At 41.3% G+C, this 72,089-nt stretch overlaps 1 long non-coding RNA gene across 1 annotated transcript; it reads left to right on the forward strand.

Annotated features, from left to right (window-relative positions):
- Positions 1-2,827: 2,827 nt before the first annotated feature.
- LOC132346173 (uncharacterized) lies at positions 2,828-42,324 on the forward strand. Its single transcript, XR_009495930.1, has 3 exons — positions 2,828-2,943; positions 31,817-31,925; positions 42,137-42,324. It is a non-coding gene; the product is annotated as an uncharacterized lncRNA (long non-coding RNA).
- Positions 42,325-72,089: the final 29,765 nt, after the last annotated feature.

Genomic DNA, 72,089 nt, shown 5'->3' on the forward strand with positions numbered 1-72,089 from the left:
CATGTGATTGAAAGGACAGATGATAAAATCTAAATGTGAGCAGAGCCTGAGAATGCCCTCTTTCTTCTAGTGCTGACTGTCTAGTTGTGTTTGTTATCTAACCCTGTAATTAGGATGGCATTCAGAAAATAGGAGGAAAGTTGGTATTCTTTTCATAACCCCCAAATCTTTGCATTGCTGCATGAAACTTTTGGCTTCAGCTTTTCCCTGTTCATTAACCATGCCAAAATTTTTAATCTAACACCACTGTTAAAGAGTGGCAGGCTTCCAGGGAAATATATCAGCCAGGCTTATTAATTTCATGCCAAGTGCTGGAGGCGTGAATGTAGAGAACGCTGTTTGACTTTGGATAATAGGAATCAGGCAGCTTAAAGGCAGGGGATAAAGATCAGGAGCCCTGTGTCTCAGGAGGAGGAGCAGGTGCAGGCTTCAAGCAAGGCCTTCAGGCCCAAAGGGGCAGCCCATGCTTAAAACAATCTGCAGTGCATTTTTTTTTTTTTAATTTGGCGTGTGCCTCTCACAGCTTAACAGACCGCTGCTCCACAAAGAGGGGTAAACAGAGAAAGGGAAATTAAAAAGGGAAGTCCCAAGGTAGACAAAAACAAATTAGGGCAAACAAATTACACAGAGTCAACAAATAAACAAGGGAACATCTGTGAATATATTTCTTGGATTTTCTGATTCTGAATGCAACCTGAGAAATGGTAGCAGTTTAATCTAGGAGGTGAGGAGTTTAATCTAGAGCAAAGTCCTTTTTGGAGGGAATGAGTGAGCTGATCACAAAAAGAGGAAGAGGTAACTGGGAGTCTGATTCCTGACAGGATAGTGGGTTGGAGACTCTTGGAGAGAGGGGGAACAAGCAGGCTCAAGTAGTAACCCTGGGGTGAGCTGGTGTTCTACCTCCCTGCTGACTCTCTGTCTCCCTTGGAGGGTGGTTGATAGCTGTAGTTTCTGCCGAACTTCACATAGGAAAGGGTTGTAGGAACAAGGAGGTTGAAGTCCACTCACATCAGCAAGACAAAATAAAGCAAGCCCTATAGCAGATGTGTTCCCCTAATCCATTTTCCACATCTATTCCCAGTGGGTACACTTACCTTTGTGTGTGTGTGCATGCTCATTCACTCAGTTGTCTCTGACTCTTTGTGACCCTATGGACTGTAGCTAGCCAGGCTCTTCTGTCCATGGGATTCTTCAGGCAAGAATACTGGAGTGAGTTGCCATGCCGTCCTCCAGGGGATCTTCCTAACCCAGGGGTCGAACCAGAGTCTCCCACATCTCCTGCATTGATAGGTAGATTCTTTACTACTGAGCCACACTTACCTTTACCAACCTTTAGACATTTGCTAGGTGTTGGCTGGATATTGGGATGTATTTGAGCTGCTCCTTCTGGCAGTTTCAATCACTTCAGTTCGGTTGCTCAGTCATGTCCAACTCTTTGCGACCCCATGGACTGCAGCATTTCAGGCCTCCATGTCCATCACCAACTCCCGGAGTTCACTCAAACTCATGTCCATTGAGTTGGTGATGCCATCCAGCCATCTCATCCTCTGCCATCCCCTTCTCCTCCCTCCCCCAATCTTTCCCAGCATCAGAGTCTTTTCCAATGAGTCAGTTCTTCACATCAGGTGGCCAAAATATTGGGAGTTTCAGCTTCAGCATCAGTCCTTCCAATGAATATTCAGGACTGATTTCCTTTAGGATGGACTGGTTGGATCTTCTTGCAGTCCAAGGGACTCTCAAGAGTCTTCTCTAACACCACAGTTCAAAAGCATCAATTCTTCAGGGGCTCAGCTTTCTTTATAGTCCAACTCTCATATCCATACATGACCACTGGAAAAACCATATCTTTGACTAGATGGACCTTTGTTGGCAAAGTAATGTCTCTGCCTTTTAATGTGCTGTCTAGGTTGGTCATAGCTTATTCTTCCAAGGAGTAAGAGTCTTTTAATTTCATGGCTGCAGTCACCATCTGCAGTGATTTTGGATCCCAGAAAAATAAAGTCTGACACTGTTTCCACTGTTTCCCCATCTATTTGCCATGAAGTGATGGGACTAGATGCCATGATCTTAGTTTTCTGAATGTTGAGTTTTAAGCCAACTTTTTGACTCTCCTCTTTCACTTTCATCAAGAGGCTCTTTAGTTCTTCACTTTCTGCCATAAGGGTGGTGTCATCTGCATATCTGAGGTTATTGATATTTCTTCCAGCAATCTTGACTCCAGCTTGTGCTTATTCCAGCCCAGTGTTTCTCATGATGTACTCTGCATATAAGTTAAATAAGCAGGGTGACAATATACAGTCTTGATGTACTCCTTTCCCAATTGGGAATCAGTCTGTTGTTCCATGTTCAGTTCTAACTGTTGCTTCCTGACCTGCATACAGATTTCTCAAGAGGCAGTTTGATGCGTCCCAACACAATTTTCCTTTTATCCCAAGACTGGTGAGATGGGTTCAAGGTTATAATGGAAGTTCAGCATATTGCATGCTGTTAACCAGTGGAAACAGCATTACTGAATTTATAGACTTATATGTCTTTATCTAAAAAGTAGCAGTTGGTTTACACCATAAACCATGGATTTTCTCATTGTGAGTAACAGTTATAATACAGGAGTCAAGAAGTGATAAATATTTGATTTATTCATTGCACAAACTCCAATGATACTGATATAGTTTCTAAAACTTCTCCATTTAGGTTTTTTAAGCTTTGTGAAGCATGTGGTTGTTTAGGATCTGAACTACTCTTTTTTAACCTTGGGTGTGTTGTGTGTTAAGTTGCTTCAGTTGTGTCTGACTCTTTGCGACCCCATTGATTGTATCCTGCCAGGCCCTTCTGTCCATGGGATTCTCCAGGCAAGACTACTGAAGTGGATTGCCATGTCCTCCTCCAGGGATCTTCCTGACCCAGGGATCGAACCCACACCTTTTATGTCTCCTGCATTGACAGGTGGGTTCTTTACCACTAGTGCCACCTGGGAAGCCCTTTTTAACCTTACTGTGCTAAAAGCCCTATTTTACCTATCCTGTCTTTTACCTTCATTTTACAGGTGATAATAACTTACTGCTGCTGCCGTGCTAAGTCGCTTCAGTCGTGCCCGACTCTGTGCGACCCCATAGAAATATACAATAAGGTGGCAAATTTTTTTTGGTAAATGCAAGAAGGAAATGAGTGCCCAATTCACCCTTCCTTTCCCACTTATATAGTTTTGCTTTACTGCTTATTCATAAACGGGACAAAATAGGTGTGAGCTGAGCATTAAAAGAGTTATACCAGTGTGGTCCATTTGCAGACATAAGGACGGTATCACTGTTAGAAACAGTCTAGTAGTTAGGATTTGGTCTGTAGTAGGAGTAACAGCAAGCAGGAAATTAACACTAGTCAATAACTCATTTGACAGGTACTGGGGACACCCAGGTACTTGCCCTAGCTGAGCTGGGCATGTTATGTGACCTTTATTGAAATATTTGATTTCTGTGCTATAAAATGGACATCGCCATATTTCTTTCTTCCTAGTCTTTCAAGAAAAGGTAAGAAGCCCAGCCAGTCTCTATGAGATACTTTCAATTCTGGGCAGAAATTGGCTATAAAAATGCCAGCCTCCATTTATTATTAATTCTCAAGTCACAGGGCTGCATGGGCCCTTATGAGGTCAACCTATTCTCACCCAGCTTGTGGTGCTTGTTATTGGGAATCTTGGGGAAGCGTGATGATGGATTATTCCAAATTCCCTTGTGTCAAGGTATTAAGATGAGGTACCCAATTACTATCAAAGCCCCACTAAAAACTCATCGTAGGATGCAAGAAATCAATATCATCAAATATTTATTGGGTGTCTATTGGGTGCTTTGTGTTTCATTTGTAACTATTTGCTATGATATAGAGCTCAGGTCCACAGGCTCTTATTGCTTATTTAGTAATTTTTCTCCCCATTGAGGTTTTTGGTTATTTTTGATCTTCAGATTTTTTTTTATAAGCTGAATATATTTCTCTGGAAAGAATTTGTAAGAAGTCCAGGTTTAATGCCAATTCTAGAGAGAAGGCATGGAAAAAACTGCAACTTTATAGAAAAAAATACCACTTCAAAGGATACTGGTACAGTGAACTTGAAAGGATAAACAGAATATGGTTTGTAATATTGTCATAGCATTGCTTACATGAGAAAACCAATTCTGAATTAAACTGCAGTATTTGTTATCCTATAAATCTTATGGAAAATTATTTCACTCCAATAGGCATATTTCATTTTATTGTGCTTTCCTTTATCAAGCTTCACAGATATTGTGTTTCTTTTACAGACTGAAGGTTTGTGGCCACCCTTCATTGTTAGAGGGTGGATAGAATTTTTTCTAGCAATAAAGTATTTTTTTAAAAAAATTAAGCTGTGGACATTTTAAAAAGACATAGCTCAGTTGGTAAAGAATCTGCCTGCAATGCAGGAGACCCGGGTTCGATTGCTGGGTTGGGAAGATGCCCTGGAGAAGGAAATGACAACCCACTCCAGTATTCTTGCCTGGAAAATCCCATGGACAGAGGAGCCTGGTGGGCTACAGTCCATGGGGTCGCAAGAGTTGGACATGACTTAGTGACTAAACCACCAATGTTATTGCACCCAGTAGACTACAGTATAGTGTAAACATAACCTAAAAAAATTATTTATTTATTTGACTGTACTGGGTCTTAGCTGTGGCATGTGAGTTCTTAGCGGTAGCATGGGGGATCTATTTCCTGGACCAGGGATCAAACCTCAGCCTCCTGCTTTGGGAGCTTGGAGTCTGAGCCCCTGGACCACCAGGGAAGTCCCACACAACTTTTCTACGCACTGGGAACCACCCCTCCCCACCAAAAAATTTTTTTTGTGATCCACTTTATTGTGATACTCGCTTTATTGTGATGGTCTGGAATAGAACCAGCATTATCTCTCACTTTTGCCTATAATTATATTTTAAAAAGCATATTTGAGTAGTCTTAATGCAGTCTATTCACTTGGCTTGATGAAGTATCCAAACCAGCACTTAGTACCAGCTACATACATTCCATATCGCTTTTGGTCACTAGAGGTTATGGAGAGTAACAGGCTTAATATGAATCACAGTGTACTTGAGGGGAGTCTACTTCCTAGGATTTTAAAGCACTTCAATGATTTTGGGAGTCAGCATGTTAGTACAGTTTTTATCTAATTTCTTGGGATACCTATGTACCTGGGAACTGAAGTTATTTTCTTCCATTACTCCGTTTTAAGTTTACAAATTAGAGCTAGAGGGAACTAGTAATGGCCCTTTGTTAATGTGTGGAAGTACTTTGAAATCCTTGGAAGAATAGTGCTGTGGAAATTCAAGGTAGTTATTAGTCTAATTAGCCAAATAATTTAATGAATCCAATTAGTTCTTAACTTTGTATTGCTTATAGCCTATTAAAAAGTAGTTACCACTTGTGCTTTCGATTAAGATGGAGTAGCTAGTATCAGACTAACCTTCCTGCTAAGTGCAACTGTAAAACAGATGTTTGAAGGCAACAAAGGGAAATCAAGGCAGGCAGGACTTGACAGATCAAAGTTCCAATGAGAAGAAAAATGCACTGAAGCAAGTCTTACGTTCACTATCAATTTTTCTGTGTGGAACACAGCCAATTATAGCTCAGGGCACAAAGTCTAGACAAAAGCCTTGTACCAAGTGGGTTCATTAGGCTAGGAGTCAAACACTGGTGTTCAAGATTGCTAAGGCAGCCAAGACTTGAGGAGTGAGATCTTAGAGGAAAGAGTACTGTAGGATATTGATCCCAGTATCCTGCCTGTAGTTTTTCCTTGAGTCATTTGTCACATCCTAAGAAGTACATGCTTGGAATGAGATGCTGATAAAATAAGCAGAGAGTAGAAACAAGAGTCTAAAAAGCTAAGCAGAGAGGGTGATGTCACAGTGTTGCTGCTGCTGCTGCTGCTGCTGCTAAGTCACTTCAGTCGTGTCCGACCCCATAGACAGCAGCCCACCAGGCTCCCCTGTCCCTGGGATTCTCCAGACAAGAACACTGGAGTGGGTTGCCATTTCCTTCTCCAATGCATGAAAGTGAAAAGTGAAAGTGAAGTCGCTCAGTCGTGTCCGACTCTTCGCGACCCCATGGATTGCAGCCCACCAGGCTCCTCTGTCCATGGGCTTTTCCAGGCAAGAGTACTGGAGTGGGGTGCCATTGCCTTCTCCTGTCACAGTGTTAAGGAGACTTAAATTGGAATTCAGGAAGGTGTGTGTGTGGGGGGAGCTGGTAATGAGCTGTAGTTTTCACTTGGGACTCCTGGCGGACCTAGCACTGGGACAAGGGGAAACCAGAAATAGACTCACCTTACTGGATCAGAAGGATCTCTCAGTTCTCTGTCTTCCAGGAAAAAAAAAATTCTCTGTGGAATTATACACAGACAGGATTTCTCACACATTAAAACACGAGATTATCAGGCATATTAGGAAACAGGATCAAAGGACTGAAAACAAAACAAAATAAAAGACAAACAAAAATCCCGAACAACAACAAACAAGAAAAAGAAAACCCAAGGGAAATCTACAGAAGAGACAGACTCACAGGTGATTCAGATACTGCAGTTCTCAGACACAGGCATAGTTTAAAACAACTGTGATTAATGTGCTTAATAAAATAGAGGAAACAATGGAAAATTTCACCAGAGAACAAGAACCTATATAAATGAATCAAATAGGAGTTTTATAACTGCAATTACAATAACTTAATAATTCAAAGATGAGTTTAATAGCAGATTAGAACTCATATTAAAGAAGATTATTGAACTGGAAGACAGGTTAGTAGAAAATATCCAGATTGATACACAGACGGAGAAAGTATGTAATATAAGATATATATAGAAATGACGAAAAGCTAATGTATGTACCTAAATGTATGTATACCACTACCGCTACCTCTAAGTCGCTTCAGTCGTGTCCAACTCTGTGTGACCCCATAGATGGAAGCCCACCAGGCTCTGCCGTCCCTGGGATTCTCCAGGCAAGAACACTGGAGTGGGTCACCATTTCCTTCTCCAATGCATGAAGGTGAAAAGTGAAAGTGAAGTCGCTCAGTCGTGTCTGACCCTTAGTGACCCCACGGACTGCGGCCCACCAGGCTCCTCTGTCCATGGGAGTCTCCAGGCAAGAGTACTGGAGTGGGGTGCCATTGCCTTCTCCGAAATGTATGTATATATGTATCTAAATGTATGTACCTGAGGTCCTAGAAAACAAAAAGAGAGAAAATGGGTCTGAAGTAAGGTTTGAAAATATATTGGTTGATAGCCTTGAAACATGTATATTATCATATGTGAAACGGATTGGCAGTCCAGGTTCGATGCATGAGGCAGGGTGCTCAGGGCTGGTGCACTGGGATGTCCTTGAGGAATGGGATGGGGAGGCAGGTGGGAAGGGGGTTCAGGATGGGGAACACATGTACACCCATGGCTGACTCATGTGAATGTATGGCAAAAACCACCACAATGTTGTAAAGTAATTAGCTTCCAATTAAAATAAATAGAAAAAAAATATTGACAATTTTTATAAATCCATGTGACATCAAACCACAGACACAGAAGTTCAATGTATTATAATTAGGATAAATGCAAAGAAAACCATACTTAGACGTATCATAATAAACTAAAGAAAAGACAAAATCAAAAATAAAAATTTAAAAGGAGTCAGAAAGAAAAGAAACATGCCCAGGAGCAAAAATATGAGTAACACCTGACTTTTGTGAGAACTAAGATAACCTAGATAAATATAGAATGGCATCTGTTAAATGGCAGAAGAAAGTGACTGTCAACCTCGAATTTTCTACCAAGAAAACATTGTTTAAAATGAAGGTAAAATAAAAAATGACATTTTGAGATAAACAAAAGCTGATGAAATTAATCTCTAGAATATGAACACCAAAAGGAATAATAAAGAGAATTCCTCAGGCCAAAAAAAAAAAAAAAAAGATCCCATATGGATATTAATTAAATTAATATCAGATAAAGTAGATTTTAAGGCAAGAAGTCACACTATAGAACAGGGTTTGGTTACTCAGTTCTTCAGCACTACTGAGCTTTGGACTAGATAATTCTTTGTTGGAGGCAGGGGAGGGCTGTCCTGTGCACTGTAGGATGCTTATCAGCAAGCATCCCTGGTTCCTACTCATTAGACATCTATAGCACCCACCACCCCAAATTATGGCAACCAAAGTTATCTCTGTTGCTACTGCTGCTAAGTCGCTTCAGTTGTGTCCGACTCTGTGTGACCCCATAGATGGCAGCCCACGAGGCTCCCCCATCCCTGGGATTCTCCAGGCAAGAACACTGGAGTGGGTTGCCATTTCCTTCTCCAATGCATGAAAGTGAAAAGTGAAAATGAAGACGCTCAGTCATATCTGACTCTTAGCGACCCCATGGACTGCAGCCTACCAGGCTCCTCTGTCCATGGGACTTTCTAGGCAAGGGTACTGGAGTGGGGTGCCATTGCCTTCTCCGAAAGTTATCTCTAGACCTTACCAAATGTCCTCAGCTGAGAAGTACTGTTACAAATAAAAAGACATTTCATAATGTTAAAAAAGCCAACTTAAAAGGGAAATAAAAACAATAAAAAATTTAAGCTTTACTTTTCTTCCAAGATAAGCATTAAAGTTATAAATTTTTCTCTAAGCTCTGTTTTACCTAAGTTTTATTATGAATATTTCTGATTCATGGATTAATTAGTATTATATTGCTTAACTTCCAAACATTTGGTGATTTTATAATTATTTTTCTGCTATTGATTTTCAGACAAAATTTAGGTAAGCACATAAAAAATGTGAACAGCATGATCCACAAAATTTACCTCACTGCATATATAGACTATTGTATGGAATGCCTGCAGGTATACACTTTCTTTTCAAGTGAATGTGGAATATTTATCAAAGCAGAACATATGCTGGGTCATAAAATATGTCTCAACAAATTTGAAAAAACCAAAATCATACAGAGTATATTCTCTGATCATAGTGGAATTAAGCAGAAATTTTAACAGAGTGAAGGGGAAAAGAAAAGATCACCTCAATGAATGAAGAAACCACATTTGATAAAATTCAATACCAACTTATAAAAAAGTCCTTAGCAAGCTGGGATTAAAAAGTAACCTTCTTAATTACAAAAGGAATCAAAGATCCTTCCCTGCTAGATCAACAGCAAACTTTATTCTTAATGATTTAATAGTGAAAGTATTTGCCCTGATATTAGGAATGAGACAAGGATGTCTGTTACCACTACTTTTAATCATTATTATATTGAGATTCTTAGCCAGTGCAATGAGATAAGACAATGAAACAACATATGTGAGTATTATACAGGAAGAAATAAAAGTTTTTGTTTGCAGATGATATGATTGTGTATAAAGAGGTTCTAAAACATCTACAAATGAACTGTTAGAATTAATGGGTAGTTTAGTCAGGCTATTGTATACAATAAAGTCAGCATACGAATATCAATTGTATTTACTTATATCAGCTGCACCAAATTAGAAAGTAAAGTTTTAAAAAGATGCCATTTATACTAACATCAAATACATTAAATGGCAACCCACTCCAGTATTCTTGCCTAGAGAGTCCTGTGGACAGAGGAGCCTGGTGGGCTGCTGTCCATAGGGTCACACAGAATTGGACACAACTGAAGTGACTTAGCATGCATGCATGCACTGGAGAGGGAAATGGCAACCCACTCCAATATTCTTGCCTGAAGGATCCCAGGGACGGAGGAGCCTGGTGGGCTGCCATCTATGGGGTGGCACAGAGTCGGACACGACTGAAGTGACTTAGCAGCAGCAGCAAATATATTAAATAGTCAGGGAATATGTAACAAATACAAGGCTTCTATACAGAAAACTATAAAATATAATTGACAGAAATTAAAGACTTCGGTAAATGGAGGACTGTAACATCTCTGGATTAGAGGCACAGTATGAAAAAGACATCAGTTCTCCCCAGACTGAGCTATCAATCTAATGACATGTTAATAAAATTCCGACAGGTTTTTAAAAATGGAAAATGACAAATTGATTCTAAAATTTATATGTAAATTCAAAAGTTAAAAGTAGTGAAGACAATCTTGAAGAATGAAATTGGAGGCTGTAGACTTTCAGATATCAAAACTTCTTAGAAAGCCATCATAATTAACACTGTTGGCCCAAGGACAGACAAATTAACTAAAGGAATAGTATAGAAAGTCCAAAAACAGACTCATATATATCCCTGGCCACTGGATTTATGACCAATGTGCCACGGTAGTACAGTGCCAATGGCCATTTTCCTTCTTCGATAAATTGTGCTAGATCAATTGGATATAAATATGGGGAAAAAAAGACTTTGGCCCTTATCTCAGGCTGTACACAAAAATCAATTTTTGGTGGATCATATTCCTTAATATGAAATAAATATTCTAGAAGATAACATTGGAGAATATATTTTAAGACCTAGGAATATGCAGATTCTTTAAATAAGACACAAAAAGAACTAACTTTAAAGTGAAATGTTGATAAATGGACTTCTTGAAAATCAAGACTCTTTTCTTACCATGAAGGAAAGTGAAATGACAAGCAACAGAGACATATTTATATTAGATGGAAGAGATAATTACATCACAAATATTAGACAAAGGATTAGCCCCTAGACTTTATTTTTAAAATTTCTCCAAATCAGTAGGTAAAGAATATCCAATTAAAAATGGACAAAAAGTTCAAATAATCCTCTTCAAAAGGGAATATCTCAATAGCCAATAAGCATAAAAAAAAATCCTCCTCATCAATAGCCATTAGAGAAATACAAGATAATACTTTCGTGAGCTATTCCCAACCATTAGGAGAATGCTTAAAATTTTACAAATTGACAATACTAAGTGTTGTAGAGAATGTGGAGGACTGGAACTCATATATTTAACTATTCAAACTGATCAGTTGAGTCTGGTTGTTTAAACACAGTGTTGCTTAAAGCATCTTGAGAAAAAAACCACACCTGGAAATACAAATTCTTGTTACTACCTTCTCCCTACAACCAGATGCTGAAACTGAATCAATAAGGCTTTTCTTATGCCTGGATTTTAAATCAAAGGAAAATTACTCCTAGTCTGGTGTCTTTCAGGGCAAACAAAAGGAGACATGTGGGAGAGGTTAAGGGTGGTAATTGTGGGACCGTGCATGGGGGATTGAGAAAGTCCAAGAAAGCAGGATTCAGTGAAGGAAGGAGGGAGGGAAAGGGAATGTCAGAGGCCGAGAGTTAAGAGGCTGCAAAGGAACCTGGAGTGAATTGGTATTTGTTCATTTGGATATGTAAAGCACCTAAGGGAGAGGAAAACAGGTGCAATATGAATGCATTAATGAAATGAAAAATGAGGCTTGACCTATGAATAAATATTCAGAATAAAAGCATTTTAAAATGTATCTTGGTTTTAGGGCACTTACTCTGTCTGGCAACTAATTCAAAGTTTTCATGGTTACACACACTCACATACCTGGTTTGTTAGCTTCCTGTCTGCCTGAGACAAACTTGCTGAGGTTCCCAGGATCTGTGTGCCTCCTTCTGCTTGCTTTGTTGTTCAGTTTTGTTCCTCTTATCAACAGAATCTGTCAAAATTGTGTAAAACAAGATTCCTAATTATATAGACTCAGGTGGTCAAATTATGCCACCAAAAATTGTGACTTGGACCTAATGCCTGACAGCAATCCTAGAGGCTGGTTGGTTGGTCCGTTTGCTCCAGAAGAGCCTTTGATGTCACCTGCCACCTGGGAAGCCCTGACAATAATGGCCTGGCTCCATGCAAGGGGTGAGGAAGATAGTGTATTAATGGGATTATTAGAAACAAGACAAACTGCTATTCCTCATCAGGAAGAGTGGAGCTAAGTGCAATCATGTAGGTAAAGTGTGTCTAAGCAGAGACCCCTCGAAAGGCTCAAAAATAGGCTGCCATTTGATTATTATTTCCATTACAACAGGGTTTCCTAGGGCTTCCCTGGTGGCTCAGTGGCAAATAATCCACCTGCTAAGGCAGGAGATTTTGGTTTGGTTCCATTTCTTTGAGGCCAATCCTTGGACTCGTGGCATCTCATGTCAAGGCTACAGTCCGGTCGTCATGTTGTTAACTTCTTACTGGTGAGCGTTTCAGAATCTATAATACAGCTCACAGGATATGGCTCAGAATATTTTCTATAGCCCTTGAGAAGGAACTAAAGGTCTATGCTTCATGACCAAACTGTTCTTATTTAGTCTCCTTTGACTGTATTGCTTTGTTTCTGCATTTTCTCATTTCTCTGATTAAACTTATTCTTTGGCTAAAGTTTTTCTACAGACAGTAGGCAGGCAAAGGGCCATAGGGTCTTAAAAGGGCCATAGGGTCTTTCTCTCAGTTTCACTGTCCACTGTTTCAGTTGAAGTCAACTGTGGCCCCAAAATATTAAGCATAAAAGTCCAGAAGGTCTAAATTGTGTGTTGTTCTAATTAGCATGATGAAATCTCATTCTGTCCCACTGGGTCCTACCTGGGATCCCCAACTACTGACATATTTTGCTCCTGACATCCAAGCATCAACATCATTGTAGCTCAGGGATGCAGGATCACTGGAGCCAGATGATCTTCCTTCTGAAATAGGGTCAGAAGATCAGTAGTAACCTAACATTATATCATGATGCCTACATCATTCACCTCACTAGGCAGGTTTTTTATCATTTCACATATCACAAGAAGGGTGAGTACAGACCAAGATGTTTAGAGAGAGAAATCACATTCACATCACTTTTACTATAGTATATTGTTATAATTATTCTATTATTAGTTCTTGTCAATCTTTTACTGTGCATAATTTATAAATTAAACTTTATCATAGGTGTATATTATAGGAAGAAAACATAGTGTATATATAGCCTATATATATAGGGTCTGGTACTATATGCAGTTTCAGGCATCTGCTGGGGGTTCTTGGAATGTATCCCCTGCAGATACAGGGGGAACTACTGTAGTTTTCTAGACTTCTGCATGCCACACAGATCTTGGCAACAAGCTGTCTTCAAGTTAAGTGATGGATGGTATTTTGCGTTCTGTGCTCTCTCCTTCCATCCTCTTTTTCCTTCCCCTTCCTTCCCCTCTTGTTCTCTCTTTCTCCCTGTCTTTGTCACTTTCATTCTATCTAATTTAATGGTAGCTTAAGTATTCTTGCCTGGAGAATCCCATGGACGGAGGAGCCTGGTAGGCTACAGTCCACGGGGTCACAAAGAGTCGGATATGACTGAGCGACTTCACTTAAGAAGGAATGGTGAGCTAGACCCCATTTTAACAAATACATTTCAACTGTTTCAACCATAAGACACCTTACCTATTTCTTCTGTGCCTTTGCATTTGGATAAAATGATTTTCTGATTAAAATTTTTTTTTTGATGGTAAAAAAATCTCATTGCCCCAAATAAGCATTGATCCCAGTGTTCCTGGACTCTCAGTGTTGGCTGTACATTCTTGAGCCTCTCAGTGTCTCTTGCCTCCCCATTTAGATTACCACTGAACTAGATACTCTGAAGCAGTGTGAGAAGAATAGGCTGATGTGGTGCTGGGTTCAGTGGAGATGCGGCATTTTAGACAGAGGAAAAAAGTATGCAATTGGAGAAAGATGGGAAGAACACAATGCATGTGAAGAGCTTTGTTGTTCTTGAAATTTTAAGATTGCTTTACTAAGTTCAATGATGAAAGCCATCAGGAGAATATTCCCCTGAAAGTTATTTTTTCTTAAAAAAAAGAAAAGAAAAGAAAAGCCACATCCTCTTAGTATAGCCACGGATGGCAGTCAAGCATCTCTGCAGATGGGGATAGTCCATTAGTTAGTCAAGTCACCCTCCAGGTTAGAGAATGGTAATTGATTGATGAAGCTTAGTCCTAAAAATCTGGATTTTATTATTAGACTTCCCTGGTGGCTCAGCTGGTAAAGAATCCATCGGCAATGCGGGAGACCTGGGTTTGATCCAGGAAACTCTCTTGGAGAAGGGAATGGCTACCCACTCCAGTATTCTGGCCTGGAGTTGTACAGTCCATGGGGTCGCAAAGAGTCGGACCCAACTGAGCGACTTTCACTTTCTTTCATTACTTACTCTATGTGTGAACTTTTACAGGTCACTGAAACACACTTCATTTTTCTCACCTACAAAATGGGGACACTAAGAGTGGCTAGTTCCTACGATGGTTGTACAGATTAAATGAAGTAATACATGCATGCTAAATAGCACAGAGTAAATGTTCAATAACTGTTAGGTTCTGTTACTGCTGTTATTACCATTATGTTTAATTGTGACCTAAAACGCAGTTGGAGCCATAGGTGTGGTCAGAGGATGATTCATGGTCAGAGCTGTAGGTATGAGACACCACCAAAACGAACAGGGACAGTGACATGACCAGATTTGTGTTAAGATGTTTGCTGTGCTTTGAAGAACAGCTTGTCCAGAGACAAGAGGCTGGGCTGTGGTGTGCTCCGGGGGTATGTATCATCAGCTGTGAGAGCCAGTTGTTGGGTGTTCAGGAATTTTCTGAGTAGGTTATTGAATATGAATGTTGTTAGATATTAAATTATATAAAGTTATTATTAAGTTATTTTGAAAACAAAGACAATAAATACTCAGGGCATATCACTTCCTAATTATCTTATTTTGCCATTATCTAAGCTCTCGAGGTTATCTATGTATATACTATATCTGCACAGTGTAAGCAGTGTATAACACTGTGTACTGAGCTTCTGTCATCAGGGATGTGACTTTGGTAGCCTGAAATGAGCCAGGATGGGAGTATTTATACCACGTAGTTCAGCAGATTCTACAAATCAGGGTTGTACCGGCCCCCTAGAGAGTCAGTTGTTAAACTTTTACTAGCTCCCCCACTGGGTCAGAAAGACCCATTAGAAAGCTATTGAGATAGTTCTGTAGAGAGATGCTGAGTGCTTGATTTTTAGCATTTAGAGTGGAGGGAGACAGACTTGAGAGACACTTCAGTGTTATAATGAGTAAGGCACAGTGACTGACTGAATGTGTGGGAAAAGAAGATGAAGACCGAAGCCTGAGTATGTGTGACTCTCCCTTGCTGTCTGATGAAGCAAGTTGCCATATTGTGATCCCACTTATGGAGAGGCCCACCTGGAACTGAAGGAGACTTCTGGCAGATGAGCCAGCAAGGAACTGAGGCCCTCAGTCCAACAGCCTGCAAGGTGCTAAATCTTGCCAACAACCACGTGAGCGTTGGTGTGGATCCTTCCCCAGTCGAGCCCTCAGATAAGACTCCAGCTCTGACTGACACCTGATGGCAATCTGTTGAGGTAGAGGACCCAGCCAAGCTGTGCCCAAATTCCTGACCCATCCAAACTATGTGATAGTAAATGTGAAGTGCTCTGAGCTACTAAGTTTGTGGTAATTTGTTCTGCAGCAATAAATAACAAATTCAAGGTCTTTACCTACTTAGCTCTGGGAATTGTATACTTATTTTGTCATGCTGTACTCTGCTTTTCCTGTATGTACCAAGTGAAGCCTTCAGGCTTCTGGAAAGTGGTCAGCCGGTGCCTCACTGGGAAAATCTGGTTAACGGTCAGAGCTGACTGGAGCCCTGTACTGGCAGGCAGAGCCACTCACTGATGTAACATTGGCCATGAAGAGTCCCTCTCTGGTGATAGAGTCATCATCCACCCTCTTTGGATGACCTCTGGGGTGGCCAGAATTCACACGGGAAGATCTGCTCAGTTTCCAGAGGTGGGAAGGGCCCTTAAGAGAAACAGGCGCAATTTTAACATTCATTGTTTAACTTGGGAAAGACCACATGCTATCAGATACCCTCTCTCGCTCTCTTGTTTTTGCTTTTCAACAGAGAGGACTTAAAATTTTTTCATGAAGACTTTATTTTAATCATGCATAGAAGAAAACAGAGGGTATGCATTTTAAAATGATGCTCATCATAAAGGGATCTTTGAAAGGGAATTTGGAAACTAACTGGCAAAAGTGTGGGTCAGCATCTTGCTCCTGATCCCCGAGGCTGAAGAGAAGTTGTGATTTGACTTTGTGCCCCGGATGCAGATTTAAGAAGGACCATGGTCGAAACAGGAGTCTACTAAAGTGACATCTTACCAGACTCCCATTTTAAAACCAGAAGTCTAATTGCCTATGGGGAATTTAAATAACAAAGAATGTAATTTATTTAAAAAACTAATTGCCAGTGTTTAAAAGGCTGCTTCTGTAGGATGTCAAGCTGGACCCCTCATTTAAACTGACCCCTTAATAACACACCCATTAAATGTTTTTTTTTGCCTGAAACAGACTAATTTTAAGAAAGTATTTTAAAAGTAAGATTCATTTATTTATTCAATAAATATTTACTGTATGGTTACTTGGTGGTAGGCATTATTCTAGGCACTGTTTTTATTCTAGTGAAAAAGAAAAGCAATAAGTAGATAACATATATAATATGATGCTATAGTGATATTTTATCAATAAAGTATAAGTAACATATACATTATGGTATTAATTTTGAGTAAGGTATATTTATGACATATAGTAAAATTAATCAACATTTTGGCAACAACTTTAACAGATTAACAATAAATATAATTATAGTAGTTAAATAACAGTGTCAGGTAGTGATAGATATTAATAAATTCATAAGCACACAAAATCTAAAAATGTGCTTGTCTGTGGTATCATGCTGAAATAGAAAAAAGGATAATTCATTCTTCAGGAAAATAAAGACTGTTAAATAAAGGCTCTTTCTCAAAGTGGGAAAAGGATGAGAAACTTGTAAAGATAGCTCTGGAAAGACATTTGGTGACCCTGTATAGTAACTAGGAATGCTTTTGCCTGTACATGGTGGTAAACTCAATTCATAGTGGCTCACATAACAAAGATCCAGAGAGTCAGGCAGCGGCTGGAGTTGGTTCAACAGCTTGATAATGTCACCATGAGCATTCCATTGTACTTGCTGCCGTAGAGCCACGAAATGGCTGCTCCAGCATTGGCTACTGTATTCACCTTCAAAGCAGAAAGATGGGGGATTGGGCGAGGCCAGCAATATTGGCCTCTCTTATCAGGAACCCAAAACTTTCCCAGGACTGTTCTCACCTTGGCAGACTTCTACATCTTATTGGGCAGACCATATATTGTATGGCTAGCCCTACTTGTAGAAAAGCCTAGAAAAGTGCATACTTACTCACTGCATGTTCTATAGTGGAAAGGACCAAAGGAGCAAGAAATTAGGTATGGATGTTGCATCAGCCAGTCAGGAGAGGTTGCTACAGAAGTCTCTGAGTTAGGGCCAAAAAATGCATTGACTTATTCTTCCTTTCCTTATAGCCCTTTCTTATCTTCTGATACGGAGAAAGGCAGGAGCAGTTTGGTAATAACACCCTGAGAATGACCTATATACTTATTGTGGTGAAGAGGTTTTGGGGAAATGGACATATCGTAATGATGATGTAAAATGAGAGCTTTTGGGTTAAAATGACTAACACAGCAGGGAATTGACAAGAATGGCCTGTGTGTGCTCAGTCTCTTAGTCTTATCTAACTCTTCACAACCCCATGGACTTAGCCTGCCAGGCTTCTCTGTCCATGGGATTTTCCAGGCAAGAATACGGGAGTGTGTTGATATTCCATACCTAGGAATTGAAGCCGCATCTCTTGTGTCTCCTGCATTGGCAGGTGGATTCTTTACCACTGTGCCACCTGGGAAGCCCTGACAATAATGGCCTGGCCCATGCTAGAGGTGAGGAAGATCGTGGATTAATGGCATTATAAGAAACAAGACAAACTGCTACTCTTTGTCAGGAAGAGTAGAGGGAGGGATCATCTTCTTTTAAGGCTGTGTGATACGATACAGCAGAGGTAGTTCGAAGACTACAACTTGTTGTGGGTGATCCAGAAAGATGTGATTTAGATAAGAGAACCCAGTGTTGGGTGAACCAGGTTGAAAGAGTTCTAATGTTGGGTTGAAGCTGGGACTATGTGGATATTGAGGGGTAGCAGAAGTAAAGAGGGAGAGATGCCACCTTTTTTTAGGTCATGGGGAGAACACTTGCTTGGGTACCAAGCCAGGAAGCAAATATGGAAAGCCAAAAGCCAAAAGCATCAGAGGATGTATGGTTCACACCCTCTCTACCTTTAGAAACAAAGTAAGTGGAACAAATCCTGTTATTATTATCCCAACATGCTCATTGGGTAAATGGCAAGTTCTAGCATATGGGGATGACTCCCCAGTGTTGGCATGTAGGATGATCTTTTTTATTAAGTGACCCTTTACCAGTGACCTGAGAAACCAGTTTGTCTTATTGAAGGAACGCCATCAAAACTCGAGAGAGAGATTTTCCTGCTGACATATAAAAACAGTGGCCATCCATCCCTGACTGGCATGCACAGACACCATGGCTGGAAAGTAGGCCCTTCTTCTGGAGGGATTTATAGGTATTTTGGCTCAGATGATGAAGGTTGAATATAATCACCATTAGGAAATTTAATCTCCTGGTTTCAGAAGTAGAATTTTAGGGCACTCTTATAGGGCTATTGGAAAGAATAAGCATTTTGAAGTTTTAGAATAACATTGGCTAGACTACTGAATATGACAGGAACCCATGTGACTTGCTTTGTACTTTAAGAAACAGTCTAGCAACCATCAGTCAGGTCAGTCACTCAGTCGTGTCTGACTCTTTGTGACCCCATGGACTGCAGCACGATAGGCTTCCCTGCCCATCGCCAACTCCTGGAGCCTACTCAAACTCATGTCCATCGCGTCTGTGATGCCATCCAACCATCTCATCCTCTGTTATCCCCTTCTCCTCCTGCCTTCAATCTTTCCCAGCATCAAGGTCTTTTCAAATGAGTCAGTTCTTCGCATCAGGTGGCTAAAGTATTGAAGTTTCAGCTTCAGCATCAGCCCTTCCAATGAATATTCAGGACTGATTTCCTTTAGGATTGACTGGTTGGATCTCCTTGCAGTCCAAGGATCTTCTCTAACACCACAGTTCAAAAGCACTGATTCTTCGGCACTGAACTTTCTTTATGGTCCAACTCTCACATCCATTTATGACTACTGGAAAAACTATATCTTTGACTAGATGGACCTTTGTTGGCAAAGTAATGTCTCTACTTTTTAATATGCTGTCTAGGTTGGTCATAACTTTTCTTCCAAGGAGCAAGCGTTTTTTAATTTCAAGGCTGCAGTCACCATCTGCAGTGATTTTGGAGCCCCCCAAAATAAAGTCTGTCACCGTTTCCATTGTTTCCCCATCTATTTGCCATGAAATGATAGGACCAGATGCCATAATCTTAGTTTTAAGAATGCTGAGTTTTAAGCCAACTTTTTCACTCTCCTTTTTCACTTTCATCAAGAAGCTCTTTAGTTCTTCTTCACTTTCTGCCATAAGGGTGGTGTTATCTGCGTATCTGAGGTTATTGGTATTTCTCCAAGGAATCTTGATTCCAGCTTGTGCTTCATTCAGGAACTATAAGCAAAAGTAATTTCAACTGTGCTTGTATCTCTTGAAGGACTAAAGAGAGATTACGTTTATTATTCAGAATACTACTTATTAAGATTTCCTTGAAAATTTCTAAATCTCCAAATCTCTCAGTTTCTAAATCTCTCTCTCTCTCTATCATGACTTTCTTCAACATTTAGGATGCTTTGTTCTTCTGTCTTCCTCATTTCTCTAGTTCCTCAGCATATACCCGGCAGATAAACTTTGGCTTCTTGTTTTGTTTTCCTACCTCTCTCCTACTCTACCTACATTATTTTTCTAGATTTTCTGCAACCTAGGAAAGGCAAAGAACTGATCTAAGTATGTTTACATCCTCATGTCTTGAAATTTGGGATATTTGAGTTTATTTCAGCTTATAAACCTTGAGGAAGGTAATACACTCAGAAACATTGCCTTGAGGCAGTGTATTTTGGTGATTTTATATGTCAGAAATTTGGACAAGAGCCTTAAAACTAGATGTTCTGGCTTTGTCTGAATCTCCTGGCAGAAGGGACAATGTCTTTAAGCCAGGGGAGGAGGGAAAAGGGTGGGGGAGGGGAGCAGAGGTCAGTAACATCAAGTTCAAGGCAACAAAAAAGCACTTTACATAAACAAAGAAAGCTTAATATAAAGAATTACTGATTTTAATAGAGGCTTGGGACAATAAGGGATTAGCTAACCAGTGTAAAGAGAATCTGAAGCAATAGGGGAGCAGAAACCAGAACGATTATCACCCTTCTTGTAGGGCTGAGAGAGAGACCAACTCAGGAAAAACCCCTCCCACTTCACCCCTCCGCGTGGAGTCGGGGGCAGGTGCTGAGTTCAAGACTCCTTGGTGAGGGCTCAGTGGATGCAGAGCCGCTGCTGAGATATGTCGTCAGAGTGTGTGGGAAATCCTTTCGGAATTCAAGAGAAAGGATCCACAACGAGGTGCGGCACTTCAAGACTCACTGTGAAGCCCGCTAAGAGGCCACTGGGGGCTGGGCAGGAGTCCCGCACCGGACACGCCACGTGCACTGCCCCTTGTTTTATTTTTCTGCCAAGAAAATGCACTAGGTATGAACTCAGTGGCTTATAAATCTCAATTTCTCCCTTGTTGAATGATCAAGCATCTACTTTCTGCCAGGTAACTTTTGAGTCTGTGGAGAAAGAGCCAAAAAAACAAACAAAAAAAAACCCCAAACCATCGCAAACTATTTTCATATGTTCACATTCAGAGGAGTTTCCCTTTGGCTTGAGACTTTGGACTCTGTTAAAATGCAAATGCCCTATAGAAGAAATGGCATTTTAAAGCTGTTATCAATCATTTATACCTTAGTGTTCATGAAGGTCCTGTCTCCTTGCCAGATAGCAGGGTTTGATGTGATAGGTGGGGGTGGGAGGGAGATAAGATGATCCTGGACTTTGGAAAGAGATGGTTCCAATTGGAACTGGACCCTAGGGTACCAGCCATGACTGAGCCTGCTGCACAGTGTCTGGGACTTCTGTCCTGACTGAGTTCCATCCACACATCAAATGCAAAATCCACTTTCTTTGTAGAACATTTCCCTTATGTTCTCTCTCTTTTCTTACTTGCTTCGGGGAGGTTTATGGTTTGAAAAATTAAAGTGCGGATCTATTTTCATTACCAAAGGATTTGCAGAACTGAGCTGGGCCTGTCTGAGCTCACATTTGCATTTGCCATCCCGTAAGCTGATTTTCAATGCTGAGCAGCTATTTTAAATGTTTTCAAGAGCCTCCTTTTTAACTCTTTTCCTTACTTATGTTATCTAGTTCTGCAGTTTAAAAAATTCCATTGCTGATTCTAGGTGGAAAATCCCCATACGAAATGCCAAAGGAATGACTGGGCAGTTGGAGCAGACACCCAAGGGGTGGCTGAGCCGGAAAAGCCTGACTGGGGGTGTGTGGCAGCAGACCTGGATTCTCAGAGGATTCAGATGACTCCAAAGTTTCTTTATGGCTGGAGCAGTGATTGGCCCAGAGTTGGGACTCAGATAATATTTGTTGACATGAATGGGATAAAGGAGAAAAAAAAAAAAAAGAAAGAATGGCTAGGGAAATGAAAAAATTATCTATTGTTCAATAAAGTGAGGTGAATGGCTTACTGGCTTTCCATTTCCTACAGGATAGATCAATGAAATCCTCCGAGTGGCATGACCCTTCATGTGGCTCTTGCTTGCCTATCCAGCCAAATCTTCCCCCTCCCTGCTTCGTATTTGTGCTGTCACCTGAAATGCTGCCAGGCTTCACCCTGATCTCTAGGGTGTGGCTCTTAGCTTTCACACACCTTGTACTTTCCCCATTAAAATAATGATCAGGGATTTCCCTGGTGGTCCAGTGGCTAAGACTCTGTGCTCCCAATGCAGGGGGAGCTGTGATCAATCCCTGGTCAGGGAACTAGATCCCACATGTGACAGCTAACGCACCACCTGCTGCAACTAAGACCCAGTCCAGCCAAATAAATAAAATAATGGTCATCCTGTTTTTACATACTATAAGTTAATTATAAATTTTGCTTTTTACATCCTGTTTTTATGCACTATAATTATAAATTTTGCTTTTTATATCCTGTTTTTACATACTATAAGTTAATTATAAATTTTGCTTATCTGTCTTCCTGTGGGACTAAAAATGTGTTGCTTCTGGGCATCATGGCTCTGTGTTTGAGTCCTTCCTTATGTGTTTGTTGAATGAATAATTGTACTAGCAACTATAAACTACAAGCATATTAGCAGAGCTGTATCTAAGTAGCCAGGATGCCTGTGGCTTTGGAGTTGACTCCTGGGGCACTTGGTGGGGAGCCCTGGTTCATGGTAGTGAAGATCTAGTCATATACTAGAATCATATACTAGAAGGCCAGCCCACTGCTGACTCCAGGACCAATTGCTAGCACGTCTGAGTGTCTGTGAGAAAATAATTATGGTTGACTTTTTGTATTTATTTGTGTACCATTACTTATGGAAGTTCATTTATTTTTAAAATTTATTTTGCTTGGGGACTTACCTGGTAGTCCCGTGGCTAAGCTCCATGCTCCCAACGCAGGGGGCCCGAGTTCAATCGCTGGTCAGGGAACTGGATTCACATGCTGCAACTAAAGAGTTCATGTGCCACAATTAAAAAAAACAAAACTCCAATACTTTGGCCACCGAATGTGAAAAGCTGACTCGTTGGAAAAGACCCTGATGCTGGGAAAGATTGAAGGCAGGAGGAGAAGGGGATGACAGAGGTTGAGATGGTTGGATGGCATCACCGACTCGATGGACATGAGTTTGAGGAAGCTCTGGGAGATGGTGATGGACAGGGAAGCCTGGCATGCTGCAGTCCATGGGGTTGTAAAGAGGCAGACACAACCGAGGGACTAAACAACAACCAACAACAATTAAAAAAAAAAAAAAAGATCCCACAACAAAGATGGAAAGATCCTGCATGCCACACCTAAGACTGGACGCAGCCAAATAAATAAAAAAAGAAATTAAAATAAACATTAAAAAATTATTTTCCTTTTTGGTTAGTAGCAGAAAGTGTTATTTACATGAACCTGTACTTTTGAACCCAACTCTAAGAGCGAAAAAGGGGAGGGTCTCTGGGCATAGCAGGGCAGAGTGCATAGAACTTCCGAAACTGGTCTCCCTTCACTTTCGTGTGGAAGAGACCCTCAGACTTCAAATGAGCACAATTTGAAAATCACTGATTTGGATTAAGGAATAAAGTGAACACAGGGGAATAAATCTTTTCCTGGTATATTAAGTAGAAACCCTTTGGCAACCAGGTTATATATTTACAAAGCCTTTCATATGACTCAAAACTCTAACTCCAAGTCAGTTTTTACAGCTTAAAAATTGGTATTGAAATAGTTACTTAGGTTTAATTTTAGAAAACTCAGGTCAATCAATATGTATGACTTTTAAGTTTAATCCTTCCTTTGGGGATCACGAAGCTCCTTCCGGCTCCAGTGCTCTTTGATTTTCTGATTGTGAAGGGCAAGGTGGGAAAGAAATAAACAAGGTGACTAGGTTTCAAGGGCTAGCTTTCTTGGCATGAATGAGTAATTGGAAAGCCAGCATAATCAAAGTAATTTCATCCATCATGTACGGAAAGGGAAATAGAATTCAGGTTATTAAGGTTGCATGAAACTGCTTTTTGAATGTATGTACATATTTCTTCCTAGGGGCTAGATAACGTTTCCCATTTTTATTTCTAAAAGGAGTTATGGAAAAAGACAACTGAAAATAAAACAGAGCTGTGGTCTCAGAGCAAAACTAGAATAATTCATTAAGGAAAAGAAAAGGGTTTTCTGTTTCTCTTTTAAAAGAACAAGCTCACAAACCAGAATACCTGTTTCTAGTCCCCGAAGGTCCTCTAGGCCATGAGTCAGCAATGTCATTTGTGACTCCTGCCCAGGGTGCGAGCCGGTCCTGAATGGCAAACAAGAACCTTAGTTCTTAGTTCCTCAGACCCTTGGTCTGGAGGAAAAAAATCACATAACTGACTTACGGGTTTCATAGTTGCCTAGGTGTATGAGCTTTTGGAGTTTGAGGAAACTGAGGAAAAGAAAACTATACCAGGTGAGAGAGATGGAGAAGGAGCTGCAGAAGGCCAGTTCCAGAGAACAGAAGAGAGATTGCTAACTGTTAGTAGAAGCACAAGGAGGGGTGTGCCTGAAAAAGAATGAGCAGATGAAGGCTACATATTGATACTCATTGTCAGAGAGGTGACCTATGGCATAGATTAAAAAAAGAAAACCTAGTTTGACTTTCACTAATCCATGGCGAGTTGGACCTAAGCTATATTCAAAGCTTTGTTCATCTCATTCTCTTTAAAAATCATAAAATGGCGAATTTTTTCCCCATTGGCACAAAAGCCCAAAATTGTAGAAATTTTATTTCTTTCATTCACAGCTGTGTCTCTAGTACCTAAGGCAGTTGTAGTTGCTCGATAAAAAATTCTCAAATAAACGAATGAATAAAATGAACTTTTCCCCTGGTAATTTCCCCTCTTTTAACTTTTCTTCTTTTTTTCCTTCTTAAAATAGGAGATTAGGATCAGTAAATTACATTCTAGGAACCATGATGGATGCATTCTGGGGTAATTTGGGTGGAGTGGATGGGGAGAGTATGGTTGTTTTTTCCCAGCATTAAATGGGCTTGCAATGTTGAGCCTTCAGTGTTCTGCTTCATCCACTATTATTTGTACTTGCCACTCTCTGGTACCAGCTTATCTAATTACAGCAGTCTCCCACTTTTTTCCTACTTACTATTTCAAATTTGCTTTTTTCTCAAAATCTAGGAAGAACTGAAGATTTTCTAAAGAACATGTCACTAAATTTGTTAAATCATCAATTTCCATGTTATATACATTTTGAGCTCATGGCCATGGACAAAAGTTTCCCTTTTTTAATTAATAAAGAAAAATAAAAAGAGGGAAAAAGAAAACCATAGGGGTCATTTTGCTGCTGCTGCTGCTGCTAAGTCGCTTCAGTCAGTGAGACCCCATAGATGGCAGCCCACCAGGCTCCCCCATCCCTGGGATTCTCCAGGCAAGAACACTGGAGTGGGTTACCATTTCCTTCTCCAATGCATGAAAGTGAAAAATGAAAGTGAAGTCGCTCAGTTGTGTCCGACTCTTAGCGACCCCATGGACTGCAGCCCACCAGGCTCCTCTGTCCATGGGATTTTCCAGGCAAGAGTACTGGAGTGAAGTGCCATTGCCTTCTCCCAGAGGTCATTTTACATACATGTAATTCTATGTACAAGTGCCCATTCTTCTCCTTGCATAACCACCTGAGATTAGTTCTGGTAGCATCCTTCAAAGCCCAAGTGCACGAATTCCATGAAGTCTTTCCACTTATTCTCATTTTAATTTTCCTTTTTTGAACAGCTATGACATTAATTTATTACTTAATCATGAATTATGGCATACAATCTCCTAATTGATGTTTGTGGATTTTTTTCCCCAGCTATATTTTGATTTCCTTGAGGACAGAATCCTGGCTCGTGTAGTGTTAAAATATCTATCTCCCTTGGCTCCCCAAACAGTGTTCTGTGTATAGAGGGTACATGTGGATTTGCCAATTTGTTCATCACACTAAATGCCCAGGGAGAGCTTCTACAAAATTTATACCAAGCCAGGAAAGGACAGTCTAGATTTTCTGGCTGCCAAAAACCAGTGTGTACCCTGGTTACCACAGCTTCCTGTCTATGGTGGTAGTGGTTTAGTTGTTAAGTTGTATCCGACTCTTTGGGACCCCATGGACTGTAGCCCAATAGGCTCCTCTGTTCATGGGATTTCCCAAGCAAGAATACTGCAGTGGGTTGCCATTTCCTTCTCCATCCTAAGCCTTTAAGTCTTTCAATTTGTTCCTGATGAGAAAGGAGAGTCGGGAAGACTTTTTTTCCCCTTGACAGAGGCAGAAAGCATATGCGGAATCATTTGACCATCCAGCTTGGAGGTAAACATTTGGTCCCAGGAGATTTTCAAGTTCCAGTGACTTAGCATAAAAAAACCACATCTCTGGTATTTAATAACACAAGGACATCTATTGTTGTTATTTAATCATTGTTATTAATAGTTATATATTTTGCATCTGTTTCCTGGGGCTCCAATGAACCCTGGACATCTTAATTACATATAATGTCACTCTCCCTAACCAGTTTCATTCCACAGGGTAACTAAACTCTATGTAATGAGACTATCTCTGGTTTCTACATGTTTCTTGTTTCATCCTCATATTATATCTGGGCTTGCAAAGGCAGAAAACTTAAACAGCACCAAAGACAGTCTTGGTATTATTTCTAAAGACTGACAAGCTTTTTTTGAAATTCTATTTTTCCAGCAAGAGTTTCAGTTTCCCTTTGACTTTATTATTAATACCCTGAGGGCACATGCATGATAATAGAAAGATGATGTAGCCAAAATATAATTGTATTTGAAACTTTTTAGCTTAGATCCTCACTTTTCTAAACTGTAAACCTCAAAATTACAAAAAAATACCATGAATTTAACTTCTCTTGTTAATTTTTTCTTTTCTGTTCAGCTATAAGATTAAAGTCTAATGTAGAACATTTGGGATTTTCTTTTCATTGAATTTGGACTACAGTATTTATGGGGAAATTGTCTTTTATTAATTTGGTGTAAGACACACTGAAAACAATAGACTATTAAAGCTATAGGAGGTTTTGGCTGCATGTCAGTGTTACCCAGAGAGGTTTCAAAAAATATGGAGATTCTATCCCACTAGATCTGTGGTGGGGCCCAGAAGTCTGGAATTCTAATACAACTGGTCTGCCTATAGTTTGGAAACATTGGTTTAGATTTTATTTTGTGGGATTCCAAAAACCAGAACAAGATACTGATCAGAAAGAGCCAGGTTCTTTCACCCCGGGTCTAAGCTACCTCTTGGTTTTAGCATCAACACTTTTGGGGTTTGCATTAATGACATAAAACAAATAACATGCACTCTGAGTGAACAAAAGCACTCCTGCCTGACTATTGTTAAAAACTATCACAGCTCCCGAAGATGTTTTTTATATACAACCATAGGGTAGGTAGCCATTAGACTAGGAGAATCATATTCAGATTTTCTTCTTGTTTTTCAACAAAAGTAGTCAATTCATTTTAGATAAAGCATACTTGGTTTTGCCAATGAGGTAAGTGTGAATTGTTCAGGTTTTCCAAAAACCTTGATATTTTAATAAATGTTCCAAGGGCTCTGGAAAGGACACCTTGCAGAGACTGATTTTTCTCAGAACAGCTGAGCTTCCCAGGTAACTGTGGGCCACTCAAGCCAGCCACCACTTCATTCCTGCTCCCTTATGTTTCTGTGCCTGGCATATTGCTGGGAACATAGCTGCTCCTCAAGAAATGACATCTAAAGAATAAATGGATCAGGCCATAAGTCTCCTCTTATTGTATATTATGAATGTCTCTGCCTTTTAGACTTTAGCAAGTATAATTTAACTTTTTTTAATGATGGCTTATACCATGCTGAGCTCCAATGCCCTCCAGGATCTGTTGTAGTATGTGGAATGTTTTTGTTCTGCACTAAATGATCCTAAACTGCTGTGATTTTTACTTCTTTCGTTTGCTTTCTGTAGTTATTTCCCCCATGTTTCCATTCTTGCTGTTAAGCCATCAGCCGTCACTTGTTACTGTTATCGATGTGTCTCTTCCAGTCTTCTTTTAATTTTCTGGTCTTATTGGGCTGCTTATTTAGGGACCATATCACCAAGCCTGTTAGAATTTCCAAATAAGAAAAGTAGGCCTCAAGTAAGAACCCTAGGAAATCCTTTCTGATAAAGCTAGCTAATGAGGGTGGGTTCTATGGTGTAGATGGTGGCTGTAAGAGGTCTTTTTTTGTGTGCCTGGGTTCTCAGCTGTTTTCCAATAAAGCAAGTGCCAAGTAAACAAATAGGCATTATGTCCTTAAAGGGGAGTGAGCTTCCCTCTCCTCAGTACTCCTAATGGCCTATATGGGAAAAGAATCTAAAGAGGAGTGGATATATGGTTATGTATAGCTGATTCAGTTTGTTGTACATCTGAAACTAACACATCATTGTAAATCTACTATACTCCAATGCAAATTAAAAAAATAATAAAGAGAAGTGAAGTTCCCTTTGTCTACAATTTGACTTCTTGTGCTTGTTGGCAATTAGAGATGGTCCACAAGCATATTTGTCTCCATGTCTCTCCTTTCAGAAAGGAATTAGCTTGAACCTGACAGAGCAGTTCAGGGCAGTTGGAAATTGAGGTCCAGTCTCCTCAGGCTGGAGGAGGTGGGAAGGACTGGCTTCTTTACATTCAAGCCTTTATGAGCCAGAATGGAAGGGAGGGGGGAATTCCTAACCCTGTGCAGGAAGCCCGACAGGTATTTTACTCATTTTACAGATGAGGAGAGTAAGAAGCTGGCCATAGAGTGGCCACTGGACTCAAATTTAAACCTCTGCTCACATTAAATTTCACTCATACTGTTTCCTCTTGGGTGTCCTCAGGCCTCCTCTTGTACGGTGGCTTTCAAGACTGCTGAGCATGGCCATTACGATCTTTCCCCTTTCCTGTTTTTGTTTTTTTTTTTTTTCAGGAAAAGCTGTTTCTCCTTCTCCTCCTCCATCCCTGGCCCCTCCTTCTGAGTCTCATGGCCAGCTCCCCATCCCCTTCCTGTCATCTGAACATCAATGCATCTGAGAGCTTCATCTTTAGTCTTCTTCTTTCCTTTCTCCTTACATGTGCCCTGGTGATCACAATCTAACCATGGCCCTGCTTGATTTGATTTGTTTCTTAAAAATGATGATGATGGCAACATAGAACAAGAGCCCCTGGAGCAGTCACGTGAGTATGTGGAGTCCCTGAGAGACCTGCAGGCAGCTTCCTCTGGCCCCTTCCACCTGCCTGCTCCCAGCCTCCATGTTCGTTGGTCACCATGGTTACTCTGCCTCCTTGGGCTCCAGACTTTGGCTCCCACCCTTCAGATGTGGTCTATTTACCGGGCTTAACCCTTGACTTTCCTTTGGCATTAGGGCCTTTTATACAACTGAATTCTAGACCTGGCTGCCTGAATGCCATATAGCAAGCTATAGAAAGCTCAACATGTTCAAAATAAAACTGGTTGCCTACCATCCCAGTTAGCAACTTCCGAGTTATTCTTTCACTCACAGCTCACACTCTACTTCCTTTCAGGTCTTTCTTCTGAATATATTACTTATTTGCCTCCTGATATCTATATCTGTATTTTTTTTCATATTGCTACACAAAATTGCCACATGTTTAGAAGATTAAGACAATAAAGACAACACACATTTATTATCTCATAGTTTATATGGGTCAGGATTTTATCTTGCTGCCTCCTATCTCCTAGAGGCTCTTCCAGATCCTCACCATGTGATCCTTTCATAGGCCTGCTCAGAATAGAGTGGCTTGTTTCCTCAAGGCCAGCAAGTGGATATCCCTGATGGTTCCAGTCTCTGACCTCTAAATGCTCTTTTGAGGGCTCACCTGGTTAGATTGGTTCCCTGCAGGATAGTGTCTCCTTTGATTGACTCACAGTCAACTGATTAGGGACTTCAATCACATCTGTACAATTCTTTCACCTTTGGCATATCACAAAAGTTATACCCATCATATTTTTAGTCCTCTCTCACACTCAAGGGAAGGGGGTTTCATGGGTGCCTTTGGGTAGGAATCTTGGGGCCATCTCAGTAGTCTGTCTGCTACAATATCTCATGGCCTCCTGCCTGAAAATTAGAGCCTCTTCCAAATAGACCTTCCTGACTCTTTTTATTCTAGTCTTGTTTAGTCACTCAGTCATGTCTGACTCTTTGCGACCTCGTGGACTGCAGCATGCCAGGCTTCCCTGTCCTTCCCTATCTCTTGGAGTTTGCTCAAACTCATGTCCATTGAGTTGGTGATGTCATCCAACCATCTCATCCTCTGTCACCCTCTTCTCCTCCTGCCCCCAGTCTTTCCCAGCATCAAGGTATTTTCCAATGAGTTGGCTCTTTACATTAGGTGGCCAAAGTATTGTAGTTTCAGCTAGCATCAACACCACCTTCTACACTATTAACACAGTGATCTTTCCCTGGGTAAATATGATCAAATAATTATCCAGCTCAGATCTTCAAAGGTTTGCCAAAAAAAAAAAAAAAAATCCCACAAAACCCAAGAGAGGATAAAACAGATTCTTTCATGTAGCATATAAAACTCTGTGATCAAACCCTTCCTGGTTTCCAGGCTCATCTCTTGCTTCTTTCCTCCTAACACCAAATATTGTACTTCAGCAAACAAGCATGTATTTTTTTTTTTCATCCACACTGTACTTTTTTCATTCCTCTAAGCCTTTGAATTGTTTGTTCCTTTACTTTCCTGAGATTCCATCCTCCAATGTACACAGTGATGGTCTGACTAATGGAGTACAGCACATCTTTCAAATCTGATCTCCTCAGTGACCTTTTCAGATCCAGCTGCCCTTCCTGGGCTCTGCGGCTCAGTGCTCCATTCCTCCACATCTCCACTGGTGTTATCCTCACTAGAGCCCAAGTAGGAGTCACACTTGTCAAGATGTATCTGTGATCTGCTGGGAGAAACCCCATAGAAATGTGCTGCCATTAAGGCTAAGGAAACTTTTGGGAAAAGAAGTCACACTCTGTCCTTTCTCAAGATTCAGGCAGGTCTGGTGATGTCTGCACAGCCAGAGAGGTAGCCTGGCTCAAGGCCTTCCAGCGAGGTCAAGGAGCCTCTTGGAGGCTTGGATTTGTCTCCTGGCCAAACTCATGCTGGCTTCATTCTGATGGGTCTGAACCCTACAGGTCTGCAAGTGCTACTTCACTAAGTTCTGTAAAATTTCTTTAGGGTCTATGACATGCTGCTGCTAAGTCACTTCAGTCGTGTCTGACTCTGTGTGACCCCATAGACAGCAGCCACCAGGCTCCCCCATCCCTGGGATTCTCCAGGCAAGAACACTGGAGTGGGTTGCCATTTCCTTCTCCAATGCAGGAAAGTGAAAAGTGAAAGTGAAGTCGCTCAGTTGTGTCCGACTCTTAGCGACCCCATGGACTGCAGCCCTCCAGGCTCCTCCATCCATGGGATTTTCCAGGCAAGAGTACTGGAGTGGGGTGCCATTGCCTTCTCCGAGGGTCTATGACATGGTGAAACACAAACAGGAGTGGGTTGTATCTTCTTAATCTGCAAGACTATAGGCCAGCCTTGACCAAGGAGACTTTGGACAAGGGAAAAATGGCAAAGGTAATAACAATATGGAGGAGCAGTGTGCTCTGCTTTGGTCACAGAAGTATCTCTGGCAGAGCGGCAGGGGACACCTTTGTTCCACTGGGGGAGTGGCAAAAACAGCTGTGTCTGATAGGAGAGGAAATGTTTGGAGGCTCAGTGTGGGGAGTCTCAGTGATGAAGCAGACAGATGGTCAAACCAGCAGAAATTTTGTTACATATCCACTCTTGTTTTGAACCATAATTGTTATCACATTTTTTTCTCTTCACTAGATAGTATTTGTTTTTGAGGATAGACACTGAATTCCCACTGCTCGACGTATCTGAAATTTAACATGCGATGAATGAATGAATGAAAAAATGAATGACTCTTTTCATCCTATGGATCTAATTTCTTTTCACTTTTAGGAATGCTGTATGTGTAGAACTTTGAAAACAGATTGGGCATGGGTATTTGGTCTCAGGCAAAAGCCTTTGGGAGGTCTACTTTGATTGTCTATTGCAAACATTAAAAATTGTCCTACAGAAGTATGTGTTCATGGGTTTCTGATATAAAATAATAATTTTATTATTGGAAATAGTAATAATAATCTTTTATTATCTGTTTCAGAGATATGTAGCCTCACTTGTCTGGCATCTTATCCAAGAAGACTTCCTTTTCTCTGGTTCCCTGTGGAATGCATATTAAGCCATTGGAGAGAGAAGAGTGGACAAATGTGGTGAGTAGTTTCAAAGTGGCTCTAGTTGATTTGAAAACTACCAGCACAGATGACCTCCAGGGCCCCCTTTCTGCTTCATATGTCCCTGGCAGCTGTATCAAATTGATCCTGTTGACCGTGAAACATGGAGTACTTGAAATCACCAGCCTCTTCCATTCCTACCCAGGGGGAGAAAAAACAGAAAGGAAAAAGATTTCTCTTATTGGACTCAAAGTTTGGCAAGATTACAGATATGATCAGGAGCTCAGGACTAGATGTACAGAGACGTTAGTCAGCTAAATTGTACATGATCGAATGGCTGGTTCCAATGTAATTCCATTAACCTCATTTTTTTTTTTTTGGTAAAAACAATTAAAAAATTCAAATGCTGTATTCATAAATTGCATTTGGGACTTAATGGTGGTATTTTTTCCCCAACTGAAATGCCTCTGTGAGTTGCCCTCTAATTCCCATTTATTTTTCCTTTATGCTTGAGCCTAATTCTCATGTGGGTCAGAATAAAAGCACTCTGTGCAATCTTTTAACTGTTAAGTTTGCCATCCATAGAGGTCTTGGGGTCCCGACAGACTGTCACTCTTTTGACTGCTAATGTTAAAAAAAAAGCTCTCAGGAAACGTGGCAAAATGGCTAATATTTGAATAGCTGTTCTTTTAAATTATATATGTATATTTCAGTTATAGTCATCTTACTATTGATAAATAGCCTATTTATTTTTTGATCTTGAATGGAATCTTTCAGTGATTGCTATTGATAAATAGCCTATTTATTTTTTGATCTTGAATGGAATCTTCAAGTGGTTGGTTGAAGCAAATAATCATATTTATTATGTGTATTTATATTAAAATAGCATTTTATAAATCAGGTGAGCTAGATACAAAAACACGGAAATTTACTTACAAAGAACAAGATGCAGAAGATGCAGTTGGGGATTTGAAGGTAGAATCATTTGCCCCTTATTCTCCTGCAGAGTCAACAAATAAAGCGTCTCTCTCTTTTTTTTTTTTTTTTGGTCAATCAAATTATTAGAACTCTCCATATTTAAGAACAATGTTTTTATTTATTTATTTACCATATTTCTTTGTCAGAAGAACTGAGTTGGTTGTGGATGTTTGTTAGATTTTTGTTGATTTTATTTCAGGAATAGGTACTGATAGTTGCTCTTGCATGGAATTGTTCCATGTCAACCTGGATTGGTTGAATCCTTTTGGCTCAACCAGGGAAACTTTCCAGAAATTAGGTCCATCCTGGGTAAACATCCTAGTGGTAAAGAACCTGCCTGCCAGTGCAAGAGACGTAAGAGACGTGGGCTAGACCCCTGGGTCGAGATGATCTCCTGGAGGGAGGGCATGGCAACCCACTCAAGTATTCTTGCCTAGAGAATCCCATGGACGGAGGAGCCTGGAGGGCTAAAGTCCATAGGGTCAGAAAGAGTCAGACATGACTGAAGCGACTCAGCACTCATGCAAATACACACACACACACACACACACACACACATTCCTAGCTTTGTGATAGTGTCATATACCTTAAGTAACTTAGCACACACAGGGTAAATATCATGTGAAATGACCAAAAAGAAATAGCAGATAAAGCCTAAATGATTAAGACTAACATTTGTTTTGAATTGTATTTCTATAAAGGAATAGTCCAGTGACTAAGTATTTGTTTAGAATTCATAGCATGTCAGGTACTAAGGGTATACATAACTTCCTCCCTCAGGAATCCAAAATATGGTGATATTTACATCTCACAAGGCTATTTACCATGTGTGATATGGCACATATGTGACATACATACATCAATGAAAAGAATATTGTCCTTGGAATTAAATAGTGATTTCAAATTTTGACTTGGCTACTTATTTTGAGTTACCTTTGTTAAGTCATTTGATCAACATGAGACACTTTTTCCATCTGAATTATATCCAGAGGACAATAAATACCTTCCTGGTTGTTATAAGTGTTAGAGATAATGTATATGCTTCACAGGTGGCACGGTGGTAAAGAATCTGCCAACCAAAGCAGGAGACACAAGAGATGTTGGTTTGATCCTTGGGTCGGGAAGATCCCCTGGAGTAGGAAAATACAACCCACTGCAGTATTCTTGTCTGGAAAATTCCATGGACAGAGGAACCTGGTGGGCTACAGTCCATGGGATCACAACGAGTCAGATACAACTGCTCACACAGGAGCACCCATGTACAGTGCACTGCCTAGGGCCTGACCTTAATGACTGAAGATAACATAAAAATACATTTGAAGTGGAGTTTTGCAATTTTAAACAGGCAGAGAACACAGATGGATATTGTCTATGATTGCTGGTATTGTCAGAGCCCTTCTTTCAATCACACATCCGTGATGAAAATTGTCAGCAACAGCATTCTTACAAAAGGAGTCACACCCTAGAAGCTGGAGAAGTCCTTGTTAGACTCCGTGTCTTAAAAGACTAGTTGTGGCTCCTCGAGGTGGCAAACATTAACTTACTTTTTTTGTTTGTTTGTTTTCTGAGAATGTGTGCTCCGTACAACTGCACATCTCTGCACACCTGCCTTGCCGGGGAGAAAGCAAGAAGGCTGTTCTCTGGGAGGGTGTGCTGTCTGAGTCTCACCAAAGGCATGCCTTCCTTGGGAAAGAGCAGAGGATATTTCGTTTCCCCAATCCTTTTTGTCAACACAGTGGGAGTTATCTGAATTTCATTTGGGTATTAAGTGAAGTTGAGTTTCTCTCTGTTAGAGGAGCTGCTGTTATTGGATTAAAACAACAGTTGTTGGGAAGCACTGAAGACTCCACGGGGGATTTCTCTATCAAACAGCAGGGTCAGAGTTTTGGGTTTTCTCTTTTCTAGTAACCCCACTCACCAGAGATTCCTGTTTTGGAGGTAACAGTATCACTTAGCTGGAGACCAAGGGGACAATGCAGAATTTCTTTCTTATTACCAAGGTGCCAGAACAATCAGCTTGGAAATAATCCAAAGCTTGATTTGACTCTCAGCTGAGGGGTGGGACTACCTATTAGGGGACATGGAATTCAGCTGGAGGGGAAAATTTCCTAAGTAAGCGACGACCTCCAGGTAAAGTCACACATTCTTATGTTGGGTAAAAAGGCCACCTTATGAATATTAACTCATTCCCAGATTCAACTGTGGTTTACGGTCACTGTGGATTTTATCCTTCGAGACAGCCCCTGGCAGCCTTGGCATTTACCAGAGTGACGTTCTCCTTTAGGTAAATGCTGGAGGCCAGTGCCAGAACCATTGGGATGTGCAGGGTGACAGCCGCCTGTCCACTGAGCTGAGAAACCAAAAGCCTGGGTTCTAACCCCGAACCCCATCTGCCAGTGCACAGCCAACAAATCTATCCAGTAAAGAGAAATACATTCAGATGCCTTGAAAGTTTAGCATCTGCTTCTCGTTGGCTCCTGCTGCTTCAGAAAAACATTCGGAAGTTTCTATTGGATTTGGAAGAGATGGAGATGGCGTATTTTCCACATCTCCAGAAGCCTACACCCCACTTGGGGAGCTTCATTTACATGCACATCGGATGCCGTCTGACTGCTTCGGACTGCACCTTTGAGCAGATCCGATGGGATCCCCACACGCATGTCAATGAAGCTCCCTTAGCCCGAGCCTTGCTCCAAAGAGGCAAAGAGCAAGCTTTTCTTGAAACTTGTTACCGCGACAATCTCAAACCAGACACCACAATAAGGAATTTTTTCTTTTTCCTTGCTTGTGTGTATGCCAGGAGGACGCCACGTAACTTGGTTTTCCAGACCGAGGTAATTTATTTAAACATGGATTATTTGAAAAACGGGAAGGGATACAGGGCTTGATTTTAATCCCTGCTAACATAGAGAAAAGAATGCTCGTGTCACAACTCAGTGAGTGTAAAAATTAAAAAAGGCTGAGACTATTGTTTGAAAACAGGCAAAATAATTAAAATTATTATGGAATAATCACATATCACACAACAGCCTCTCACTCTTCTGAGCAACAATCCAAAACGGCTCCTCCAAAGCGGGCCCAAGGGCAGAGGTTCCGTATATCATTCAAAGACCATCTGTCGTGCAATTCCTGTAGCGCCTTTGCACTATTCTGAGGGCAGGCAGAAATTTAGTCCTGGCAGTTCTCTCTCCATTTGCTAACAAACAGCAGTGATGGCAGATAAATATGGCAAACAATAGGCGTTTGAAATGAACTGGAAAGGGATGGGGAGTTTTGGATCCAGCACCAAAATCAGAAGTTCTGGGTCCTGTGCTGGGCTCCGGAGACCCCCACGGCCGGATCCTGCCATGTGGCAGCGAAGACAGACATCTGTGGGCTGAGCTAGGCTTCCGCTCGTCCAGCCAACCTGCTCAGGGCCTGATTTAAATGCAGTTCTTTTTCTTAAAAAAATTAATAATCGCAAAGACTCAAAGCTAGAGTTTTTTTTTTTTTCCTGCTGTTGTTGGTCCAGGAAAGTCAAACATGGCACACAGTCCCCGAAGTCGGCATTTTAGTTTGCAATCTGTTTTTTTATATGGAGGCCATATCACCTTCCTACAACTCCGCTCACTCATGCTTTCTTGTGCGTGCTGTGCCTGCTAAGCTGCTTCAGTGGTGCCTGACTCTTTGTGACCCTATGGGCCAACAGGCTCTTCTGTCCATGGGATTTCCCAGGCAATAATATTAGAGTGCATTGCCATGCCCTCTCCAGGGAATCTTCCTGACCCAGGGATCGAACCCATGTCTTCTGTGGCTCCTGCATTGCAGGGAGATTTTTTACCACTGAGCCACCGGGCAAGCGCCTATGTGTTCTTGTATCCTGTCTCATTCTGTGGTTTTACTTAGCTAGTTGGAGCATAATCTTGATCATTATGCACTATGTGGTGTCTACATTCATTTTTTTCAGTAGTATCAATTTGAGATTTGTTTGATGTTGAATCAGGAAGGTCCAGATACTCCATCAATCTTCAATAATTACAGTTTTAAATCGCAAATTAATAGTACCTGAGAAACTCTAGATCAAGGCTCTGGGTTTGAATGTTCAGAGCAAGCTAGAATTCTGACCCAAATCCTCTTTGAAAATCATTTGTTGGTCACTTTTCTGTGACTGTATCTATATACACATAGACTCACAGGCTCACATACCTCGCTCTTCACACCCTATTTCTACCTGCTTTCCAATCCCCAACAACTGAATCTCTGTCAGTATGTCTCTCTCTCACACACATATACACAAAATTCATTAGATAGAAGTTTCTGGAAAACTTCACAGCAGTTTTAAGAAAGGATCACTTATTGAGTGAATATAACTGTAATATATGTACAGAATATTTAACAATTTTAATTTTTAATTGGAGTAACAAAATGCTGTTCCAGCTAATCTTATAAAATCAGCATGTCATGCCGCAGAAGACTGTTGTCTGCACTGATAAAGAACCCACGTGGATCCTAAGTAGCAAGGAAGCCCTAGATATGTGAAGTGGACTCTGGAGAGGCATTGCATTTGTATGGTCTGTGGTTCAGGCCACTAATAGGAGCTGCAGCAGGTGGGTGTGATGTTCAGAGACAAATCTAATTTCTCTATTACTGAAATTATTAAAAGGCAAGGAGCTGATATGGAGAGCTCTTCATGCACTGTCCCTGACTTGGGTTCTCACAGTTGTGTCAAAATCGTGTGCTCAGATCCAGTGCTAAAGCCCTAATGACACTTGGGTTGTAGTTCAAGCGGGTTTTTAATGTCCACCACTACTTTGCAGTGGGCATAGTTTCAAATTCAACAAAAAAAATTCCATTTGGAAGCCTAGGATCTTAGAGCTGTAAGGAACTTTAGGGAATTATTTACTTTATAGATTTGGCCAAATGGAATTTAGAAAAGTTAACATGATTTTCCCAAAGTCATTCAATGAGTAACAGAGACCATATTTGGGTCTTTCCGACTTTTCAGCCTAGGTTAGTGCTTTTTATCATACCACACTGTCCCTTTAGGTCTTGGTAGCATAGGTGCCTGAATCATACGGTGCTTGGTGAGATAAACTGGTGTATGAGTGGAATTTGTGCAGTCATGGGATTGGAAGACCCTGACCTTTCGACCAATCCATGCCAATGTTATGGTAGGATCGTGGACAACTGAGACATCTCTTCAGTCTTTGTGAACTAATCGCCAGGGACTTTTTCCGTGTCCAGTCCACTGTGTCATTTTCAGTTGGCTCTGTGTGTAACAGATCTGTTTACCTATCTGGCTGTTTGCAAATAACTGTAATTCAGGTTACCTGACTCATAGAACAGTTTTTCCCCCTTCTCACCCCAACATTTTTTCGGAAGATCCTGACACTTTTGCTACCTGTGGTTTCCTCCCTGTGGTGGTGGTGTCACACTTGAGAGCCACTTTTGTCAGGGATTTTGCAGGTCAGTTGTTAAATTGCTGGCAGCTTTGAACTGACCATGGCAGACTGTTTACACCACAGAAACTGGCAAACATGACAAGTCAGGCCCCCCGACCTCCATCCCCAGAGAGCTGGTTGTTCAACATTTACCAGCACATGATGGCTTCTGTCCTTACCTTCCTATCTTTCCTAAGACCAAAGGGTGAATTTTAAAAAAGCTTAAAACTCAGTACTTCTATAGCTGGAACTGTCCAGTGAGACAAAGGTAAACAATTCTATAGCAAATATCTACTAACCAAACAGTAGTCTGACAGCATTATTGTTTTCATTACTGGTACCCGTAGCAATGACTTAATTGGAGATACATAGAAATGCTTATTTCTAGATCTTTCTAGAACTGTCTCCCTACTAATATAGATGGTATTTCACAATACATATCTATGTATGCTGCCAGAAAGGAATTCATTCAGACTCCTGAATAAATTCACCACATCTCCATTTATGTCTGTGGATTCTTACCCTCTCCTTTCAGACGAGGAAATGAAGTAATATCCAAACTGAATATGTCATTAAAATTCAGCCAATTCAAAATACACTTATCAAGGGCCTATTAAGGCACGGGACAATAAGATCTCAACTAAATGAATAATATTAGGAAGAGCCCCCTGTCCTCTAATTGTTTTTAAATTCAAAACAAATTCATGTGCGTCTATTTCCTTCATCCTCCATCTGAAGGGCTCCATCCGCAAGCTCCCAGTTACAATGGTCTCCCCTCTTCCCTCTTCTTCAAAATCTTCACAATGAATGGGAGAGGAAAGGGTCTGTGCTCTTAGGCCAGAATAAAGGGGATTTAACAGCAGTAGGTGGCAGCTGGTCAGTTTACCAGGCAGTCCTAAAGTGGAGATGTTCCTAAAAAGAGAATGGTAGTTTCCATGCTGTCCTGGGAACTGGCTCGGGCTTCCAGGGCAAATGCAGACTTCATCTCTGCCAGGACAAGTCAAACTGGAACGTGTGGTGAAGGCAGATGCTGCTAAAAATCAAATAGGGAATCAAGTTCCTCCAGAACCTCCTGGATGGTGGAGTCAAAACAGCGAAGAAAGAGTTTAAATATCAATGCCAGGCCGACTACTAAGTCACCTAACCTGGTTAATAAATTAGCTGTTCTGTGAAAACCTATGTGCACATCTCTGGATCATATTTTATCTCTTGAGGCTTCCTCTTCTGTCTTCCCATTTGAACATAAGTGACTACAGTGGGCTACCTGAGCACCACTTTTCCTTAAAGAGATCAAATGTGAAATGTCTTTCTGTGTCGAAAACAGTGAAGATCCTAACTGCTGACAATGTTTTGCACTGGAAAGCATAGAATGGAGCAGAACTGAATTTCAGTTCTAGTCTGTTAGTGCTGAACAAGCCCCATGACACTGGGCCAATAACTGAATCACTTAGAGCCTCTGTGTGAGCTCATCCCTGAATGAGATTAAAATTGCTGGATCTGTATATATCTGTCATATTGTCATATATATATATATATATATATATATATATATATATATGACAGCAGGCTGGTAATTCTTTAATATAATCATTTGGGATTCCCTTCTTCCCATCACCAACATTTCCTTCATATAACTCACTTATTTTTATATGTCCCATACCTCTTTTTAAAAGTCTAAATTGAATTCTTTTTCTTTATAGACATGATTCTTGAAGAGTGGTCTCCAGACCAGCAAGGCCAATATCACTTAGGAATTTGTTAGAAATGCAGTTCTCAGGTCTGACCCTGGGTTGGCTGATTCAGAAACTCCTTAGGTGGGGGCCTAGCGATCTGTATTTTGATAAACTTTCCAGGTGATTTTGGTGGACAGTTTTAGGGTGTCAGATTGAGGGGTGAATCTGAGGAGCAGGATAATATGTGTGGGGAGCAGCTGTCAAAATCCCTTTGGTGATCAAGGCCCAAGTTTTCTTTAAACCCAGGCATTGTCTTTCAGTTTGCAAAAAGCATGCCAGGCAGGTACCGCCTTGCAAAAGTGGAGTCTGAGGTTATTATTGTTGGTTGTAAAAGCAGTAATAATGTGAGTGTATTGCTTTTTACATTTTTGTATTTTTACTTCATTTTCTCATTTGAGGCTTGGAGCTGGAATAGTGATGATGAGAGGCTTTGATACTCTGAGTGGGGGCCTAGCATCCTAACAGGCTGATTTCCGGGCACGGAGGCACGTGGTCCAGCTCCCAGGCCACAGTCCCTGGAGTGTGCATGTGTGTGCTCATCATGTCCAGCCCTGTGCTACGCCATGGACTGTAGCCCGCCAGGCTCCTCTGTCCATGCAATTCTCCAGACAAGAATAGTGGAGTGGGTTACCATGCCCTTCTCTAGGAGATCTTCCCAACCCAGGGAAGAAATCCACATCTCTTCATCTCCTGCATTGGCAAGCAGATTCTTTACCCCTAGCACCACCAATGGGCAAATTACCACCAATACCACACAGATTCTGCTCCTCTCTCAGATTTGGATCTACACCCTTTTCTGGGGAATTGTGGATCTAGCAGACCAATAACCACATATCTCAACCAATGACAGATACTGCAAGGGAAATAATTTTCACATTTTAAGTCACCCAAGTCCGTGACTAAACATGTTACAAGTGTAGATGGAAAAACTCTGGTTTCTGCAGCTCTTGGGTGAGAGGAGCCTGCTGACTGGGAATTACTTAGACCGCGAGTCAGAAAGGGCTGCAGAATCGGGTGACATATGGCCCTTGGGCCTCTCACTCCTGTGATTGGCAGGTCACACTCACTGGTTTTTTGACTAAGGCCTGTCACAGTTGAAAAGACAGCTAGTGAAATGGTTTTCACTTCACTGAGGGCGATGCCACGGGTCAGCCAATGCTGCCATCCCAACAGTGAAAGGCCGCAGTGCCTCTCTGTTGAGGACCCTGCTCAGAGCCGTTTCACAGTGCTGTGTGTTGTTGCTGGATGAGATGGTGGCCAGATGGGCTAATGGAAAGAAGAGGAAACATTTTAACCTACACATATTTGCTAAAGCTGACAAGACAATGTATTATTTATTAACAGGCTTACAGGGAAGTTAGAATCACAACTGAGCAAACAGAAGAAGGAAGTGTGCCCAAATTAGCTTGCTTTGGACAAGAATTAGAAAATACACAAGAAAAACACCACATCTACACCTTGATGGAGTAGGAATTTCTAAGGAAGATCTAGAAAAATCAAGACTGTCTTTGCAGGCATAAATTTGATCTGATTTGATAGTACATTTGGTGGCAAACCTCTGCAGTTTTCCTGGCTTGTACGCATCACACAAGAGCACATATTCATTAATGCAAATGCATATTTAATTGTCCTTAAAATGAAATTATATAGCATTTAGAAATGAATAAATGCATAGCCGTTGGGATTGTTCATGGTGACATCTCTCATTTGTTTCGTGTGTGAGAGAGAGAGGGGTGGGGAGAGAGGGACCTTTTTGTCATCAGTGACAGCCTCCTATGATTTCAGAGAAGGATGTGGATTGTTCTGGCAAACATTTCCATGTTACCATTTGATAGAATTTGAAATGCTAGGGAGGCTGGACCCTCTGTGAGTTTTTCTTAAGCAATACCTTCCTTCTCTCTTTCTATTTTTTCCTGTTTTTTCTTTAATAAAAGTTTTTTTTTTTTTTTTTAATCTTGAATTGGTGCTCAAATTCATCATGGGATATGATTAGAAAAACATAAAATAATGTTAATCTGATAACATGGGTGAAACATACCTTTAAAGGGATTAAAAAAAAATCTAAAACCACGTGAATGTACAAATCTAACTTTCACATCTTCACTGAACCCTTTTTCAGAGGGCACGATGGTTTTTGAGTGTCGGCCTTGGCGCGGCTGTCGAGATCGAGAGATACTGCAGTTTGTTCATCGCGGGAAGGGTGTTTCCCAGGATGGTTAAAGAGAAAATTGCACTGATGAAAGAATATATTCAGTCAAAATAAAATAATTCTCTGGAAATGAAGATTTCTCCCGTTGACCTGCATTGTGTGTGTGTGTGTATTTTTAAACAAATTTTCAACTCTTTTTTATTTTTATTTTTTGTAACAACTGCCAGGAAAAAAATTTAAACCTTGACTTTGATGTTTTGAACTTTCCGAGTAAGTTGATGTATGTACATCATGATTAAAGACCAAACACTGGCTAATACCTACCTGGTAAAAACCGATGGCAAATTAATTAAACAGAGTGCGTTTTATTCTATATAAAAGCTAGTCAGTTATTTCTGCTATTATGACTCTGGTGAAAATAATTAATTTGAAATCCATAGATAGGTTTAAATTTAATTTCTATTATAGTTGACAATAAGGACCCAGGCTCATTCAGTGGTTCTTTTTTCTTTCTTTCTGTTTTTTTATAGTGAGATTTTTTTTAAAATTTTAAGTAACAAATGATTATCCTTCATATTACAAGTTTGAACAATATCTGCCATTTGTGAATGATTGTTTTCTAGCATGGATGTTATGATGAGTGTTATTGTAATGGCTTTTCATATATGCTTGTTTGTCTGATGATATCTGTTCATTTAAAGGATTTATCACCATCTGAAATCCACCCTCTTCCTTTTAGTCAGTTGGTGGTCTTTATTCAGAATGCCCTTTGCTTGCTCTTTGCCCAGCCTGGTCCATTAGTAGCTGTCTTTTCTGGTGTTCATTCTAAGCTTCATTTTGGTCTTGGCTGTGTGCATGTGAGGTCAAATGACAAAAAAGTGAAAAATCCTGCTATCACGTAAGCAAATGCCCCAGCTGACCTACCAAGTAAATTTGCTTTCTTTAACAAACTGAATTCTGTAGAAGTAGTTGTGCACAGTACAGACTGACTGTAGGCCATCAGAAGGAAGATGTGCCCGTACTTCTAAGAGATCTATTTCACCTTGATCTTGAGTTCAAAGATCATTCAAGTTGTGGTTCGCTCTTTCCTTCAGCAAACCTGTGTGATCCAAAAAGTAGATAGACTGGGATAGGTGGAGAATTCCATCATCTGCCCTTTTGGCTTTCATTCAATTAGCAACCAGGCCACTTTTGCTCATCCCTGTCATGGAGTTCGCAGGGCAGATTAGATATTCACTTTGAAGGGTATTAGAGTTATGGACATGACACTTTAGTTTTTTTCACCCTCTGAGGACGTCTTTCATTCTGAATTTCTAAGCAAATTGGGAAAAAAAATTTGAAGCAGCTTTTGTCTAGTGTGTAGTGTTAAGTAAAAATTATTAGCAATTCCTGGCTTATATTGATTTCAAATATTAAAAGCTCTGGAAGCCTTTACTGTTTGGTTATATGTAATCACTCTAATTGTTTTGGTAAACAGTGTACTAGTCTTCCAAATTCTGACCTAGTTCCTAAGATAGCTAATGATGTGTTTTTTTTTTTTTTCTCTTGGAAGATCTTTTTGAAGAATAGTGTATGTACCTTAAAATATTTTTCTTACTATAGAATTAAAGTTTATTGTAGAGAGTATATATTATGAAAAAAGAAGACAATAAATATCACCTTTAATTTTACCTTCTACAGATAGGCACTCCATGAATGCATGCATGCTAAGTCACTTTAGTTGTTTTCGACTCTTTGTGACCCCATGAACTGTAGCCTGCCAGGCTCCTCTGTCTGTGGGATTCTCCAGGCAAGAATACTGGAGTGGGGTTGACATGCTCTCCTCCAGGGAAGCATTCCATAATTTGAGGTATTTACTTTTAGAAATTTTCCACTATGCATATAAAAAAAATGAATGTTATTTCCTTATCAGGGCTTAAGGGGTTAAAAGGGAAAGAGGATTATTTCACTTCTTGCTTACATTTTCAGCTCCCTCTTGGTCCCCTCTTTAACAGACTGTCTCTGGAGTGATTCAGGATGCTGAGGCAGTTGATCACTGAATAAATCTTCCCTGACTCTGAAAATGTTACAGTATTATGCAGTGCACACAACGCAGGTTGCAGCTGAGCTGCTCTGTGGCCAGAGATGATCTCTGGGTAAAGAAACTGCTTGGAATTACCCAGGGGAGTTTGCATTTCTGTAGCGAAACAGTGAGCACAGAAATGGAATTGAGTGACTTGCTCAAGATTTCGGCCATATATACACTGAACACGGGCTGGGAGAGCATAAGATAAAAGAAATTTCAGTATCTTTTGATTCGGGGAAGAGAAGGACACCTTATAAATGTCATTCATTAGACAGCCCAGAAACAGGCATTTCAAATACATCATCAGATGGCTGGCAGGATGGAATGTCCTGGAAGCCCCATTTCTCCTAGTGCCACTGTGAACAAGAGAGCCATGTAGCATGAGGTAATGTCTGCTTCAGAGAGCCACGGAGCTTCAGATGTCGGCCTGTCCTCTGTGTCGACGTTGGGATGTGGGAGATGGGGTGGGGGGAGGTGGGGAATGGGAGTGTGGCGGGGAGACCCTTCAAAATAAGTTCTCTGAGAGATCTGTATCCTCAGCTTTTGGACAGTGAGAAATCAGTTCTTGCACTTGGATTTAAAGGAATATTTTCATGCCATTGTGACCATCAGAATCACTCTGAAATCTAGCCCTCCAAACTGAGCTACTTGTCTTCTTTAATTTTTGTGTTTCCAGTGTTGAGGCAGGTGTCTGAAATATATTAGATGCCCAGTAAAAACTTACTGAATGAAGAAATGAATGAATGTGTGTAGTTAACAATGATTTAGAATTAGCTGCAGCAAGTGAAGGGCATGGGCATATACAGCAGAAGATCCTTTTCGTGTATATCATCTCTGCTTCATGTACCAAGAAGAGTAAATTCTTAAATACGGGCACTGTGGTATAGTCCATGGAGGATGCAAACTGTCAGCTTCAATTCAGTACACAGACTTGTTTTCTAGGGGTGAGAAGTGAAGGAGGGATGGCAGAGGTGGCTCAGAGTACTACAGATGTTCTTAATGGAAATGCCTTTGGGAAGAAATACTTAGCAGACACACAACTGCTTTGGTTAAAGGACATGGTCCTGTACACAAATTTACTTGCCTTGTTTGTGGAGACATTTGAACTTGACAGTCTTGGTGTGGTGAAAAGCGTCTCTGTAGGCCAAGTGTGCTGAGTGTACCCACTCTCTGGGGGTAGGGTGGGGGATCAGGGATTTATAATTTCAAAAGCCCTCCCCTGTGATGTGGACACAGGTGGTCTGCACCCAGGCATTTAGGAACCAGTGGTATTGAGGAAGGAGTAATGTGACTTTTCCATTTTTCTATAATTTATGTGAACCATTTAGTCTTAATGTCCAATTACGATGCAGTGCCATAACAATCACCACATGTATGTTGTTAAATGTGTGCCTGATTAACTTTATTACAGGTTGTATCTGAAATAGCAGTAACTATACCTACACGGGGTCTCGGTCTTCAGAGATTTTTATGAGTAGGATATTAGAAACATAAAGGGGGCACAGTTGAGGGTCAGACTTTGTAAGTTTTCACATGTATCTCTGTGAGGAAAGTTAAGCTGTAACTAGTTTGTTATCATTTTTTTAAATTAGTTTTTAATCTGTAGAATATTGTTGTTATCTCTTTCATAATACATGGACTTTCATTTCCTTTGTGATGGATTTGGGAGAAAGGAAGAAACTGATCTAAAAGTACGCAGAACAAGGAAAGTTCTGTTGTGATGGCAGTTTCCCCTTTACCATGAGATTGCTCTGATATCAGACTGTGCATCGGTGTCCACACCATCTGCCTGGTGACAGTGAGGAGTGGCCAGGAAAGCTTGAACCAGAAGCCATATTGAATTCACAGATCCATCCCAAGGAAAGAAAGAACGTTCTGCTCAGGACAGACTCTATAAATGACTGATGTGCCCTGCCTTCTACCACACAGCTCTATTACGCCAGAAATTGCCAGGCACTACTTGTTTACAGCACCTGTAACACCAGATAGATGCGACCTTCTGGACAGTGGTCTTGAAGTCAGATTTCAGCCAGTTACCATCATCTTGTCCCATTCCATCACTGGTGGCTCAGAGGGTGAAGAATTTGCCTTCAATGTAGGAGATCCGAGTTGGATCCCTGGGTCCGGAAGATCCCCTGGAGAAGGTAATGCCTACCCGCACCAGAATTCTTATCTGGAGAATTCTATGGACAGAGGAGCCTGGCAGGCTACAGTCCATGTGGTTGCAAAGAGTTGGATATGACTGAACAACTAATGCTTTCATTTTGTCCCATTCCAGTAAAAAAAGAGAAACAATAAAAAGGCAAGTTGAAAGGATTATGTAATATATAAGTATACCAAAAAATACATTTTGGGAGATGAGTCATTATCTTGTACAACTACTGAAGTTGGTAAATGGACCAGAAATGTCCGCCCCAAGTGCCACAGGGGGCTGAACAATGACATAGGTCTCACCTTCAAGACTTCACAGTGTGTCAGGCCTGCTCTGGGTCCAGCTGTCACTGGAATCAGCAGGAATCTCAACTCCTAAATCACTCAGCCGCTCACTGACACCAGTCCCCTTCCCTTTTAGTGAAGGGCCGAGCTCCGACATAAAGGGGCTGCTCTAGCTGCCTTTCCACCTTGAGGGATCCCCAGGGAGACTGTGATGCTTGTGCAAAGCCTGGGCCTTGGTGCTCAGGGCCACCTGACCTCACATTCCAGCCTTAACACTCACTTCTGGTGCAACACTGGGCTGATTACTCTAGCTCTGAGAGACTTGTTTATTTTTTCAATTTTCATTTTAAAATTATTTTTAAGATTGGTGTATAATTGCTTTACAATGTTGTGTTAGTTTCTGTTATACAATGAAGTGACTCAGCTATATACATATATCACTTCCCTCTTTGAACCTCCCTTCCACCCCCTGCCCCATCCCACCCTTCTAGGTCATCACAGAGCACCAAGCTGAGTTCCCCATGCTGTACAGCAGCTTCCCACTAGCTGTCTATTTTACACATGGTAGTGTATATATCCAAGAGCCTTGTTTCTGTAGGTGGTAAACAAAGAGGATGAGATTCACCTTGCAGTGTTGCTTTGAGGATTAAGTGAGCTTGTATAGACGCAGGGCCTGTCACATGGTCAGGTATCACTGAATGGTGCCATTTTCCTTTGCAAGGGGCTGTGGAGTTGGCCCAGGGGGACCCAGACACCACAGTGGAGGTTCCATAGGTTCCTCTATGCCAGTGCAGAGGGACCAAAGCGGCTTTCCAAGGGAGGGGCTCTCCTATAAATCAAGCCTCTCCCCCAGCCCCCAAGGGTAACTGGACAGTTGTCTATAACCAAGAACACTAATTTGGATCTGAGCACTAAACTGTACCAGAAAACATGCTACCAGTCTCACAGTTCTATGCTCTGTTAATACTCACAGGCCTGACTGGTACCTAATGGGGCTATGAGGGCACTGCTTTCTGTGTGTGCAAGGGAGGAGAGGTGACAAGAAGACCAGAGACCGCTAAGGGTCAAGGTTAGGAGTTGTTTTATGGTTCTGTTAAGAACCTGCAGTTGTTTACAGCGGTGAATTTAAGGGATAAAGCAGATTCATCAAAGATATTTTTATGGCACAGGGGTGCCTTTTGAAGGTCTGCTTTTCCCTCCCTTCTTATTCCTGCTCCCTCTCACCCTGGCATCCCTTTGTGACCAAGGCTATTGCCCCCAAACTGTACCCCTGCCCCTCCCCCTGGGGAAACTTGCAGAAAACCACAACTAGCCAGATCCTCCATCCTGTTCACAGCACAAGAATCAGAGAATCTAACCAGAAGAAAGTTGGTGCAAGCTGGGTTCAGCTTCAGAAGCAGGACAGAGGTTGCCCTGCAGCCCATTACCATCTCACTGTAATAGTAAGATCTCTCCCCGCCATGCCATGAGGGTTTGACCCACTCCTGACCCAGATGCCAAAGGACCATACAAAGGCAGAAAAGAGGTGGCACCCCAGTTTCAGGAAGAACTGTGCCTATTCCCAGAAATCCAATACATTTGCCTCCCTTTCATTAACCTTGCCTTTAAAACCTTGCCTTAATTGCACTCTGGCTGAGAACTTGATTTTCTGAACTAAGTTCCCGCTTCTCTATGCTCTGGTCCTTGAATAAATCTTGCCCTGCTTGATCTTAGCTTTGGTTTCATTTTTTGGCTGTTTGACTCAGAAGGTTGAAAAGAAACTCCCTGGCTGAAAAAGAGGGTCTCTGTCCAGGCTAGGGCCCCAGTGAGGGTCCATATGACCCAACTGGTGTCACCTTCAGGGTTTAATAGCATCTAAGGCAAGCTCCCCCTTGGCTGAAGGGCATTTCTGATCCACCCTATCTTCATTTGGCCTTATTCTTTAGTTAAGTCTGTGACACTTTGTCCTACCTGTGCTTCGTTGTGATTTTTTGCAATGTTTACTAATTATTTAGCACATTACTTCTTATTTCCTTTAATGAGAAGTAAGCTTTAAGGATTGTAAGCTTCAGGAGGGGAGGGAAGAATTTTACATTTTTTGGTCATTCTTTCAGATCCTAGTCAAGGGCCCTGTGCATGCTGGTAAGTATGGCAATAAATATCAGTTGGGTAAACAAGTGTTCCTGTTTCTAGAATGATGTTGGGTTTGGTCAGTGAATTCTTATTATAAGAAGGACCAGGATTCATTGTCGGCCGGGGGGGGGGGGGCATATTTGCTTTATTAACTCTCCTGGTCACCTTAACTTAGTGTAGAACATTCAACATGGTTGAATCTTCACTCACTAATCAAAGAAGGATGCCTGGAATGATGGGCATCACAGACCGGAAATTATCCCTGGTTTTACTTCTAAGAAGAGGAGTAACTTTTTAGACAATTCACTCTAGCATACACTGCTTCAGCTTCTTCATCTGTGAAATGAGTGTTGAGTAGACACTCATTGTAAGTTTCTGGTATTGTCAAAGATTTTACTCTCTTTAAGTGTTTTTAAGATTTCTTTTATAACTATGAGTGCTCATTATATATGCCGTAACTGTCTTGGAAAGTGTAGAAGCTGAATTATTCAACCTTTAAAAAAATTACATTTCTAATGAACAATTTTTAGTGTTTTCACCTATTTTGGATAAAATTACAAAAAATATTCTGATAAAATGAAGGTTTTACCCAAGATGAGGATTCAAAAAAAGTATTTAAAAAATAAAAAATGCCTTTCTAGTATTCTTTATGAAAAAATATTTTATAGCATTTTACTATTTTAAAAATTTGCATTTAACTTAAAAACTCAAAACTCAGTGCTATAAAGCTGTGAAAAGTAGAGAGACTGAAAAAAATCTAATATCTAGAATAAATATATTTTTTTCTGGTAAAATTATAGACAGTATTATGAATGTTCTGCCTGATTAACTTCCGATTACAACATTCTAATTGGAAAAGTCCTTCAGGTAAAATAGGACAAGCTGTAGACTAATAATAGGCTGAGAAGCCTGGCTTCATGGACACAGTCAGGCATTGAGTATTTAAGCTGATCCCTAGGGTGCTGAGTTCTGGGCTGGAGACTTATAGGGATACAATACATTTTGGTAGATTCCACAGGCCATAGCTTCTTAAGTAGGACTTATATTTCCTACACAGTACATATCTATGTATTTACCTCTTTATTTCTATTGACTGAGTAAATAAATCCACCCAACCAAACCCTTATTTAAAAAAAACCCAAAACATAGAACAGTAGTCTTGCAGTTTCTCTTCCAACATAATTTTCAAAATTCTTCTTACTCTGAAAATTTTAACTTGGCTGTCTGTCCTTGAACCCAGTGACTGACATTCTGTTAACTCCTGGCCTGCCCAGATTCTTTTTCTTAGCTGAAAGCACAGCATTTGCCTGAAGACAACATCTTTGAGTTTATTCCATGAATATGAATTCCTTTAAAAACCAATTGGAAGGAAAACACAAAAAAAGACACGAATGAATTATTTGGATTTCTTTTAGGACCTGTACCTGAGTTTATTTTCAGGCCCATCTCAAAAATTTGTATTTATTTATGCATGGACTGCTTTGTTCCAAAAGAGATGTAAGGTTACTCTATGCTCTCTATTATTTGTTCTCCTGTGGAACTAATTTGAGCAAATCAACCAGATAGTACAAAATGGATCCTATGCTGGAGCTGTGGCATACATGCAACTGTCACTGAGAAACTGGAAGGGTGCTGAAAAGCCTTGTGAAGCCAGGATATTTCCACCCGCCTTGACCCTCCCATGATCAGATTTCATTAGAACCACTTCTTAGGCATTTTAGCTGGGTTAAGATGTTACCTGGGAGAGATGCCAAATAAACTAATCTGTGTTAATGTGTTATATATCTGATTAATTCATAGTTGCAAACACAATGCCTCAGGGGCCAGACCAGTAGCTTGTGAATGGACTGCTGACTGGGGAGGGCTGGACAGGAGCAGGTACCCAGCTGAGGCTTGGCACCTGTGAGTGCATAGGCCTGGGGTCCAGGCAGCCATTTGCCTTCCTTTTAAGAAAGATTAATGGTGGCTCAGACAGTAAAGAATCTGTCTCCAATGCAGAAGACCAGGGTTTGATCCCTGGGTCGGGAAGATACCCTGGAGAAGGGAATGGCTACCCACTCCGGTATTCTTGCCTGGAGAATTCCATGGACAGAGGAGCCTGGCAGGTTACAGTCCATGGGGTTGCAAAGAGTCCGACGTGACTGAGCGACTATCACTTTCACATTCAATGTCTGAAATATCCTGATTTTTAAAATGTTGATCATTCTTTCAGAATTTCTGGAAACACGGCATGGCCTTCCTGGCCAACCTGATGTGGTCAGGCTCATTGGCCTCTAGTTTGTACCTCAGGATTTGTGCCTTCCTGGTGTTGTATACTGGAGGCGAGTCTGGAAGCAGGTGACTGTTTTAAATGTTCTATGAGGAGCTGAGTGGAGAAGGGGCCTGTGGATAACACCCAGTCACGGAGCACGGGATGTGGGGTTGCTGGGGCAGGACTCAGGTCCCTCAGACCTGACTGGAGTCAAGTCTAAAGGAGGATGAAGGCCAAGAAGGGTTGGCTGGGGGCCATAGCCTCATTTCTTCTGCTTGGGATGAGACTTTGAGTGACTCGGAGGCTTCTGTCATCTTCAGTAAATGACACTCATTTTCCTTTGATGTGGAAACAGCCATCGTCCCGGGTTGGGAGAGCTCTGCGTGTTCCAGGTTCTCAAGGTGTTCCTGAGCAGAGCAGATACCAGGGTCCTCCCTATCAGTGAGCAAGCAAACCCCTGTGAGAGACTTGCTGGCCGCTTCTCAACCAGAGGATTAGCACCGGTTTAAAGGAACACAGGAGGACACTTCGAAGAGTGTCTTCTTGGCACTGGAGTCAGCCAACAGCTGGCCTTCAGGAGAAATGCAATCCTTTAATTCAGGACCAAAAACATAATTTTTCAAACAGGTCCCCAGAGTCCACCGTGACAGTCTGGCACTCATGACAAGGAGCCGCCTTCAGAGCCTGGTTCGATGTGAAAGCTCTTCACGGCGCCCCAGGCACTAGCCTTATTGGTGGACGGGGTGTGGGGGTAAGGGGCATGGAGGGTAGGGGAGGTGGGGGGCACCCGGTCATTGCCAGGTGACCTTGACAAGTGAGATTATAACGCCGATCAAGCCTGCTGGGCACGGTGTAGGGGTGTGTGGGTAGAGGTGAAAGAGTAAAAGGAAGGCAAGATTATCCTGAACAAGATTAGCATTTGAGAAGTGGCTTGTTTTGTTTTGAACGAAATACAGGACAGTATAAAACTTCCGGTGCTCCCTTCCCCCACCCCCGCTTCCTGGTCTGGCCATTAGGGGGAGCTCTGCGCTTGACTAAGATGCATAGATGGCTTACTTCAGCAGACATCTGAAATTTTCAAGAGCGCTCAGTCCTTATTTTCTTTTTATGCTGTGCCTTTGTCCTACAGCAGCAAGTTGTCGTTTTAGGATATTATTTCAGGAATGGCTATGAAAATGCACTGGGGTTGAACACAAAGAGAAGTAGTTGTGTTGATTTTGGAACAAGACGAATTTCTGTTGGAAAAGTAGTGTGTGTGTGAAAAAGAAGAAAAACAGAAAAGGGGGCAGAAAGAGGAGAAAGAGGGAGGAGAGAGGAGGAGAAATCGTAAGTTATTATGAGACAGATTCTATGTGGCTTAGAGTCTTTCAAGGGCTATTTGTTTTCAATGATGGGACCACTGCATTTCCTTGTCAGAGACACTGATTAGAGTCCTAGGTTAATCATCACATAGCAGCTGATCTGCTGACCTATACATCTCTTGGAGTTGAGAACAATCAACGATGGAGGGCATTGCTCAACAGCGGACAAGTGAGTGGTTTAAGTGCTGGTACCCATGGCCAAGATTTTACATGGTCCCTTTTGGTTTATGCTGCTGGTTTCAGTGTACTGATTTAATCCCCAGTCAAGATGAGGATCTGGAAATATAAGTAACTGGTACCTGTTCTGCAGCTGCACACACGGAAACACCATACGTGTTGCTTTTGTAATAAGGAGGAATCTATTCTACATTCTCTCCCTTCTTCTGCCTCATCTTCCTGGGCTTGTAGTGGACTTGCTACTATTTATTTTCATTCTCACCAGTTAGGAGGGAAATGGAAGAAAGAGGAGGTCCATGAGGTTGACTATGTTAATTTACCAGCTGTTTTTGTAAAGCAAATAACCACAAACATCTTTGGCCAAAATGAAACACACATTTTGGATACGGAATTTGATGATCCAGATAACGCTAGGCTTTCACTAACAGCTATATGTATATTTCCTAAATAGCAATATCAGCAAAACATCCCAGGCATTGAGGTGGGTAATAATATTTCTTTAAAATACTTAGGAGAAGTGAAAGTCATTTCAAAACACTTTAATTGTCATGAAATGTTTCCACTTCTCACTTAACTTTTTCTGCCTCAAGGTCCCCTTTACTCAGACTGTGTGAAGCATGATTTAAGTTTTTGGAAGCAGCTGATGGTGGCATAAATCTGGCCAGACAGGGAGGGTGCTATGGAACTGGCAGTACATTCTGCCAGCCAGTGTGCCTGAATGTCACAGGAAACTCTTCAGAATGAAGCACACAGGGACTACTGGGTATCCTGACCAACGCAGACAGGTAGAGAGTCATCCCTCGGTATCCATCAGGGGGCACTGGTTGCAGGACCACCCTAATACTGAATTCCTCAGATGCCCAAATCCCTTATATAAAGTGGCATAGCATTTATATATAACCTACACACATCCTCCAGTATATTTTAAATCATCTCTAGATTAGTTATTATACCTAATACAACATAAATGCTATGCAAATAATGGTAAATACAATGTAAATGTTATGTAAATAGCTGTCTGTGTACAGCAAATTCTAGTTTTGCTTCTTGGAACTTTCTGGAAATTTTCTCCCCCCTGAGTATATTCGATCCATGGTTGGTTGAGTCTTTGGATGTGGAACCTGCTGAAAGGAAGCATCGATTGTATTTGCAAAGGAGGAAATGTTGGGTCATGTATTTAATTTGGGGATGTACAATTTGAGTGTGTTTTGGCCACAGGATGGGTGATACTTGGGCAGTGTTCCTCAGTGTGGGGTTTTAGCAGTTGGCCAGTTGTGGGACTGCAGGCGTCTCAGTCTCACCTCTGACCAACTGCAGCAGAGCAAGGGAATGTTTGCTTTAAAAAGCATTCTGAGTGATTCTTTGCATACTGGTGTTTGGGAAAAACTGGTTTAGAGGACTCTGGGGAAGCTATTCTGAGAGGAGAGAATAAGGAATTTGCGGGGGCGGGGAGAGCAACATACATCCCAGGCCCTTCCACCTGCATCCTTATATATCGTCAAGTAAGAGAAATGTCAGTGAAAATACGGAAGCACAGAGAGGTTAAGCAGATTGTTCAAGGTCACACAGCCAACCCTTAATTCAAAAGTTAGTGCTCCTTTCACTAAACCATGAAACGTAGACGATTTTTAATTTCCTTGTCAAAGAGTCCCCAGGCATCAGTCATTATAACCAGGCATGCAAAGAGTTCAATTTCTATTTCTTTACATTTGTTTGGATTTTTCTCAATCTCTCGAGGGGGATTTGACATCTGTCAGCTGTGGAACCAACCCAAGCTGTCCCTCACACTTCAGAGCAGCCACCCTTTTCCTTGGGGTCATTCTGGAAACTTGGGGCAGAGGAAAGATTCACGTCACATCTCCAGGGGAAATTCAGACTCCAAATTTTAGTTGGTGTGATGTAGCATATCTCATATGAATCTTTGATTTTCCATCATTTGTTGAAATAGAAATACAGACTCAGGTGAATTTTGGGTGAAATGACTCTCTTTGTAGGTTTGGCAGGACTCATTATTTTTCAGAAGATTTTTAATTTACAAAAGAAAAGCTCTCTTTGAAAGGGGTTTTCTCCTGAGCATTTATTGCCAGTCAAGGACCTGGCCTCTTCTGAGATCTTGAAATGCTTCCTAGTGAAATCTTACCTACAGCATTTGTCTTTCAGATCGAGGGTGGAATCAGCACAATTTAGTGAAAAGATTATAGGCTCTGGAGGCAGACAGAAGCAAGCTATTGAACTGTTTTGGGCTCCTGTTTCCTCAACCGTTAAATAGGGATTAAAAACAAAACCAACCTCACAGGGAGACTGTGCTGGTTAAAGGAGATACAAGGTGTGAAGGGCCAGTCCCAGCATGTGGTGTATCAAAGGACCACTGCCATACACCATGATGCCACTTCCTTCCTTTTTTCTGAAGAGGGAAGGGATAGGCGATGTCCATGGGCTGGGAGCGGCAGTGGGGGAAGCTGAGATCAAACACAGGATGGGCCGCAGCCAAGGGGACCAGCTGACAGAGACCAAAATGTAAGCATTTCACCTTTACAAGACATTTTGTTGTTCAGTTGCTAAGTCCTGTCTGACTCTTTGCAACCCCATGAACTGTAGCATACCAGACTTCCCTGTCCTTCACCATCTCCCGGAGTTTGCTCAAACACGCCCATTAAGTCGGTGATGCCATCCAACCATCTCATCCTCTGTCGTCCCCTTCTCCTCACGCCTTCAGTCTTTCCCAGCATCAGGGTCTTTTTCTTTCTTTTTTAAATTTTATTTTATTTTTAAACTTTACAATATTGTATTGGTCTTGCCAAATATTGAAATGAATCTGCCACAGGTATACATGTGTTCCCCATCCTGAACCCTCCTCCCTTCTCCCTCCCCATACCATCCCTCTGGGTCGTCCAAGTGCACCAGCCCCAAGCATCCAGTATCGTGCATCAAACCTGGACTGGCGACTTGTTTCATATATGATATTATACATGTTTCAATGCCATTCTCCCAAATCATCCCACCCTCTCCCTCTCCCTCAGGTGACCAAAGTACTGGAGCTTTGGCTTCAGCATCAGTCCTTCCAATGAATATTCAGGGTTGCTTTCCTATAGGAATGAATTGTGCTCATCTCAGCTTCTTTGGCTCCAAGCCACAGCCTGCAGTGCAGCCCTTGAATAGTGCTTTGCGGGCGTAAAGCTCTGTCAGACTCACAGTTGACTGCTCAGGCTCCTCTCCCAGCTCTGCCACTTATTCATTGTGCAACTTCTGGCCAAGTTACTTTGTCAATTTCTTCTTCTGTAAAATGGAGGTAATAATGGTGCCCACTTTAAGGGCTGTGTTTGGGATTAAAGGTGAAGTGCTTCTGCAGTGCCTGGAATGCAGTAAGTGCTCCATAAACCCTATCTCACAGCCTCCCATGCTGTGCAGTATTTACTTTTATTATTCACAGAGTGCAGTTGGAAAACCTGCTTTAACTCATTGAGGTCCTCTTTCTCACCTCTTAAGTAGGGGTGAAAGGCATCACCCAGTGTTTAGAGGAGGAGAAGTGTGACGAAGAAAGGTCACTTTCTGATTAATGGACTGCATGCTTCCAAATCTTATTTTATTAAGGCTCAATTTCCTTCCATCTATAAAACATCCATCCTTCCCATCTCTGATTCTTTGTCATAACTGTCTTACTAAGAAAATTCACATTTCTCTTGAACCAAGTTTTGTATCCTCTTTTGTCCCCTACTAATTATACTGACACATCTAACGAGGGTAGACTGTCTTACTTTAGCCCAACTCTCCTGGTGAGAATGACTAGAGCAGGTGGACAGATTACAGGCAGATTCTTTACTGTCTGAGCCACCAGAGAAGCCCTCTGTATACTATTTTATATATAGTACTGTGTATACAAATCCCACTATTCTAAACAACTGATATGGGCTGAAAAAAGCTACTATGTTGGTGAGGAGGGATGCTTCCTGGGAACAACAGCCTCCTCTTCTTAACTTAATTGGCTGCAACTTTTGGTAAATCACAATCTCTTCATCAAACTGTGAGATCAGAAACAGAATAGATAGAAATACAAGATTTTTATTCAGGTCCTACAACTAAGTAAAAGTCTGGATTGAGTTACCAACTGCTTGGATATTTGTGGGCTGTTCATAAAGAAATATTATACACATTGTTAAGTAAAAGGGAAGTGGTGATGTAACTTACAATAATATATTTCTACATGTTGTTGTATATCTTAGATTGACTATTTTCAGAATGCAATCTATTGGATATTTTCTTTCTGTGTTGTGATACTACAGAAAGATATATTTGAGCATAATTGGAAATTTCCAAATGTAGAATAACTTAAGAATTCTTAGTGTTGAAAGGTATTTAGCTTAAGGTAGCATACAGTTTTGTTTTAATTGACTTTCATTTACGTGTGAAAATTTGTCAGGACAGTTCTTGACTGCCATCAATAGCGCCTTTATCGAATTGGGGTTGGGGAAGATTTTGAGTCCAGGATGCGTTCGTTCTTGTAGAACAGATAAACTCAGAGTAAGGAAGCAACTGACTAAAATGTACCAATGTGTCTCTTGCAGTTTCCTGTGGATTGAGCATCTATTTAAATGAAATAAATGAGGACAATGTGGTGCTGAATTGAAGCCTTAATTAAACATTAAGACAAATCTTTTTATTTGGGAAATAATTTCAAACTTATAGAAAAGTTGCAAAAATTAGGGCAGTATAAAGAACACGGTAAAGTCTCTGGCCATATTTACCTATTGTTAACATTTTCCCCCATATGCTGCATTATTTGCTCTCTCTTTACATGTACATATATTTATACTCTCCGATATGATATATGTAAATGTGTATATACTCAGACTAGTTTTTCTGGACCATTTAAGGGTAATTTACATATATTATGGTCCTTTATCCCTAAATACTTCCGAGTGTATTCTTAGCACAGGGATATTTTCTTACATAACCACAGTACAACTATCAGCTTCAGGAAATTTAATGTTGCCATAATACTTTTTGTCTAAGCTAGTGTCCATATTTTAATTTTATTAATTGGCCCAGTAATGGCCATTATAGCTTTTTCCCCCTCAGTACGAGATCCAGTCTAGGGTCAAATATTGCAATTAGTTGTCACATCTCTTTAGCCTCCTTTAATTTAGAACATTTCCAGAGCCTTTCTTTGTCCTTTTGACATTGGCATTTTAAAAGAATACAGCCCTCCATCTTTTTTTAATGGAACGTTTCTCATTTTGTCAGACGTTTCCTCCTGGTTGGATGCAGGCTACATACTCTTGGTGGAAATGTTCCCTAGGTAGTGTTGTGCAAACAATGGTCATCTCCCCACCTTGATGATGCAAATTTTGGTCCTCAGTCAAGATATTTTCTGGTTTTTTCATTTTATAGCTATCATACTTCCCCCTTGCAACTAATAAGCAATCTGTGAGTAGGCACTTTAAGAATATCTTGCCTGCATGGAAATTTCCTTTAGATTTCACAACCATGGATGATTCTTGCCTGATCTGATCTTCACACTAATGATAAGATGCAGACTTTTTCATGGTAAATATCAGGCAGTGAGCAAGTTGTTAGTTTTAGATGGTGTGTAGCCAATAGCCAGCAACAGCTTTGAAAGAGTAAAATTTCCCTTTGCTGTGCAGTGCAGTGCTGTGCTGTGCTTAGTCGCTCAGTAGTGTCTGACTCTTTGCGACCCCGTGAACCACAGCCCACCAGGCTCCCTTGTCCATGGGGATTCTCCAGACAAGGATACTGAAGTGGGTTGCCATGCCCTCCTCTAGGGGATCTTCCCAACCCAGGGATCAAACCCAGGTCTCCTGCATTGCAGGAGGATTTTTTACTGACTGAGCCACCAGGGGAACCCAAGAATACTGGAGTGGGTAGCCTATCCCTTCTCCAGGAGATCTTCCTGACCCAGGAATTGAACCAGAGTCTCCTCCTTTGCAGGCACATTGTTTTACCGGCTGAGCTACCAGGGAAGCCCTCGCTTTGTAGTCCGGGACACCAAGTCATGTGAAAGTTAAAGCCCCATTTTTCGTGCCAGCTAGCACCAGTATGAGATTCAGATGAACAGGCTACCACACACTCTTTGAATTTGCCTGCCTAGAGCTGCTGATCTGGGCTTGGTGAGGGTGGTGTGGGTGGTGATCATTACAGGGCTCAGAAATGAATTTATTACCTGTTTATCTCCTCTTAGTCCCATCACAATAGATTGATCCACACCTGGGATTCTCAGGGTGTCCTTTGCTTAACCCCCAACCCTTTGGAAGGGAAGGGGGTGGTGGAGGGTGATAGGGTAGAAATATCAACTTCGCAAGTATTGACAAAACCTCGTGGAGACAGGATAAATAAATAAATAAACGGAGGCAGGCAGCCAACTCGGAGGAGCCTGCAGTCCAGCCCCCTGTGGGGACTCTGCACTTTGGGGACCCCAATTCGCACATGACAAGCAGATAAGCAGGGAGACTGCGATGCTGCGCCTCTCTGCCCCAGGGGGGTGTTGCTTTTCCTGTGGCAGAAACTATCTGTGCTCCCCAGTAAGTCCAGGAACAATCTCCACTTATTATACTCGCTCAAAACCCAGGACTGTTTACAGCCTCCCGCCGATGAGACACTAACCCTGGCTCATTACGGTCACGGTGGGGACTGATCTGCACTGCACTCGCCTTGCATGGGGCCCACATTTTCATCCAGTAAAATCACATGTTGTTAACTCAATCTATACAGCGAAAACAGCATGAATAATGGAACCTTTAATCCTTATTTCTCAAAATTAGATTTCCACTTTATCCTTCTCCCCTTTCCTCTCTTTTAAAAAAATTTCTTCTCAGTGCCAAGCAGAATAGATGTTGTCCAAACCTGAGTTCTAAGCGGATTCTGTGGGATTTCCATTCCACTACCAATTTTGGGGTGAATTGATTGTGTTTCTTCCCCTGGTCACTTCGCACGTGACTCTGGAGAAATTAACATCATCCCTGTCACAGGGAAAGAGATGGGCCCGTTGACACTGGGTACAGCCAAGGGAGTGGAAACTTAATATCTGATTCAACACCTATCTGTAGTATCAGAGCATGAAGATGCTTAGAGCCTGGCTTGTTTTCTCAGTCTTCCTCTCTATACAGATTTATTGGCTTGGAATTATTTTTGGTTTTAAATCAGAAACCAGCAATACTAAATCAGACTTCAGGGATGGAGTTTGTCAAAATCTGGTGTGGGGCATTAAGACACCTTTGTTAATATATGTAGTATTATACAGCGTGCAACCTAAGGGTTGTATCAAAAAGCTTCAATCTGTTAAATTTTCATTATATCGGATATATGTAAGTAAAACCAAATGAACTGGACCTGCTTTAGTTGTTAGGATAGACTGCATAAGATGGATTGCATGTAGGTTGTGTGGATTGACTGCCCCTTCCTTCTGAAGGTTCAGAAATGGTTACCCACATTTCTAAAGTGCCACAACTCCGAATCCCTGAACACACACACAAATACTCCTTTGTGTATTATTGATAAATGGATTCCATTTGCGAATCCAGTCCTGACTCTGCTCGTGTTTGCTGGATAACCGTGGTCAAGTTCCTCATTTCCTCATCTGTAAACGATGGACAGTCATGAATCCCACCTTGCAGGGCTATGCTGGGCCCTAAATGTGTTCATGCACATAAAGTGCCAGCCTGGTGCCCGGCTCATGCTAAACGTGCAATAAATGTTAATTGTCATTCTCAGAAAGGGAGTTTCGTAAAGAGTGCATGAACTGAACCGTGACTCAGATGGTTCCTGATCTAAAACCACAATCTTAAAAAAGCCAATTAAACGTTCTAGCTAAAGCCAGGTTGATCTACATCAGTCATCAAGGCAGCCAAAACAGATCAGTTAGCCAGTGATCTATTCATTTCATGACTTTAAATCTATCTTCAGAATTTCTATAGAAATACCTTAACAGTGTATCTCTTTACTGTCACTCCCGGATCTTAAAGAGATAAATACAATATTTTCTCTTCCAGTTGCTTCCTTCTTTGGATGGCTTATTTTTAACAAATGAAAGCCTTGTTTAATGTGTTTGGAGAGATGTAAAACCTTCATTAGTGAAAAGTTCCTGGTGGGAAACAAGTTGCAGCTCACTACTGTGGGTGCCTTTTCGTCACAGCACGCAGGCCTGCAGTCCCGTGGGTGAGGCTGACCATGCCCTGCAGGGGCCCTGGTTCTCCGGCTGTCAGCGTTTGCTCTGGGCACACACTGTCACCTGCGCCTCTTCCTCATTTTAGTGATAGAATATCCACCTAGAAGGAAGAAGGGCATGTGAGTAGGTCTGGTGCCCGGGTGCAAGCAGAACCCTCTAGGATACCACCAGCTTCCTGGGTCATGGGTGGCCGGCCGTGGCCAGGCTTGTCTGTTCCTGCAACACCTTGTCACTCTAACAACACCTATCAGTTTGTACCATCCAGGTGTTTTCTAAGCATGAACATAATACCTTTGTCAGAAAAGCAGATATTCCTGTTCTCACTTTATATCAAAAGAGATAGAGGTGAAAGAAAGGAAAAGATTTACCTCCCCCCAATTCTACCTGTGCCTGCATCAGCCAAGGAGCCACTTTCTGAATGTGGGAGGGGGTTGATTTCAGCATTTTCCCCACCTGGTTGCTTAAGCCTTCTTTTCTGGTTTTATTACTTGTCAATCAGTTTATAACCAAATGACAAAATGACCACCAGGAATAGCTTTATATGCGTATGGAGCCTTCTGAGTTGCAGTTTCAAAATCTCCTGTATGACTGTCATAGGAACAGGATCATTGGAGCATTCAGGATACACCCAGGTATGTGCCCATGAGGTTAGTGAGCTGGGTCCAAGCTGAAGGTCCAAACAAGAGAAGAGCCAAGAGGGGCCAGCACATGTAAGAGAGAGCAGCCTATCCTCCATCCCATCCATTACATGCTCAGTCATGTCCAACTCTTCTGCGACCCCATGGACTGTAGCCCACCAGCCTCCTCTGTCATGGGATTTTCCAGGCAAGAATATTGGAGTGGATTGCCGTTCCCTTCTCCAGGGGATCTTCCTGACCCAGGGATCGAATCCACATCTCCTGTGTCTCCTGCATTGGCAGGTGAATTCTTTACCACTTGAACCATCAGGGAAGCCCTTGGCCATCCTGAGGTTCTGAATTTCCCGAAGTTCAAGAGTGTTGAGCATGACTGGTAACCTATGGTGACTTCTCCTCACTTTAGAGGGACCATGACTGTAAAGTCAGCCTTGGCCTTGTCCTTTGCCTTATTGTTATCAAGTGCCCTCCTTCCATCCCTCCTTCCGGGAGCACAGGCCCCAGTGAGGATGAGGTAAGCTGTCTCCCAGGACCGTGCGGAGCTCAGGCTGCTCACCCCATGAGGGTCCATGAGCAACTGTGCAGCCTTACAAGTGGTGCAGGACTCCATTCCTAGTCCGTCCAGTTCAGACCCTGCCGCAGATTTGATGACAGGACACGTGATGTGTTATTATCTAGCGATGTGTCATTTTCTCGGAAACTAAATTTGGTTTAAATGAGGCTAAGGTTTCAGTAGTTATGGTCCAGAATCTTGTCAAAGCGTAATTGTCATGAAGACAAGGAAGATGAATAAAATGGGAAATTCATCCAATTTTTATTAATTGGTGGTAGGTTCTCTCTAACTGTATACAGAACACTGGTGTCTCTCCCTCAGTGGAGCCTGTCCCTACCCGCTAGTGTCAGTGCTGTCTGGCTTATCATTTCAAGGCCAGGGGCAAGGTCCATAGAAATGGGGCTGAATAGTATTTTATATGCCGATTGTGGTTATTCTGACGAAGTCCTAAGCTGTGGCTCCTCTGTGGTAAGGATGTTATAAGATGAAGTCTTCCTAACTCAAGTGAGTTTATATTTAATTCTGTATCTTAACTCCATTTTGGAAGTGGGAAAAATAGATCCAGAAAATGTCAAGATTCTAAAAAATAGAATAGTTAAATAAGGGTTAAGTAGTTAAGAAAGTTAAATTCAGTGTTTGTTTCTGAGTTTGTAATGAATTCAGTGCATATCATGACTCTATAAGACAGAAGTATGCAAAAATTCAGTTGACTTTACTTTGTACTTTAGGAAACACCTTTTAAGCAAAGAACACTTGTCCTTTAACTATGCCTTACCAGTGGAGCATTTGTATTGATATTGCAAATATGGGTTAGTGCCAAATGGCCCCATAACATAACTGCATGTGTGGCATGGTTTGGTGAGTGAACGATGTTATGTCGGGTGATGTCCATGGGTTGAATTGATTTCTTGTGTGTGTGGAGTGTGTGAGCTGCATTAATGCAAACTCCCCTATGGTTTGTTGAGCTTTGATTTCCCATAAAACATGTGCTATTCCCTTATAAATTCAGGAGATCCTGTAAGGAAGGGTAAGCCGTTCAAAAGGTACAGAAATGAGTCCAAGTCTTACCCTTGGTGGGGTCACCTCTGTGGTGTTGTGTTGCCTCAAGATCTGGAAGAAATGAAAGGATGTGACCAAAGCTGGTGCCTTGTAATTTTATCCAACCTGCATCGTGACAGTCTCCTGAACCGTGAGTAAAATACAACACTTATGTAGGAAAGAGGAGGCGGTGGTCCTTTTTTGAGGTACCCAGTTTTTAATTCCTCCTTTTTCCAGCAGGGGGTAGTCTGACACCAGAGTTGTTTATAAAAGGAGTGGGAAAATGCTGTCAATCCTTAGTCACTTAGCTGACTTCTCTGGAGGGAGAGTCCTCCAAACCCCAGACAGATCTTGCTACCTTGGTGGATCAGACTTGTCTGATCACTGTGTTTCAGTGATATTAGCACAAAGGCAGTCACTCAGCTATTTTAAACTGTGTCTTAACTGCAGATGAAAGAAAGGAAAGCTAGCCTAAGTCTCTTGCATGAACATCTCGGGCTTTGGCAGATCCACATGTCTCTATTCTCTAGGTGTGTGTACACTGCTTTATTTCCTCTCTTGGGAGTCCGTCTTTGAAGGTGAGGATGTGGGCCCCAGAGCCTCCACCTCTCAATCATAGCTCTGATTGAGGCTGTCACCATAGCAAAGAAATGTCTCATCATTCCTTCTTGATGGCTGAAGCCAGACTAGACTCCTTCTCTAATTAAAGACAAAATGGTTCCCAGTTTGCAAAGCTGTCCTTAGATGTTAGAAGCTTGAACATGTTCAGCATATGCTGATTCCTAGAAAACAAAGTGTGTGTGTGTGTGTGTGTGTGTATGTGTTCACGCACAGTGGTGTCTGACTCTTTGTGACCCCATGGACTGTAGCCCACCCCAGGCTCCTCTGTCCTTGGAATTTTCCAGGAAAGAATACTGGAGTGGGTTGCCATGTCTTCCTCCAGGAGATCTTCCCAACCCAGGGACTGAAGCTGCATCTCTTGTGTCTCCTGCGTTGGCAGGCAGATTCTTTACCACTAGTGCCACCTCAGAACAAAGTGGTCTGTATATAAATTTGAGTGTCTAGATTTGTATTGTCAAGCATGATAGCCACTAGCCACACGTGACTTTTTGTGGGGGTGAGTGGATCCACAGTGGATCCAACTGTGCAGATATAAAACATTTCCATTATCTCAGAAAGTTCTGTTGAACTGAACTGGTGTAGAGGTGGCATGTGTGTTCTTACTCTGGGTCTTGAAATAGAACAAAAGACCCCCCTCCACATCACTCTTTCCATTAGCCAGCTCACCAAGATAAGTGCTGGAAGGGGACTCTTCCTTTGTTGAGGGATCCAGTCCAGTTCCCTCTACACGGACCTAAACTATTGCTAGTGTGGTGATAAATGTCTGTGTCTACAGGGACAGTTCTTGAATGCCGCCTTTTTTGTGACTGCTTTAGCCCAGTCAGCTAAACGTGGGCAGCAGAGAACATTGGGGTTTTTTTTTTTTTAATAATCAGAAAGAAGAGAGGAATTAAATTGTAAATGAGCTTTGTGCAATCTCTCCTCAAGCAGCATTTCTTTTACCTGAAGTGTTAGAAAAGGAGACTGCTCTTGGAAAAGAAAAAGGCCGTCAGTCTGGTTCACAGTTTTGTAGTTCCTGCAAACCCTTCACCATGTTCATCTTCTCTCCTGGTTCCTGATCAACATGTAAGGTTTTTTGTAACACTTGGACAGTGCTTAAGTGAGAGCGCTTATTTAAAAGACTGGAAAACCTTGATTTCTAGGCTAATTGCAAAGAAATGAGAGAGGTACAATTAGTGTAATGATTAATGGCATTGGCTTTCTCTCTCAGAAATGTCCCTATCTGGGTGATAGATTGTATGGTCATGTGTATGTTGTGTAGCAAATCCTGAATGTTCACAAATTGACTAAATTTGGGAATACTGTTCTTTATATTTTAATTTTCCTCCCAACTGCCACGAAGCTGACTTTCAGCATCTCCAGGTCTGTTTTTCTCTCTCTGCTCTGATCAAAAATTTATCACCCCAGGAAGTCTCCCATCTTCTTTTAGCCCCCATACTTGTTCCTTTTTCTTTTCCTGCATCATCACCTTAAAACTCTGAGAGAGGATTGTGTGATTCCGTTTGGATTTAATGCTTCTGAAGGAACACCAGTCTTGTCAGCACAAAGCCATTCTTTTGTTGTGATATGCATTGTGCTTTTACCACCGTAACCAATCCTATGCTTTGTGCCTCAGTTTCCCCATGTATTAAGTGGGGATGCTGATGCTTGAAAATTGACTCCTAGGAACATGATGAAGAGAAACATGTTTTTTGGTTTTTTTTTTCTTAAAAGTGCTTTGAAGTTTCTAGATGAAAGATATTGCCAGCATTCAAAGCATTACTTAAGAAAGACACCAAATTGTTTTACATATGTATATCGCTTAACATCTTGAAAACACAACTGTTCTGAAAAAAATCCACCCCTCCTGCCTTACTTCCAAGTCCTCACACCAAGGACTTACAAGAATATCAGTGGACGCTCATGCCCTCTCGAAGAGCTGGCTGTACTGGTTACAGGGTCTTCCCTTTCCTCTCAAACACTTGCAGACAGAGGAAGAGGGGCAGATTTTGTCAGGGCACCATAAGTCAGCAGCTCTGACAGAAAGCCGCCAAAAGCCTTGACTGGTGTGCTCGTGATTTCATTTGCATTTTGATTTCTGTGATTTCACTGAAGGCACGAGTTGTCTCTGCCAAATATCCCTGGTCTACCGAGGGATGCCAGGTAGAACTGCCCAGAGCAGCCTGCCTTATGAGGACCGCCACGGCAGCACAACCGGTGCATCCCTAAACATTCAGTAATAAAAAATCTGTTGTTCTTTGGTCGCCAGGATTTAACAAGCCTAATCCCTAGGAGAGGCGATAAAAATTCATTAATCTAATTAAATACTTCTTATTGCCAAAGTGACTTTGTTGAGTAGCTTTGCTGAAGGATAAGTGCAAAGTAAAATGGGGTCCCAGCAGAGAAACAAACGTTAGACTTGAGCAAGCTGGTGCACGCTTCATTAAACTCATAATTATCCTTTGGTTCTAAGTAGCTGATAATATTTAATGAGTATCCAAGATAATTTAAAGAAAATGTTTACTAATGAGGTACAAACAGTGCCATGGAACACGGATACCTAGGGTGCCATAACCGTGTATCTTCTTGCTGAATCTTGTTCATTGGCTTTTGGGAGGGAGACCGCCAGCATTGTGACAGGCGTTTGAACCCAGTGAAGTGAATTTGATGGTAAAAACACACTGCTAGGAGCCAAATGTGTAAAAAGTTCTAGAGACAGAGAAAATGATAAGGAGTTTATTATTAGAATAGAGAGTTGGGAAAATAAAATTATCAAGGAAAGATCAAATACCATGGTTTGTGAGAAATAGTTGAAGGGCTTGGGTGTTTCTGATCTTTGAGGAGCCGTCCCATGGAAATTAACTAAATTTGTCTTGACTGACAAAGCACGAAATGCGGACCAATGGGTAGAAACTCCAAGGAAATAGATGTGTAATCATCTGAAGGAACAACTTTCTAGTATTTAGAACTGACTAAAAGTAAAATAGTCTACTTTGAAGGGTATTTTGAGGTCCTGAGAATTGATTGGGGAAATAGTGAAGGGAATCTTCGAAAGTTTGCTAAATATTGCTGTCTCCTCTTGCTACAGGAGAGTTATACATCTCTTGACCCACTTAAGAGCGATGGCATGACTTGTTCTGGCCACTGAGATGTGAGTAGAAGTGACATCTACCACTTTCAGGAAGAAGTTTAAGGGAAAGGGCATGGTTTGCTGTTTCCGTTTTCTGTTTGCCACAACAAGTGTCAGTGTGTGGTCAGCCTGGGCCCTGAATGAACATGGTGCTGAGCAGAACCACAACTGACCCACAATAGACATGTAACGTGAGCAGAGACAAACCCTGAAAGTTTTTTAAACCCCTGGGATTTCGGGGATGTATGTTACTACAGCTTATCAGGCTATCCTGACTGATACAGACTATATTCTGAATGAAATGACCCCAAGACTACTTCTGCATCAGAGGTCTTATAAAGATTGTCACAAAAAGCAGTTACCTGTGTGATATAATCTAGAGAATCTTTTACTTCTAGCTATTTCATCCCTTCTTTTGTCACAGTTGAAGTGTAACTATCAGAGGTGATAAAGTCAGTGAAAACTTTTAAATTATCAAAATTACCCTTGAAAATAAAGACATCCATAAACAGCAATAAATATCATAGTATATATACTATTTTGTAAATGCATGTTATGTGCACATTTATAATAAAGTGGTTGGGTTGTCTTTAAAGATCACATGGCAAGACAATATATATCTTTCAGTTCTAGAATTTTGCACAGTGTAGCAGGAAGCTTATACTCACTAGAAAAGTGAGGCCAAACTGAGGAAATAGAAATTAACGTCTCTGTCTCATGCTAATTGGAGCATATGCTCACTGAGTGGAATGGCAGGTGGAAACATCCCCATGATTGAATGTTCTCTCTTTCTCCCTACCCTCAGCTCAGTGCATTAAGTTGAATTCATGTTAAGTTACGTGTGCTCAGAATACAGGGCTGTTTTATCATTCTTCCTGTCTTCTTTGTTACAATGTGAGTGTTAGAAAGCAAGGCTAGGCCTTGAATTCTAATTTCAGGTAGTCACAGGTTTTGGAAGATGATACAATTTGGACAACATCCTTTAGGCTTTATTCTTTGCCAGGTTGTTGTTGTTGTTGTTTTTGCAGGGAGATGCAGCCTTAAATTGTCTCCTAACCTTAGTTATCTACCAGTCCTCACCTCAGCCAAGAGCTGGCAGAGCAGTGGGCTCAAACAGCAGGGCAGCCACATTTTGTTAGCCAGGTTCATCCGAGAATAAAGAAGAAAGGAGGCCAACAAAGAGGAAACAGACTGTGATACACAAAAAGCCTTTTTGTTCTTACAGGCAGTGGACTGAGAGTGAGACTAAGTCATTGTGGCATCGGGGTTCTTCTTCCTTTTCTTGCCTACTCCCTTGAAGAGAGACAAGTGAAATTATAGGTTCCCCTTCTGAGCAAAGTCAGTATGTTGGGCAAAGGGAAGATGATTGGAGAGAGGATAAAGGAGAGCAGCAGGGTTAAAGGGAAGACAAGAAAGGCCAGATTTATTCATGTCTTCTAGCACCAATGCACATACACACACAAAAAAGCCCAAACTTTTTGGCACAGATTTGAGGAAAATTTTAAAGAAACTAACAGCCCTGTGTTAGTCAGCAGTTGCACCAACTGCACTTTCAAAACCCGTGGCTACTCAAGGATGAAAGCATTGGGTAATGTTGTGTGTTAGTCACTCAGTCGTGTCTGACACTTTGCGACTCCTTGGACTGTAGCCCACCAGGCTCCTCTGTTCATGGAATTCTCCAGGCAAGAATACTGGAGTGGCTTGCCATTTCCTCCTCCAGGAGATCTTCCCAACCCACGGATCAAATCCTGGTCTCCTGCATTGCAGGCAGATTCTTATCAAATCCTAATCCCTGGAATGTGTGAATGGTACCATATTTGGAAAGAGGCTATTTGCAGATGTCATTATTAAGAAATCTTGCAATAAGGAGATTATCTTGGATTACCTGAGTGAACCCTATAGTGCCACCACAAATATCCTTATAAGAGAGGCAAGGGGAGATAGAACAGACAGAAGAGGTCCTGTGATCATGGAGGCAGAGATTAGAAAGATGTGGACACAAATCAAGGAATGCTGGTGGCCACCAGCAGCTGGATGATGCAGAGAACAGATTCTCCCTTGGAGACTTAATTTCTGACTTCTGGCCTCTGAAACTGTGAGAGGATATCTTTCTGTTGCTTTAAGCCAACCAGTGTATGGCAATTTGTTACAGCATCCCCAGAAGATAAATATAGACTTCAAATAAAAATGTGAGAGAATTCCTGGACCCACATTGCATAAATGTGGCTTTCTGGGCATCTAACCTCCTAGGCAATAGGCAAAGATTTCTATGAGGTGTTTTGCTGAATCCTTGCTCTTAACTAAGGACCCTGGTTTCAGGGTCATAGAAAGCCTCCTGCTCTGAAAGTTCTTCTTCTGGCAAAATGTGAGGTTCCCAGTTCCTCTAGGGTAATAGTAAACCCAATCTGGATGAACCCTCATGATTCTGGTGGGCTGCTGGGTAGCAGGCTAGGGAGACGGACTTTGTACAAGATGCAAATGGGTTGGGAATGGAAAACTTTTGATTTTTACCACCTTGAGATGTCCTCTTCTACAGGAAATGAATGTTTCTGGTTAAACTCTATATGCATGCAAATTTCAGCCTTTTCTAACCCAATGGGAGATTGGTGGTCTAATAGGTGGGATTTAGGGGGGGTGGTCTATAAGCTGTAATGGTTTGGCTTCTGAGGCTTCACAAGAGGTGGAATTCCTGCTAATAATAGAAGCCTGGCAACATGCCTCAGTGATATTTCCAGAAGACTACATGTGTGTATATATATATTATATATGTGTGTTATATGTATATATATGTATATATAAAGCTCATCAACAGGGATCAGGTAAGATGACTTCTTAACAGAGCTCGCAAGGCTCGCAACTGGGGGGTGGGTTGAATGCAGGAACAGTGTAATTTTAACAGCTGCCTTTGCTGCTACCGAGAGTGGTTTTGCAGACTTGTTACCTATTGTGCGGCACAAAAGGTGCCAGCATAGTAAGCAGTCATCAATACTGAGTCAGGAGCTGCCTGTTCATATCCTAGAAATATAAGCACATGATAACGGCCTGAATACTTCATCTTGTAGACACAGTGAGATTCATAAAACTGTCTTTTAGCCATTTTAGAGTTGAATCTTTCTCACCCTCCAAAGCACTCCTTCAAAAACTAGCAGGCATTTTACAATTGAGCAGAGAGGCTGATACTTTTAAAACAGCTTTAAGGGGCATAGTAAATGGAAATAGCTGTCTTAACTTCAGCCCAGCTGGGAATGCAATCTCCATTTTATGTAAAATGAAATGATACCTGGTTAGCTTTATTTTTTAATACTCACCTTTATTATTTTTTCTTGAATTTTACGGATGCTGTAGAAATATTCCACTTATAAAATTATGCTTCCAACATTAGGTTATGCAGAATGATTGTTTAATACTGTTAGAAACTTTCCCATTCTCAGCTCACTCTTAAGTCATTTGTCTCTTGCCACCACGCCCCTGCCACCCCCGCCCCACACCAGTGAAACCACCAGTAAATAGCTTTGCCCATATCGATATTTGTAGCATGAAATGGAAATTTAAGGCAAATTTCTGGGTAATTGAAAATGTAAAACCTCATTCTACCCAGGAAATACTTTGTTTGGGCTAATTATCCAAATAATATTTCTTGAAGTTCTCCCTTTTTCAGTGAAGACCATTTCAGTGCTATATGTCCACATTTTCTTTCTACCTGCCTTCTGTCCTGCAAATCAAAAAGTAGCTGTTCTCTGTCTCATTCTCTTGAGGAGAACTTGCTCCCCACCTTCCAGTATGACACCTAGGTTTTTTTTTTTTTTTTTTCCTGGAAGAGATACTGCATTTTGTGCTTAGTTTCCTGTGTTTAGAAAAAAAAAAGTCTTTCCCTCTGAACTTATATTTTAAAAAATGTACTCTATTTGGAGAAATACTTATATCCTGATATGGCATTAAAAGCAATCGATTCTCTGTTGTTTTAGATTTTTTAAAGAGTTTAGAAGCCTGGCTCTGAGCTTCTACAGTCTTTATAGATAATATATCTCTTAAGAAGTACATCTTGGCTGGGAACTTGGATATGTAAAAGGTATGTTTCAAGCCCAGGTAAAGCAGGTGACTTCGCTGGAAGCTGTATGTTGGTGAGGGATGTGGGAAAGAAGCACCGTGCACATTTCCTCTGTCTCAAGTGAGAGAATACAGTGATCCAGGCTGTAAAGAATAAGCTGAGATGAATTTCTGCAACTCGTGTGGGTTGCAGAGACAAAACTCACACCACTTGGGAACCAGAAAGGGTTCAGGGTGCCTATGAGAAGAGCTTACCTGTATTTACTTGAAAGGACTACCATTCCTGAGTATGTATCTGTTGGCTTTTATTTTCTGGACATTCAGTTCTCTTGCATTGAATTTTTACATTAAAATGTCCTTCCCTATTCTTGGAAAGTCATTTGATTTCCAGCAGATCCTATAACAATTCCACTCTGTGCCATCAGCATGGACTGAAATGCACACCTCATACACGCCATACTGTCTTTTCAGCTTTTGACTTTTTGACGTGGTTTTCTATTTTTTTTTTCTGATACGGAGAAAATTTCTTCTTTTTATTCTGTAATGGGTTTATTGAGATGTAATTAATATATCACATGATTCACCTAGTTAATATGTACAATTAAATGTTTTTCAGTATGTTCCCCAGATTGTATAACTATCAGTGCAATCAATTTTAGAATATTTTCATCTCCCCCTAAAAGAAACCACCTGCCCTTTAGCAGTCACTTCACATTTCCCTTCAACCCTCCAGCCCTAGGCAACTACCAATCTACTCTTTGTTAGTATGGATTTGCCTATTCCAGACATTTTGTATAAATGGAATCACAAGATATGTGGTCTTTAGTGACTGGATTCTTTCACTGAGTATAATTTTTCATTTTGTAGCATGTATCAGTATATGTTCATCCCTACTGTAATTGAGTAATATTCCATTGTAAGGATATAGAAGTGGTTTTCTATTTATATGATCCCACATTTTGGGTATTGTATGCAACATGCAGAGAATTTGGCACTTTGGGTAGAATTTTTCAATATAGATTAAATTTCATCTTAGGTTGTTTTTTTAATCTGACTGATTTAGATTCATAATTTTTTGCACATGGCCTTCCAGAACATAGTTTAAGTTAGTTAACATCTTGAGTCTATGATGCTAACTAGACTACCAAATTATAGAGTTCCCAGAAAAGCTAGAAATGCTATTCCCTACCAGTTCCTCTCAAACTACCTTAGGCAGGGCTGCACCAAGCAGAAAAACCAGATATAGCTAGATTTCACATTTAGGTTGGAACTTTTCTGGGTCACTAACTTATTTGAGAAGCTGATTAAAGCTATGGGTTCTTTCTTTGTTGGTATATTT

This window comes from Bos taurus, chromosome 9, assembly GCF_002263795.3.
Source record: "Bos taurus isolate L1 Dominette 01449 registration number 42190680 breed Hereford chromosome 9, ARS-UCD2.0, whole genome shotgun sequence".
NCBI classification, from domain to species: domain Eukaryota; kingdom Metazoa; phylum Chordata; class Mammalia; order Artiodactyla; family Bovidae; genus Bos; species Bos taurus.